The 71,146-nt window shown below is 43.2% G+C and overlaps 5 protein-coding genes, 1 long non-coding RNA gene and 3 pseudogenes across 10 annotated transcripts; 4 read left to right on the plus strand and 5 right to left on the minus strand.

Moving 5' to 3' along the window:
• The first annotated feature begins 5,919 nt into the window (after positions 1–5,919).
• LOC123476873 lies at positions 5,920–8,429 on the plus strand. 5 transcript variants are annotated; one of them, XR_006651884.1, is made up of 8 exons: positions 5,920–6,025; positions 6,110–6,371; positions 6,716–6,835; positions 6,898–6,972; positions 7,889–8,006; positions 8,069–8,106; positions 8,168–8,274; positions 8,342–8,429. It is a non-coding gene; the product is annotated as an uncharacterized LOC123476873 (long non-coding RNA). The 5 variants fall into 5 exon arrangements; XR_006651883.1 differs by having other exon boundaries at positions 5,962–6,066; positions 6,124–6,371; XR_006651886.1 differs by having other exon boundaries at positions 5,980–6,062; positions 6,124–6,371.
• Positions 8,430–12,183: 3,754 nt separating this feature from the next.
• On the minus strand, positions 12,184–13,613 carry LOC123477112. The gene is made up of 2 exons (XM_045180531.1): positions 12,860–13,613; positions 12,184–12,566 (listed from the first exon to the last, which is right to left on the minus strand). Exons 1-2 carry the CDS (start codon positions 13,611–13,613, stop codon positions 12,184–12,186), a joined length of 1,137 nt encoding a protein of 378 aa, XP_045036466.1.
• A 144-nt stretch (positions 13,614–13,757) lies between these two features.
• Positions 13,758–18,650, minus strand: LOC116935956. Its single transcript, XM_032943162.2, has one exon. The coding sequence runs from the start codon at positions 18,648–18,650 to the stop codon at positions 13,758–13,760; it is 4,893 nt and encodes a 1,630-aa protein (XP_032799053.2).
• Positions 18,651–20,075: 1,425 nt separating this feature from the next.
• LOC116932473 lies at positions 20,076–20,701 on the plus strand (annotated as a pseudogene).
• A 4,566-nt stretch (positions 20,702–25,267) lies between these two features.
• Positions 25,268–25,892, plus strand: LOC123477114 (annotated as a pseudogene).
• A 4,330-nt stretch (positions 25,893–30,222) lies between these two features.
• On the minus strand, positions 30,223–30,720 carry LOC116932471. The gene has a single exon (XM_032940245.2). It carries the CDS (start codon positions 30,718–30,720, stop codon positions 30,223–30,225), a length of 498 nt encoding a protein of 165 aa, XP_032796136.2.
• Position 30,721: 1 nt separating this feature from the next.
• On the minus strand, positions 30,722–32,268 carry LOC116932470 (uncharacterized protein K02A2.6-like). Its single transcript, XM_032940244.2, has 2 exons — positions 30,826–32,268; positions 30,722–30,757 (listed from the first exon to the last, which is right to left on the minus strand). Exons 1-2 carry the CDS (start codon positions 32,266–32,268, stop codon positions 30,722–30,724), a joined length of 1,479 nt encoding a protein of 492 aa, XP_032796135.2.
• A 976-nt stretch (positions 32,269–33,244) lies between these two features.
• LOC116932469 (homeotic protein female sterile-like) lies at positions 33,245–34,713 on the minus strand. Its single transcript, XM_032940243.2, has 2 exons — positions 33,994–34,713; positions 33,245–33,931 (listed from the first exon to the last, which is right to left on the minus strand). The coding sequence occupies exons 1-2, from the start codon at positions 34,711–34,713 to the stop codon at positions 33,245–33,247; spliced, it is 1,407 nt and encodes a 468-aa protein (XP_032796134.2).
• A 12,328-nt stretch (positions 34,714–47,041) lies between these two features.
• Positions 47,042–48,645, plus strand: LOC116932468 (annotated as a pseudogene).
• The last annotated feature ends 22,501 nt before the right edge of the window (positions 48,646–71,146 follow it).

Here is a 71,146-nt window from a genome sequence, read left to right on the forward strand (position 1 = left end):
CTAACCGTATGGGATATTTTAAGTGTAAAGTGCACAGCGCAAACAGCAAGTTGTGGATGGGGCCTACAGTGGGCGTAGTTGGAGTGAGAGGGGGTTGGGTAATCCCTAGTTGCGTGCTAGTTCTTAATACAAAAAAATGTGTGTTTGGGGCGAAAAGGATTGTTCACTTGGGGCATGTGGTCGACAGTAACGGCATCAGTCCTGATCCGGCAAAACCGACCCCATCATGAAGTTCTCTAGACCCTTGAATGTAACTCAGCTGAGAGCATTTCTGGGGTTGGCATCGTTTTACCGATCTTTTATGCCCAGATTCGCAGAAACAGCGTGGCCTCTTCACGCCTTGTTCAAAAAAATTGTGGATGATGAAGTAGATTGGTCGGAGATCCATGACCGAGTCGCGACGGAGTTAATAGACAAATTAGTGACAGTGCCGGTTCTCACGTGTGACGACGGAACCTCTCAGCTGTAGCTCCAAACGGACGCTAGCGTCAAAGGATTCCGAGCATTGCTTCTGCTCAACAAGAAGGGGGAAAGCAGCCCGATTGTATTCATCAGCCGCAAGTTAAGTGAATCGGAGGAGAAATATTACGCAAACGAACTTGAATGCCTGGTTCTAGTGTAGGCCCTGGGTAAGTTGCGTGATTTTGTGTATGGAAGGTCTCTCATTGTCAAAACAGATAGCATTACCTTGTGTTAGTTGTAAAAAACAGATGTCAGTGGGAAGTTCACACGATGAATCCTGACGCTACAAGAATATTTATTAGACATACGACACCTTAGTGGTGCGGCAAATGTAATAGTGGACGCCTTATCTGGATCTCCCGTAAATACAGCTGCCGAATTGGAGTTAGTCGGAGACGTAATGGCGGTGGTGCAGAGTGGCGGATACTCATCGCAGGAAATCGGATTACTTCAACACGCGGATGAAGGAATCAGGCAAGTAGTGTTGGCGCTAAAAGGGTTCCCCAGCGAATTATCTTTCACTTTACATTCGGAATTCGTGTTACACAAAGGTGTATTATACAAAAATAACGCAAAGAGCGGACGTCCGTGGTTGCTAGTGGTGCCGTCTATTATTCGGAAAGAAATCATTGAAGAATTCCATGTAAAGCCGGACGGTGGACATCGTGGGGTAGAAAAACCCCTGGCTAGACTATGTCAGCGATTCTGGTGGATGGTGGTCGCATGGCCCTTCGCCAATTACGTTAAGTCGTGCCATTTCTTCCAAACATTAAAACCCCGGGTAGGATTGCCGGCGGTTGGACTCCTTCCCATTATACCCCCTAGAGAAATGTTCCACACGATAGGGATCGATCATCTCGGCCCCTTCAAAGCAACGAAAAATGAAAATCAACACCTAATCGTATGTATCGACTATTTCTTTAGATGGCTGAGAAAAAAGGTTAAAAAGTCCACCTAAGTGCATGAAAATAATTTTGTGACCTAATAATAAACTGAGGTATCTAAAGAAGGCCTTTGATAGTCTTATATTTGGTATATTTAAAAAAAGAATAAAGAAGACACGTAGTGCCATAAGCAAGGACAGCGGAAAACCCGCGTTTGGATAATTCTGCATTGAAATGACGGCAAGCGGCTATAAGTCATACAAATTAAAATTTTTGTTTAGATAACTTAGTTTAATATTAAGTAAAAATTTTTTCATGCACTTTTGTGTAATTTTTTATCCTTTTTTTCTCAATGGCGCTAAGCACGTTCCGTCATTTGAACCCATGCTAAAATGGTCCAAAACGCAAAGTGTTCGGATACTTTTGGCACCTACTGTATATATTGCAATAATTTTTCAGTCCCGTGACTGATTTATTTGCACACGTAAAACATTCACAAGTATATGGCTAGTGCGAACAAGGGAAGATTCTGACCAGACTATGTGGGTGGTGTACGAGAATTTGTGTTATGATCCGTCAGCCAGTCACGTCGGCTGCCCGAATATGAAATTATCACTAGTAAAAAAAGAGGCAGGATAAGTGGTAGACTACTTACAGTGCGGGCGTTGCCATGTCGACGTCTTATTGGCGTTGGGTAGAAGCCACCGTGTTGGATCTGGGGGCACGGGTTAGACTGATAGTGAAGGGGCGACGGTTGGGTAAAAAAAGGAACGTGAAGTACAAAACGAGTCTTAGCAGTGAAATGATTATTTTCTTCCACACTAACTATTCAGTTTCTACACGACAGCAGGGGACACAAAATAAACAGCTTCACACGATTGCCTAGAGGGAACTGACACGGGGGCGAAATAGATGTGGGTTTTATACTGCATCTCAGTTTGGGGACGCTAAAGTTGGCGGGGGTCATAAAAAAGAAAGCTTGCGCTACCAGTTCACGAAGGAACGTGAACTAATGTGAAACAAGGTCAAGAGATAGAGTGAAGACATTGAAACCATGGTCAAACGGAAGAAGGTGATAAAACAATAAAATCGATAGCGGGGGGGGGGAGTAAAACGAGGTCAAGGGAAGGAAAAACGGTACACAACTTTAGCCATATAATTTTAAGTTTAAAACAATTAGGCTACATTTAAGAGTCCTTACATGACTCCCCCTCTTGAAAGATTGCGTCCCGCAATCAGCTCGGTGTGGCATGATAAACAAGATCCGAGGGTCGAAGCTGACGTTACATTTTTCACCATGAAGCCTCGCGATGCTGTCGTTTAGCGCTGCAATGTCTTTTCCCCTTTCCTGTATGTCAATGGCCGGTGACAAGCAGTATGGTGAGGCCCTGTCTTGAAGTAGCGCGACCGGATCTAGGATAAGGGTGGAGGTGCCCGAGGAGAAGGAATTGTAATATATCCCTGTATGGGGAAGAGTATTACAAAGATTGAAATGTGTATCTGAGAGTTGGAAATAGACTGAACTCGGAGGCGAATTACCCACAATAATTGGTGTGTATTTACTTGACTAAGGCCATAAGGATTACACGGGAAGGGACATACAACAGGACAAGAAATGGGATAACGAGCCAAATCATAATGACAGAAACATAAGGGAAGTTGGAAGCTTACCGATGTGGCGCGAGCGTTACGGGAGCGCACGGCGGTAAAAACGAATAAGATACGGATCGTGGAAGCGAGAGCAAGAGACAACTGCACAGATAGTTCAAGAAGGCGAAAAGCACGAAAAGTGCTCACAAAATAACAAAGTTCGAGAACAAAAGAAAAAACAAGTGTACGAACCAACTCACGGTTTAAACACTCAGCAATTGACGTCTGAACTGCTTGGATGTTGCAAATCGACTCTGTTGGTCAGAAATGTGGGTTCACCACGAAATCTCGCATTTCGGGAGTGGTAACAGACGCTGATGGCATGTTGCAACTCGGCACGGGTAACCAATCAAAAGATGTTTTGTTAACAGATTGATTGTGACGTGTATGTAACCAATCAACCGGTTGTTTATTTATTGTGCGATATGCGCATCGCACATACGTCAGTTGCAGGTGTTCATCGAGGTCAGACCAAAGCGTCGATGACTTCATCTCCGAATTGACAAACAACATTTCAAGGAAATGAGCATGAAATACAGTACGAATTCTAAACGTTAACATAAGGAAAAAGGCGGATATCATAAGTGAAAAGGGGAGTAAATATAAGACAGTAAAATGTGGGCATGTTGAGTAAATATATTTGTAGGCCTTCGTTACATCGCTCCGGGCGGTGCAATATTACGTCCCGTAATCAGACTGCATGTGTAACGGTGCGGTCGTGATGAGAAATTCTAACTTCTTCAATTGGAGGACAGCAAACACCGAAAAGACCGAGACAGCAGCAAATGCGTAAGACGATGAGGGAAAAAATAGAAATGACGGCGATGACCAAAGAGATTTTGATGATCTCCCACCAGTTGGTATATCTCTCGACTCCCGCTGCTGTCAATAGAACATCAACTGGATGAGGACGATGATTCAATGGAATATCAGCAGGTGATTGTTCACTCATGGCGGCTACGATGTCGGCTACAACGTTCATGTGGTTGAGTAAATTGTCGTTATAGGATGGATTGCTGTGATGGTCATAGTCGAATGATTTCACGTCTTCATAGCGGAAAGAATGAGCCAATGTACGCTCCGGTAGTACAATATTTGGGTCGATCCTTGTCCAAGTGTTGTTGCGAAAGGCGTAAGGTTTATCGTTGAAATTGACGAAACCATTTGTCCAATAGCATGGGAAAAATTTCACTAATTCCCAGCCATCAAGATTAATGGTATAATTGTTAAATTTCGGTTGTAGTCCACAAGGCGTGATCACGGTTTCAAATGTGGCGTTCACGGCTTTACACCGAATCACTACGGTGGTTTGTCCAAAAGCTTGTAACTTTGCGCACCAAGGTAATTTCAATAGTGAAGCGGCGAGCCAACCATTATACTGGGCGGTGATAATTGCTCGTTCATTTTTAGCTTTGCGAACATCACATTCAATTGTTTGTAACATACGCGCTAATTCAATATCACGATCAATAGCACGATCTTGAATATATTGTTTATTAGCCAATCTATCCAAATCTGGGTCACTAGATGGCGGGGTGGTTTCCATAGCGACGCTTGGTGGGGCCTTCTCCTTGATGGCCGCTGACTCGGCGGTGAATGGTAGAGACTTATCGATAATGGGCCACGTTACCAAAATTAATTTTGATTGGCCGACGATTTTAAAAGTCATTGTCCGGTGGTTGCAATTTCGTTGATTTGGAGTACAAGGTGGTTGAAGAGTTGATGGAAATCTAGTTGATGATCGTCGTCCAAAAGGCGGAAATATTTTTCATTTTCCGATTTCATCATAAGAGTTCCGGTTCCAAATTCAACTGTATGTAGTTCATGTTGAACCTTATGTGTGTATGTTGTATCCCAAACCAAAGTTAAATTCAGTAGTATTCACTTTCGGCTTGCAATCAGCATCGGAAAATTGAATAATTCCCATATTTGATGGTTCAGCGCAATCGCATACAATTGTTTGAAATGCGCGCGTGTGTAGGTAGAAAAGGGATAGTATCAGTAGAAATGGCATTGACGACATCACTACACGCGAAGACATAGGGGAAACAATACAAGGAAAAATAAAAATGGAAACAACCTTATGGCCAATTATTCTACTTTATCATGTGGGTTTCTTAAAACTAAATAAATTGGAATAATAAAAGAGTAACTATAAACGTAAAGGTAGAAATTTGTGTCATTTTCTGATTTTTTTCCGTCAGAAAAATAGTTATACATGCGGCAACTAGGGGCGCGTGATTTTCCTACTTGAAAATCATTCCAATTTAGGTAGCCTTTGTCTCTAAATGCGTGAAATCTCACAAAGAATGGTGCATACCCACGCCCCTAGTTGCCGCATGCATAACTATTTTTCTGAGAGGAAAAAATCAGAAAATGACACATAGCCTGCCACGGAAAAATTAATTACCAAAAAGAGATTTAAGTTTAAGTATAACAAGAGGCCGGAATGGGTAGATTACGTATTTTTACACATAAAAAGCCTAGTTAGTCTTTGATAGTATTAAATTTGGTATATTTTAAAAAATAATAAAGAAGACACGTAGTGCCATAAGGAAGCACGGTGGAAAAACTCGCGTTCGGATACTTGTGCACTGATATGCCGGCTAGCGGCTACAAGTCATAAAAATAAATTTTTTTTTTAGATTCCTTTATCTATTATTAGGTCACAAAATTATTTTCATTGACTTAAATGGATTTTTTAACCCTTTTTTTCTCAATCGCGCTAAGCGCGCTCCGTCATTTGAACCCATGCTAAAATGGTCCGAAAACGCGAAGTGTTCGGATACTTTTGGCACCTACTGTATTTTTCAAGTTTCAAGTTTTAGGCACCCGGCTGCTTCTGCAGCCAGTTTTGGAGTCTCTTTAGACTCCTTTTGCGCCGTTAGGTGTCACTGTTATATTTCCGGGAGTTTTCATATGCGTTTTGTTTGGTCACAGTCGCGTTTCCTCAGCGTTTCTGTTTACAGTTGGCTGAGAATATTAGTTTCTCCAAGGAATTTCACAAGTGCTTTTTGTATAACATATTGGTTGGAAATGGGAATAGATGAGTTAATGCCGAGTACAGTAGGTAGAGAGAAATCAGTATTCAATTTTTGCATTATTTGTTTCAGTTTGTCTCTTTCAGGTTGGAAGTTTGGGCAGTGGATAATGATGTGTTCAGAAGTAAGAGAGATGTGGCATGTTCGGCATTGGGAGTCTATTGTGTCGTCTATTTTAGACATGATAGGTGACAACTTGTTATGCCCACTGCGAAGTCTATGGAGTTTACGGTTGATTGGAGTTGAAAATATCAGATGCCAGGGGAGGGGGCCCATTTCTGTACGCAGCATAGCATTTATCCTGTTTGAAGAGCTTTGTATAGAGGTGAGATTGGTAAGTGTGGCTTTGTTGATGTTTTTTTTAATTTCTTGTAGGATTTCTTCTACTGAGTTGTTGTTGTTCTCATTTACAAGGGAGGATGTGTGTCCAAGTTTGGCTAGGGAGTCAGCCCTTTCATTTCCTGCAATACCTACGTGGCTTGGGATCCACAGTTTAATTACTTGTTTCTTAGAGCTTCTTATATCTTCTTGTTTTTGCAGGATCTTGTTAATTAGAACACTTTTGGTGAATTTTGAACCTGTAGTCAATTGGAGGGCAGATAGAGAGTCACATACTAGTACGTTGTCTTGTGCTCCATACTCTTTGATAATATCTAATGTTCTTTCTATTGCACATAGCTCCGTCGTTGTAGAGCTGCGAGCTTCGGTCAGTTTCCAGGATTCTGCCAGATGACGTTTTGGGCACCATACACTATATCCAGCTACATCTTGTATATGGTCATGGGAACCGTCAGTGAAGTATACCATGCTGTACTTGGGCATGTTAACTAGAAAATTTTCAAAGAGTGCTCTTGTTTTAGGAGGGTTCAAGATGGCTTCCCTCTTGCTGATGGCCAGTTTTTGGAATGGAAAGTGCTTGATTTCCCATGGCGGAGGTAAGTGTCCTATTTGGTGTGCCTCTATTCTTCCCCTATCACTAGGGCATTCGTTAAGGTAGTCGTTGATTAGGATCAGGCTCGGTGTGGATCGAATTTTCCAACTTGTTCGATGGTGTTGCAAGTTATTTAGTAAAGATTGAACTGGGTTATTGTGGTTGTTTGTTGTAGCTCTTACTAAATATCTTGTTGCAAGGTATTTACGTCTGTCTAGGAGTGGTTCTATCCCGAGTTCCAGCTGTAATTGTATGATGGGGGTGGAGCGGAAGGCTTGCAGGATAAGGCGTAGAAATTTATTTTGCGTGGTTTCCAGCTTTTTTAAAAGGGAGTTCGTCGCAGAAATTAAAACTGGTGAGGCATAATCAAAGACGCTTCTGACTAAGTCTTTGTATAGGTTAATAAGCGTAGTGATGTCCAATGGCGATCTTTGCTTGCTTAAGCATCTTAGCACCAGTCCTTTCTTTTCTACCTTGGAGCACACATAGTCCACTTGGACGTCCTATCTTAGTTTGGAATCGAAGATCACTCCTAGGTATTGGAATCCGTTTGTCATGTTGATTATCTGGCTATTTAAAACGAGTTTTTGATTTTTTGGGGGATGTCTCTGCCTTGAGAAGACAACTAACGCACATTTGGGGACGGCGAATTTCAATCTCCACTTCGTGGCCCACTTTCCTATTGCGTTCAGGTGGGGTTGAAGGATCTGGAGTGCAGTGTTATTGTTCTGGGCTCTGCATAGGGTAGCTACGTCGTCTGCGAAGATGATGTTAGTGTTCAGTTTTCTTGATGGGAAATCGTGCATCATCACTAGGAAGAGAATGGGACTCAGGACTGATCCTTGGGGCACTCCTACGTTTTGTTTTGCGGTGTCAGATTTACCTCCATCAATTGTTACTTTCATCTTTCTTTTTTCCAGGAAATGTTTTATCCATAGAAGGAGTTTGCCCCGAATACTAAGCTGGGAAAGTTTGAAAAGCAATCCGAGGTGCCACGTCGAGTCGTACGCTCCAGCAATGTCCAGAAAGACAGCCTAGGTATTAATGCCTTTGTTGAAACCTTGTTTAATGAGAGCCTCCAGGGTCAGGATCTGGTTTAGGGTTGAACGGCCTTGGCGGAATCCTGCTTGATTGCTTGGTAGAAGTTTATTAGTTTCAAGGTGCCATGCCTGTCGTTTACTGATTATTTTCTCCATCAGCTTGCTAACGCAGGAAGTTAAGGCTATAGGTCTGTATGCTTCCGGGTCCGAAGGTACTTTTCCTGGTTTGGGAATAGGGATAATGGTGGAAATTTTCCATTGTCTAGGTATGTATGACGTGTTGTAGGATAGGTTTAAAAGATGAAGGAATAATTCGGTGTTTGTTTTGTCTAGGTTCCTTAGCATAGTGTTGTGGACTAGGTCGTCTCCCATGGTGGTTTTCTTCAGCTGGTTTATGGCTTCCTGTATTTCGGTAAGTGTTATCGGTTGATTGTAACTTTCTATCCAGCAATCCTGTGAGGGTTTCCTGATTTCTCTTTCCATCTGTTTAACGTGGGTTTTGGAGTTGTTGTCAGAGAGTGTTGGTGTTCGTTGATATTTTGAGAAAACTTCTGCTAGGATTTGTGCTTTTTGATGCGGTTGGGTGATTTCCGTTCCGTCTGGTAGGATAAAATGGTTGCACTGGGGAGATTTCACTGGTAAATTGGACATTTTCTTTACGAAATTCCATGTAGCCTTGGGATCTTTATTCATATTTATGGAGGCGAGGAACTTATCCCAAGCATTTCTTTTCGAGGTCAGAATAGTTTTCCGCGATTTGTTTTTTTCCGCGATTGCTCTGTTGAGGTCTGATTTATTTACAGGCGTGGGCCATTTGGTCCAAGTTCTCCATGCTTTGCGGCATAATGCAACTCTTTTTGAGCACTCTGGATTCCACCATGGTCTTTGGGGGTACTTTGTCTGACTTCTATTTGATTTCAGGCGGAAAGTTTCTTTACTTGCTTGTGTGATAGCAGTGTAGAAGATTTTGAATGCCTCTTTTGGGTTGGCTATTGTCAGAATATGCTCTCTACGGAGGTAATCAGATATCTTCCTGTTCCATTCCGGCCATTTGTCATCTACCAGAGTCCATCTGGGTTGAATTTTTTCTTTGTTGATGCGGTCTGTAGAGTTCAATTCAGTGAGGATTGGGAAGTGGTCACTGCTTAAGAAGGGTCCGACCATGGAATTAGCATGATAGGCGAGGCTTGGATGGGTTATTAGGAGGTCTAGCGTGTTGCACCTGCGTGTACTTGGACCCATTCTAGTAGTTAGACCTCTCGGAGTGATTAAGATTAGTTGATCTGCACCTGTTAGGAATTGTCCAATTTCCCTGCCCACCGTATTGAACGTGTTGTCTTTGGTCCATCTTGGTGAATGTCCATTAAAATCTCCACCGATAATGCATTCATTTTTCTTGTTTGACAGATAGGATAAGAGACTAGAGATGGTAGAGTTTCCATTTGGACAATAAATTGAAAATATTTCAATTTTCCTTGAGGCCGAGATGGTCAGGGTAACCCCAATTGCTTCACAGTTTGAGAGGGTTGGTATAGCGATCGGAGTAGTTTGCCAGTCCTTACGTATCAGTAAGGCTACACCTCCTCCTCTTCCTGATGGGCGATTACAGAAGTGCATCTTAAAATTTGGGAAGGTTGGTACGAAGTTATCCTTCCACCACGTTTCGGATAAGAGGATGACATCAGGTTTTATGTGATAGAGGTATGCTTGAAATTCGTTTTTTTTATCTTTATTAAGGCCACTTGCATTGAATTGTAAGATTTTAAACTTCTTATACATTATTTTCAATTGTTCGTTGGTTTATCCATGTTCCTGATAGTATTCCGTCTACATCCATGTCAATTTCAGGGGAAGAGGGCAGGTATGATCGTCCTGGTGTTGTTACTTCTGGTTCATACTGTTTGCTGGTGGTTGTTTTACCCATCAACTTAGGAATTTTGCTTGAGGGTGCACGTCTATTCGTTGCTATGTTGCTTAGCAGCATGGCAAATTTTTGGTCTAGCTGGTTGAGTAATTTGTTCGAGCCCTCTTGAATAGAATTTTCTAAGGAAGCTATTTTTCCTCAATTTTGACCAGTTTGGCTATGTTCAACTCAATTTTCGTTAGCGCTTCTTCTGTAGACTTTTGTTTGTTTTCTAGTGTTTCGATCCTTGATTTGAGTGTTTCTATTTCTTGGGTTGATTCAATTTGCTGCTTACTGGGTTGTGAATTTCTGGGGTGTTCAGCTTGATGGATCTCTTGGTCGAAAGTCCTGGTAAGTATTTTGGTTCAGCCTTGCTTCAGCTTCATTAAACGAAATTTTCATCTTGATAGCCATCCTGATAATTTCTTGTTTCTTCTTGTATTTAGGGCAATCCTTATCAATGGAGCTATGGTCTCTACTATGACAATTTATACAGAACTTATGATGGTTGCAGTCTTCGTTCTGTAGGTGACCTTTTTGACAGTTTGGGCATACTGTTTCTTGTCTACATGTTTTCTGGGAGTGACCAAGTCTCCAGCATTTCTTGCATTGTAATGGTTTTGGTATATAAGGTTTAATTGGGTAGCTCCAATCAGCAATCAGGAGACTTCGGGGGATAATGGTCGTCGGGAAGGTGAGTATAACTGTGATGCTGTTTCCTGCTTTCGATGGGATACCTGTGTAGTTTGTGACTCCTACTTCCTCCATGAGGGTGTCTAGTTCGTTGCTTCCATGCAATTCGATTGGAACCCCATGTATTACACCTTTATTGAGCCATTCTGCTTCTATGTTGGTAATAGTCACTTTGTACTCTAGTACCTGGGAGGTAGCCAAGATTTGGAGTTTTTGGGCCGTAGTTTTGGGGTGAAGGATAAGAGCTGTGCCGGCTTGATTCGGTTGCATCTTATGCAGTTGTCCAAAGAGACGGGTGACTTCCTGGGTGAGTTTCACCTTTTGGGCGTATGATAAAACAGTTTTGTGTTCATTATTATTGTGTAAATGGAAAATCCTTCGGAGGCTGGTTGAAGATGCGTCGAAGAAAGCATCGCATTACAACAAGTACGTAGACGAAGACAGGTCGCCATTTTGATGAGTGTCGTTTTCTTTGTTTGTAAAGTGAAAGATAAGCGAAAAGAAGAAAGGAAAAGAAGTGAAAGAAGAATATAGAAGGCGGAATAGGAGAAGAATTCGGGACTAACGGATTGCTACGATAATACTAATATAATTTCCCTGTTACTTTATGCGTATTAGTACTTTTACTCGTAGTTTAAAACTCGACCGATAGATGACGTTGTTCTAGTATACTTTTTGACCGCTAGATGGCATGAGAATTTCAACTCTTGAAATAAATAAGTCTAACTTAGAAAATGAGACTTATTGATTAAAAATGACAAATAACTTGATGAATTTAGTTAAGTAAGGTTTTTATTTATCTAACGGGGAGGTTTTTATTTTACGATAAGTAAAAAGTTAGTTTGTCAGAGATGGAATGACATGCTTGAATATACCTATAGGTTGTATACTTTGCTTAGATAATTGGTTAGAAATCTCGCTTGCAACGCGAGGGTACTCGGGTTCAAATCCCGGAGGAAGCTTGAAAAAGTAAACAAGTATGCGTGGCTCCCATATATGGAAGGTGGATCAAAATGTTAAAGTCGTGGCCTTTCCAAACACTTCTTGTATATTGAGGCCTCGCGCTCTTCTCAGTATTCAATTCAGCGGCCGTGTAGCTCTTGAGGTGGCAAGAGTTGTTCATCGGAATTAATAATGTTTTACAGGATTAGTTAAAAGTAATTTTAGGCGAATGTAATTATATATGTATTTAATTTTAATGAAAAAAAAAAATTTTTTTTATAGAAACATATAAAAATTATATGATTTTTAGAACCTAACCTTTTTTTGAGACTATTGAACTAATGATTGGACTTATACTGATTTTTTAATTATATTTTTTTTTTTTTTTTTTATTTTTTTTTTTTTTTTTTTTTTTTTTTTTTTTTTTTTTTTTTTTTTTTTTTTGAGAAATTAGATAATCCATTTGAAGACTATTCTTATTGATGATTTTTTTTTCCTCATCGATTGTCTTCAAATACGTAATTGACGTTTTCCATTCTTTTTAGACAAAGCTGTCCGGTTGGGATTGCAATTGGTAATGAGTGGTGGTTATGATGTGATGGATAATTTTCAGGACTTATATGTGGGATTTTTCTTGTTATTGGACTCCATCTCGGTAACGCAGAGGCTTTTGTCGATTGCGTTGCGGGCGTCTGGTAACACGAAGTTGTTCTGATTTCTCAGTTGACACATCTTCTTTGGGCTCTGATGATGGACGCTCATCATCAGCCTCAACCTCAGCGAGTGCGGAGTCATCTTCGTTAATTGCGTCATGCTGAATTGATGTTGTTTCGTCGTCGGATTCTTCTGTGTTAGAAGTATTATCTTCCGACGAAGGTCGATGTACGTTGACGACGTCATCTTGTTGTTGTGAAACATTTTCATCTGCCAAATGATCACTTGTTTGCGCGGTGTCGTTTTCAGGGCTGTCACTTGCCTTTGTTTCTTCGTGATCTTGCTTTTCCATGGCAATGTCATGTTCTTGAGTTTGAGTCGCAATTGACTTACTGTGATAAACTACGAGCACTTAAATAAATATTCGGGACAGACAACTATGAAATTCCGCGAACGATTCAGCTTTATTGGTTACAAAAAAGGGGTTTTTTTACACACAATCTTGCAACTTGACTTCTCCACTCGTTCGCCTTCACTGACGTCTCCTTTTTTTGCGTCGTCTGCTCTGCCGTTGCCAGATCCTTCTCCGTCTTTTGGCGCTGGTGCGCCACAGTCCCAGCCAGCGCAGAGCTGATAACGTGATTACTCCGGGCGCTGACCTGAAATATAACAGAGTTTAACAGTGGGTCGGATTAACACAGAATTAGCCGTTTTGACTGTTGCTTTCCGCACGACTCCGTCGTGGCTCGGGTGAACGGCCACGATCGAGCCCATTAACCATTCTCCTCGCTTGTTGTTCTCGTCCATTATTAGGACCTTGTCGCCGACTAGAAGAGGACGAACTGATTTTTCCCATTTCTTGCGCTCGATGAGACTGGGAAGATATTCTCTCATCCATCGTCGCCAGAACTGGTCGACGATAAACTGGGCCTGCTTCCAGCGACGCCTCGTTAGTCCGTCAAATGCTTCTTCTCGATCGGGTGCACGATGAGGGTGCGGTCCACCAAGCATAAAATGATTCGGGGTCAGCGGCTCGGGCTCATTCGGGTCCGTTTGAACATGGGTGAGGGGTCGGCTGTTTAAGAGCGACGCAACTTCGGCAAACACGGTGCGCAGCACTTCGTCGTTAACTGAGCGGGTCTCGAGAATGGCACGCAATGCTGCCTTGCTGGAGCCAGTTAGCCGCTCCCAAATTCCGCCGTAGTGTGAGCCGGTTGGTGGCGAGTACCGCCAGTCAATTCCACGGTCCGCCATTTCTCCTGATACGCGAATAGAGTTTAAGTTTTTGATTCCTTCGGCGAGCTCCTTGCCGCCTGCCTTCAGATTCGTGCCGTTGTCCGAATATACGACGGCTGGACTGCCGCGGAGGGAAATGAACCGGCGAAGGGCCATGATGAAGGAATCAGCATCCATTGAGTCGAGGACCTCCAGGTGCACTGCACAAGAGGAAAGGCAGGTGATAAGAAGGCCATATCTTTTAACTGATCGCCTTCCGATTACGACCTGGAATGGCCCAAAACAATCGAGGCCGACATTTGTAAAAACGCGAAGGAAAGCCTAAAGACGTTCTTTTGGTAGGCTTGCCATTTTCGGTGCTTGGGGCAGGGAACGTAAGAGCTTGCACTTGACACATTTTCTCAATGCCCGACGGATGGCCCTGCGACCCTGGGGGAGATAATATTGCTCGCGCAAGATGCTTAAGGTGTGCTCAACGCCGGAGTGCTGCACTTTTTGGTGACAATCTTCTATGATTAACCTGGTCATCGGGTGGTTCGGTGCAATTATAGTTGGGTGACGAGTGCGCGCCGGGAGTTCGGCGTGCTCCAACCTTCCGTCCACTTTCATTAAGCCACAATCCGGATCGATGTATGGGCCAACACGCCGCAGCACTGAATTTCGAGGAATTTCGGTTCCGTTAAGAAGGGCCTTGCACTCGCGCACGAAAACTTCACTTTGGGAGACCAGCAAGCACACACGAAGGGCTTCTGCAAGCTCTCCAACGGTCGGCTCCGCTTGCGTGGCCGGATCGTGTCGCACCAGCTGGGCAACTTCGCGTTTCAGAATGCTTAGTTCCGTGGCGTGGGATATGAGCTTAGATACGGCGGCTGCCTTCGGGTGGCAGCAATATGGCGCGACATCCAGATGCCCAATGCTGATGGTCAGTGTTTCATCGTCTTCCTTTTCAGAAGGTTTAGTGGCGCGATGGTCCAATGGCTCTGCAACATAGGATGGATCCATGAGAAAAGAGGGGCCAGTAATCCAACGGCAACCAGGACCAAAGTCTTTTGGTGTGACACCGCGAGTACATTCGTCGGCCGGGTTATCGCTACTACGAACGAAATGCCAGTCGTTGAGTGCCGAGTGGGCGAGGATCTCCTCTCTTCTTGCGCGCACGAATGACGGACGTCCATGGTCATCGGATCGCAGCTGCCATAAAACGATCTGAGAGTCGGTGTGATATTCAACAGAAGCAATTGGGATGCGGAGTTCTTTTTTTATTAGTGCTGACAAGCGCACGGCCAGTACAGCCGCCTGTAACTCCATCCGCGGAATTGTCGTTGGCCTCAATGATGCTGAACGACCTTTTGCCATCACGAAACTTACATGGACCTTGTTATTCAATTGTGTGCGGAGGTAGGCGACCGCTCCAAACGCGACTGATGACGCGTCAGCAAACACGATCAGCCGAGATACAGAGCCCAAAAATGGTAAATCGGCGGGGCGGAAACATCTGCTCACATTAGGGAACGATAGCTTGGCCAACCCATCTGCCCAAACATTCCACTTTTCCAGCAGGTCTGCTGGCAAAGGCTGGTCCCACCCGCGAGCGTTTCTCTCCAATCTGTTTGTAAGCTGAAACAGTAATTTAGCCCCAGCGATAACCGGGAGACAGATCCCAAGCGGGTCGAACGTCAGCGACATGGCAGCTAGCATTTCTCTTCTAGTGGACACTTGGGGCATCGTTTTGACCCTGACACTGTACGAATCTGTTGTTAGATCTAGCTCGATTCCTAGATGGTATTCTACCGGCAAGGCGTCCACGTTGAGGTCTAAAACGCTAGCTGACCTTTGATGCAAGGGAATGCTTTCGAGCACTCGCGGAGCAGACGAAGCAAATGCCGTCAAACTGAATCCACCAGCTTCGAGGGATTGCCTTACCGCCATGCTGAATTTAATCGCCTCATCCTCTGTTTCGAAGGAGTCGATAAGATTGTCTGAGTAGAAGTTGTCTGGCATCTTGGCCGCAACTTGAGGAAAGGCAGCACATTCGCTGGCTGCATGTTGTAGCGTGTAAACGGCCGCGGATGATGAGAATACAGCTCCAAAAATTAGGGTAGTGAATTGATACGTCAGTATTGGCTCTTTGCTGCCGAATCTTCGATAAACGAAACGCTGCAGGGGCTGGTGTTGACTGGCTACGCCGATGCGATGATAAAACGCTGTGATATCGGCGGAAAGCGCAACACGAAACTGACGAGCGCGCAGAAGCACACCGACTAAGCTGGGAATAGATGGCGGTCCGCGCAACATGATGGAATTATACGAGGTCGAACAAAAACGTGCTTTAGCATCAAACACTACACGAATTTTTTGTGGCTTGTTGGGGTTTACTACAAAAAAATGCGGGAGATACCAGATTTTACCCTGTGGTTCACATAAGTCGGACTGGCACACAGCAATCACGGTGCCGGACGAAATGAGATTCTGCATAATCTTTTCATAATTTGATGCCACGTCACGCATCGCCGGCTCCGCGAGGCGGCGCTCGACGCCAAAAAATCGAGAAAGCGCTTGACTTCGGTTGTTTGGAACGACGGACACTTCTGGTCGAATGGGTAGCTCAATTTCGTAGCCACATCCAACGAATTTTATTGACCGCTTGATCACGTTTAACATCTGCTGATCTTCTTCTTCCTGGGATTTTTTCGATTTTGATTTTACAACGACGCCGAATGACTGGTTTGACTGGAAGCGTTCAACGGTGGTTGCTAGCGACGGTTCCACTTCTGTAGAACCGAGGTTGACGTCTATTTTAAGGCTTGGACCAGAAACAAGGGATCGGGGAATTTTTCCAACAACTGCATAGCCAAAGCACGTTTCGTGTGCCGAAGGCCCGTCTTCATTGGCAAGAGGTGTAATTACACGAAGTGTTTGGTGGGCTGATGGTAGATCCATTCCTATCAAGAGTTCGACCTTAGTTGAGTCGATTGCTGGTAATTGTAAACAAGCGAGGTGCGGCCATCCATACTTCATTTTCGGCCAATTAATTTTTCGATGTGAGAGATTGATATTTGGGACCACGAACGCCTCATCCAGTGCGAAGGAGTGCTTGCTTTCCGCTGAGCGCAACCGAAATGACACTACGGATGTGTCGAGCAGCGTCGAACTGGCAAAGGAACCGAAATGAATTTTGGTGGGATAGCCCTTTAAGTTTAAACGGTCCGCCAATGAACGCGTTACAAGGGTTGCTTCACTTCCGGGGTCGAGAACGGCAAATACTGTGCGAGAACGATTACCAGCTTCGACTATTACTCGAACTATTGCCAGCAGGACTGGCCCGATGCTGTTACGCGGCGCGTGAACTAATAGGACACTTAAATTGTTACCTTGCTTTGATGAAGCAGCTGGGAATTGGCGGTCGGCACCGTGAAGCAGGAGATGGTGGGGGCCACCGCATTCGCTACAACCATTGTAGGGCTTTCTGCACTTGGTTGCATAGTGTCCGCGAATGAGGCACTTGAAACAACGGTTATTCGTGGCGCACAGTGTTGCTCGGGTGTTCACGAGCATGCGGGTGAACGTGTTGCAGCTTTCGAGGCGATGGCCAGCTTTTTCGTGACAAGCGGAACATTCTGTCGCGGTGTTAGGCAATAATGACCCAGCGAGAATTGTTGGACCGCGATTGTTGTAATTGCTACTGCCGGCCGATTGGATGTTGTTGCGAGTGTAATTAGCGGCTGGAGTCTTGACGGCCTGGTTGCTGTTTAACGTTAACTTGGCACCACGTAGTTCTTCGGCTCCGACAACTGTATCTATCCATCTGTCGAAATCAATAATCGTAGGCATTCGCTTAAGGCTGTAGGCGAGCTTGCCCCAGTCAGTCTGCAGATGCATTGGCATTTTCGCGGGGAGCGAACCGATAACCGAGGTGAACATAATGCAGTTTTCGGGACTAACACTTGAAACTGCGTCGCGAACGGCTGTCGCCATGTCGAAGAGCCCGCTGAAATCGCCGGTTTTGAAAGGTGCGAGCTGCTGCAGATGCTGGTTATGAGCCTGGATTATTAAGCCAGGGTTGCCGTATTTGGATTCAATTTCTGCCCATGCGGCTTGAAACGCTCGAGAACCGGTGAAGACATGGGCCATCCGCCTTTGAATTACTTCCATTAAGCTTTCTTGTAGCGCTAGTAGTTTAAGCGAGTCTGGCATGCTAGTTTCTCCAAGAGTTGCATTGATATTACGTGCGTATTTGGTCCAGCCGCGAGGGTCGCCGTCGAACTTTGCTACAACCAGCTTGGGCCAACGGTGTGAAGGAGCGTATGTTGACGATGGGGCGAAAATGGGCTGCGTTCGCGATGAAAGTGGAATGCATTCTTCTGTTACATTAGGTGCAAGGGGTGTCAAAACGGGAAACGGGGCATTGACAGACGAAACTCCGGCGAAAAAATTGTTTTGACGCGTTTCGATTGGGGTGGAACACAAATTGCTACTTGCTGTCGCTACTGGTTGCAGAAAGGCAAGCAGCTGTTCTTCCTTTTGAATTTGGAATAAGATGTCTTCTTGTTCTCTCCGGCTTTTAGTTTCGAGATCCATATGCTCACGCTCAATTTGAACCTTCTTCTGTTGCAACAAAAATTTGAGATCGAGTTTTCGTCGCTTAGCCAACGCGACTTGGTCGATTTTCGGATTAGACTCGAAGTTTGTTTCCAGGTTATGGCGGCCGGTGGCATCGTTATTTACTTGACTGTCGTTTTCAATGGCGAATGCAACGTTTCGATTGGGCGCGACTGGCGCGTTTTGTTGCTCATCGTCGTTGACAGGTATATCATCGTCGTTGTCAGGTATCTCATCTCGGGCGCTGTGACTTGTCGCGTTAACGTTTACGGATACATTCCATCCTCCTGCTGCACCTGCCCTTTGTGCACGCTCAACATGCCCGAGGCAAGCGGTGTGTAATATTTGGACGCTTTCCAAATAAACTTGCGCCGCGTGGAGATCTTCACCGTCAAGCCGTGAGACCATCACGAAGCGTTCGTGTACGTCTACTAGGCTTGCGTACGCTTGGCTTAGCGATGCCAGGAGATCGTTTAGTTCTGCACGAGACGTGCCATTTTGAATTATCGTATTAATTCTTCTAGCGAGGTTAGTGTGCCTGCGTTTGGCGGTAGTACGTGCCGTGAAAAGGGCTTGCAGCTCGGCCTGTCGCGTCTCTTCCTCGTCATCCGCCATTAATGGAAAACAAAAGATTTTTTTTTTTTTTTTTTTTGTGTGTTCGAGTGAGGGAATAGTTAAAATCTGAGAGGGAAAGTCTTTCGAGAGGGAAAACGTAGGACGATAATGAGAGATCGGTTTAATAAAGTTCAACCACAGTAGGGTAATTAGTCAGCAGTCTAAACTCCGTTGAGGTATTCTTGTTTTGAGTTGGAAAATAGCCGAATCGACAAAGGAAGATGGCTGCGGCCACACGCGGTGGGAGTAGACCAATTTGACTTAGCTACCTGAAGTATTCGTCGTATGGGTTTCGGCACCATGTGATAAACTACGAGCACTTAAATAAATATTCGGGACAGACAACTATGAAATTCCGCGAACGATTCAGCTTTATTGGTTACAAAAAAGGGGTTTTTTTACACACAATCTTGCAACTTGACTTCTCCACTCGTTCGCCTTCACTGACGTCTCCTTTTTTTGCGTCGTCTGCTCTGCCGTTGCCAGATCCTTCTCCGTCTTTTGGCGCTGGTGCGCCACACTTACGAAATCGGTTTTCAAAATCGGAGGGGTTCTCAATTGGGGGACAAAGTTCTGTTTTCCACAACATTGTCTCGTACAGTGGTTTTAAACGATTTACATGCGTATGTTGACATATATAAGAATTATCAGCTATATCTACAGTATTATTATTTTAAACTTTTACTACTCTATAAGGGCCTTTATATTTAGAAGTAAATTTCCTACTATCGCCGTCTTTAACTACACGAATATCTAATAAGACTCTATCACCTACAACATAATTCTTCTCTTTTACTCGCTTGTTATCTAGTTCGCGTTGACGATTCCGAGCTTTCTCGGTTTCTTCGCGAACTCGTTGGAAGCTATAACGAAAGCGATCAGTTAAATTTCCTACATAATCAGAAGCGAATTTAAAGGTTGAAGGGGAAGCATCTAGAAATTCATTCACAGGAATATTAGGATCTCTACCGTGCACTAAATAATACGGGATTTCAAGTGTCGAAGAATGCGTAGAACTACGGTATGAAGCAGACAAAAGCCAGTTGGAAGACTATCAATCAGACAGTTCGGAAACAGAATACGAAACCGACGAAGAAGTGCCAGGAAAAGACGAACCCCACATAACACAATGCAGTCTGTCGGATGTCCGACAGATTTCGGGGTCGGATGTTGAGTACATCTTTTTTATATCCTCCGGACAGCCTGATATTCGATTTGGATGTCCTATGGATGTAATTTTTTTTGTTTTTGACCGCCCTCAACAGCGCCGTCGGACATTCTAAGGATATCCAAACGAAAAATTATATTTCATAGTCCTTTCTCGGTCGAAGTTTGTGTTGCCGAGTGGCGGGTAAATTTTTGAACCGCTGCAGTTTTTGTTGATGGATACTGCAATTGCTTAACCTACTAAAATTGATTAGAAAAATGCCGAGTGGTATTGAAGAGGCCAAACAAATATTAAAGGCTGCTGCAGCCTCTGCTGCATTATCAGAAGAAAATTCTGTAAAATGGGATTTGGGGAAACGATGGGATTGCATGAATGCAATTGAGAAACTTCAACAAAAACTGAGTAAGATGGAAGTTCACTCAGTTCTGATAATGGTGGCAGAGAATCCCAAAAAATCACCTACAAGAAAAATGTGTACTACAGGAGGGTTTATCGATCTTTGCCACAACATGCCAGTTGGAAAAGCATTTGCTTTGGAGTGCCTAAAATTCAATCCAAAATGTTAGTCCTATATTTGTTGTAGTATTATTTTTAGAACTATTCATTTCGATTTTTATCACAGGGTATAATGATTCAAATTACATAGACAAAAGAAAAAAAAACTCATTCATCCAGCACGACAAAAACCAGTGTAGCTGGTTCATGTCCTATTTCCAACATGACATTGACAACATCAAGTTTGAAACTCCAAATGGAAACCCACACACCCGTATGTGGTTCAGGTCAAAGTTGTGGTGATGGGCTGCCCAACATGCTTACTGTCTCCAATGACTTACGTTCTGATTTACAAGTAATTAAAGTGAATGTACAATTGCCATACTAAATCCATATTATTGGTTTATTCATAAAATCGTAGATGCAAGAAATCGGTCCAAGTTCAAGAAATGGTCCAAATACTAGTTCCAACACAATTATTAGTTATTGTTATTATTTGTTAGCATATTATGTTGCTTCCTCGTTGCGTTCATCAAATGTCTGGTTTCCCCATGTATCGTGTTAGGTACTCCAGGTTTAATAGGCTGTTCGCAGTTTCTGCCTATTTGTTTAAGCCTACCAAGTCAGTAATGCCCCGTACAAAGATTGGCTTCATGCAATGGAGCATTGTTTCTATGGTATTTTAATTGCTAGTGCCGCATCATGTAGGGGAGAACGGGGTCAAACTGGACAAAAAATTTCTTTCCTCTTTATTTAGATTTCTATGTTCTTTTTCTAATATTTATTTTTAGTTAATGGTGCAGCACCTTCTTGGGTAACTCCTCAATTTTTTTGTGATTTTTAAGTCTTAAAATAAACGAGTTATAAGAATTTTAATGAAGTCGGTTATTTTTAGTTTTTATTTAAACGGCGGGGCGAAACTGGACAGGGACGGTGTGAGATTGGACGCTGCCAGTTTTCCTCATAAGGAGACATAAAATAAATTTTTAAAAAATATGGGTAGACTGCTTATTCAATATTTTATTCATTCATATTGAAATATTTGCAATAGAAATGAAAAATAGAGAGTTATGTCATTTTTACGAAATAGGGGGCTGAAATGGACAATTTGTAGACGGGTAGAGTAAAATGGGAGGGCTTAACAGAGTATCGAGTATCGATTTGTCAAACGGGCGTATATGGCTTCTCCACAAGCACCTCCCACTCCAATATCGAAGTTGTCCGATATGACCCCAAAACTGTGTGTCCAAAATGACCCAACCCGGTGCTATTTAGTATTTCGTTAATAACTTAACACTGGAAAGGCATTAAAATTTAGGTTTTTTATCAATCATTAAAGAAATGAATTGGCTATTTCACATATCATTATTTTATTCATTTGTAGTGTTTTTCACTTTAAAAATGCTTACAGTAATAGGGAAGAATATTACATCAAACAGGGCCATTTTTTTAATTCTGCGATAACAAGAACAATAATGATTCGATTTTAATCAATATTTTTTCTAGAACGTTAAACATTGCAGTCTATACAAAAATAATAAAAAAAAAAATTTTTTTTCTGTAACATGTAGCACTTAGGGTCTTTGTCCAATATGACCCGTGTCCAAGTTGACCCCGTTCTCCCCTATATACCACTTGTGAAATAGGGCTTGTCGGCGATCTCGAATAAACATAAATTATTGCCAAATTTCAAATGTCTTGTGTATTTTTTTATAGTTTAATAGTTATTTAAGGCAAATACTGATAAATCAACTAAAAAAACAATATACATGGGTGAAATTAATCAAAATACATAATTGAAATTCAAAAATCTCTCTCCTATTTCCCAATTTGCGCCTGGTGCACCCTGATTGGCTGAAATGTTTTCATTAAATTCAGCAGTATAAAGTCAATAAAAAATTTATTCAGTTGCACCACGTGATGCACGATGAAATGAGCTTTCAGAAATGTACTAAGTTTCCATAAAAATATCCTTTTATTTGGTCGAACGAGAGCTTTAAAAACTTTGATTTTTGACGTTTTCCCCTCCCCAAAAAATAGTCTTAAAAATTTTAAAATTTATTTTCGGATGAAGTAAGACACAGAAAATTGTAAATTTTACAGAAATGAATAGTACTCATTGATATCTATGGATTTCTGAAAAATTTGTAGTAAAAAAATTGAAAACAAGATTCCTTCGGTAATGTCCTTCGGGCTATTTTTTTGAAAAAAAATGTCTATAGACATGTAACGTGGGCCAAAAACAAACAGATTTTGGATCAAAGATTTCTGAATTTTAATCAATTTATAGTGTTTGCTTCGTTCTCCGTCTTGTATTCTTTCACACTTACGAGTCATGACGTCACCGTTATCAAAATAATCGGTAATAACAACTCAAAGTCTTTCAACTTAGGCTTTTTCGCAGAAGCGTCAATTATTGGCGTAAATAATTGGACCAATAAACTAGTTTTGAATTAGAGAGTAATTGGCATTCAACTATAAAAAACTAATTTACATATTTTTATATTGAAATATTTTTAATATAATAAATAAATAAATATTTTCTAAATATATTTAAATTTGCAATATAAAAAAATATATAAAAATCTACTGTTTAAAACATTTTGTTAAAGAAAAAACTTACTGTTTAGGGACTGTTATACAGCCTTCTGCACTGACTGCAATGCATTGACAGTTGTAAGGTTACGCAAACAAAAGCGAATTCACTGCCTAGGATTCGGCAACCAGCTAGGTAACAATTACGCAAATTAATTTTTTTATACTGTAATAGAATCAAATGAAAAAACCACTATACCACGTATCAAATTTTGACAGAATTTTGTACAAAATTTGAGGACGATTGGTCATTCAGGGAAGAAACGTATATGGAAATACATAATGGACATTAAACCTTCTGAGATCTACTACTACTACCCTACCCCCTATACCCCACACCCTAAAATTGTTATAGTCCTTCAGTATATATACATATATACCCTCAGGGATAAAAAAGTTTGAAACAAGCTACTACTTTTCCGTTGTTGCGGTTCACCGAAAAATTTATCCAACTGAGAAATTGAAAAAATAGAAGCCTAGTCCATTCCCGGTCAAAGTTTGTGTTGAAATATGTCATGTATTGGACTTCTAATCTTGAAATAACATTTGGCTATATCAGGTTTCGAACTCGGGTCTCCCGCACCATAGTCAAATATTATTCCACTGTGCCAATCTCTTGATGTATTAAATCCTCATTTTCGAACAATCGAATCGAATTGTAGTAAAACACTTGAGTTTTTTTCGATAACAAATCATATACAGGATTTTTAAGAAGTCAAGATGATGTCGAACTTAGGTTAAACCAGAAGTGCATAAATTGAAATTAAACAATTTATGCTAAATATTTTTTGAATTTTAAACTCCAGCATGATTTATTAAGTTTAAAGTAGTTTTTTATTATTTGAAATTAGAATCCTATCATAAGTATACTTGCTTTGAATATTATTAAATGCCGAATAATATTTATTTTCTGTAAGTTAATTTCCAATGGCTTGGTTTTCGTAAGCTAAACGGAAAGCCTGTGCAAACAAACTCACGACTTACATATATTTTATTCATTTTTTGTAATAAATTTAAAAATAAACCATCTGGTAAATAGATAATTACTCCTTAATTTTTTTATTTATCGTATTAAATGCTGGACTTAAAATAAAAATACGTTCAAGGGAAAAATTTGAACACGGTTAAGTTCTCCCCTTTTGGAAACAAAGAAATTTTGACAATTAATAATGAAGCTTAGTGATCGCCCCAATTAGTTCTAATTGAGTTAACCACCCCGCACCGATAAAGTGCTTTCGGGATTGAATTGAGGTGCCACTTTTTCAACCGGGGCGGTGGGGGGGAAAATTTGAGGTTAACCCGTTGCCCAGACGTAATTTTAAAAAAATGCCGTTCTTTCGGTTTCAGAGTAAAAATCGGGGCCAGCGGGTAGAACGAGCTATTATCGGAGTTGTTATCGGATTGATCGGGTGAAACAGTCAATCGATAATGTAATTGCATTGATGAATCGATTGATTGCAATCCAATTGATTGCAAACCCCAATTGAATTCGGAGAGAAGAATTTTCCACCCTGAGCCACGCCTCGATGGCCCGAAATGAGAAACCCGATTTGCAAAAAAGCGCCCCGATTGGCTCTAGGCCGATCCTTAAATGAAACAATTTGAAAATCTTCTTGGCTGTTGGAAGGAGGTCAGTAGAATATGATTTTCGCACATCCATTGCACTTCCAAGGTGACTAGCCGACGGACATCCCTGGAACTACCCATTGAGTACATAGATATCTAACGGATGTTCGGCCATGATTCGGACATCCGACGGCAGAAATGTGGTATATGGGACAACCAACAGACGACACACGTTGGGAAAATTCCAAAGGAAAAGCATTAAGGCGAACACCTCCCCCTACTGAGAGACTTTACCCGCAGCTATCTGAGGTCGAAGAAAAGAGATTGAGAAGTCAGAATCCGAAGAAGATCTACCTAAAATAGACGAGGAAGATAAAAATCAGACAGAATTTAAAATACCGAAAAGAAAGACACGTAAAGTAGATATTAAGGGACAGCCACCAACTCGGTGGAGTAGTCGTAACCAGGCCAGGTGCTTCAAGAAGAAGAGAGTAGGCAGACCCCAAAATCTGCAGAAATCAACGAGACAAAACTGATGGAAGAAGAAGATTCAACAACGGAAGAAGAGGACGAAAGCGAGAAGCCTAGAGATAGTGAAAACGAAGAAGAAGATAACGATAATCTAACGACAACAGAGGAGGACAAACCAGTCCGCTGAATAGGGAAAGACAAGAGTGTAAAAGAAAGATAAATAAAAACAAAGAGAAACAGGCCGAAATCCAAAAGCTATACCAAACAGTTAGACCAATCCATCAAGACCGGGAAGAAACCTTTAGGAGGGAAAATACCGAGAATGAATTATCAAAACCACTACGATCACATGTATCGTTGCATGAAAACGGTAGGGGCTTCGAAGGAAGAAGCACATACGGGCGCCAAAGCAGCAGCAAACCATGTAATGAAATCAATGAAGGAAATTAAGGAAGAGCAGAAAAAAGAAACAGTAGAAAAATCTTGCCCAATAGAAACAAGTAAAAAGCTATTATCTGAGCAAAAAGCTATTGTTAAATCAACAACAACAGACGGTTTCCCTCCTCGCTCAAGTGCCAGCCTTTAATGAATTAAGTTCGACGAAATTTGAGGACTGGATCAAACATTTTGATGCAGTAATGAATACCTCAGAGTTTGAAGAGGGCAGGAAAATAAAGTTGTTATGCTCTAAACTTTTTGGTTCAGCGACCGACTGTGTAACGACTTTTCAGTTACGCTATCCAAGAGAGGCGAAGGAGTTCTCAAAAATAAAACAATGCCTACAAGAACGGTACCATGGAGGAGACAGTAGAAAAATCTATTTGACCGAATATAAAAATTGCATTCGCAATTGTTATATTGTCCGGAAGAATCAATTAGGGATTATGCTTGTCGCATACAAAAACTTTTTTCATTTGCTTACCCAACAAAAGAGGGGAAATTGGTAGACCTCGAAATGAGAGAACAGCTGATAATGGACAAATTTTGGGGAAGACTAAAATCCAATCTTCGAGAACGGATGAGCTTTAAGGAATTCAAAAATCTAGATAGTTTAATAAAAGCCACAGAAAACTGTGCCACTGTATTTAATGAAGCCAAATTAGAGAGACGAAACGTAGAATTCATTAATGCTGTCGCATCAAATTCGAATGACATCTCTTCAAGCGAAACTAAAGGAAAACTATCAGAATTAGAAGTAACGTTAAAAAACAATCAAAAATGAATGAGTGAATTGATGCAACAAAACCAGGAAATGGCTAAATTATTGTATAAAGTCGTACAAGCACAGACCCAAACTAATTTCCGTCCACAACCTGTTTTTCAGCCCCAAACCGTTTTTCAGCCCCAAACCGGTTTCCAGCCCCAGCCTGCTTTTCAAGCCCAAGCTGTTTTCCCTACTCGGTCCATGCCGCAATGCCAACAACCACAAAACTGCGGTAGTCAATTAGAACAAAACCCCCAAGGATCTCATCAACAAAATACGGGAAGTCAATTCGGACAAAAACAACTACTCCAAAGTGACCGAAATAACCAAGCTGGTTGGAATCTACCAGGTACAAAATATTGTGCATATCTCAAAACTTATGCGAATCTTACAGCGATATGTAGTTGGGGCCCGAAGGGTCCTAGATGTTTTAAATGCAAATAAAATGGGAATGTACAGCGTGAGTGCCCAGATCCTGAACCAAAACTTAATCAAACATACGCCCCCTCCCTACAAAGAAATGCAGGCCAATTGAACTCTTTTGACCAGGGAAACTAAAAACCATCTTTTGCAATGTTGGGAACAAAGGTGGGCCTTGTCCGAAGCCCCGACAGAATGTTAATGAAGTCAGAGAAAGTAGAAAGAATAAAATTCCCCGACTAAAGCTACAAGTCAGCGACGTAAATTTTTTTGCCCTTTTGGATAGCGGTGCCGGTAGAAGCTTAATAAAAACGGAAATTTTGCAACGAATTGGAAATCAAATCAAAAACTTTAGTACTGATGCCCCGGTAGAACTCTTTGGTGTAGACAACACCCGACTTAGAACAAGAGGGACAGTTACCCTCGAAATGAATGTATTAGGCGATGATATTCTGCAGGAGTTCATTGTCGTAAATAGAATCAATGAAGATTGTATCTTAGGTTTAGACGCTCTATACAAGCACAAATTTATTATAGATGGGAGCGAGAGAACAATATAACGTGTTAAAGACTCAAAAGAAGTCACGGCCTCTGCGCCAGCCATAATTACAAAAAACAGGATCACGATCAAGCCCTTTAGTGCCACTGTCATTGAATCCTATGGGGAAGGCGGAAAACTTCCACAGAATATCACATGTTATTTAGAAAGAGGGCCGGGATTACTTAGTTGGTTACGAATGGACCCCTTCGTCTGCAGTGTTAACGATTTAACAGCCTTTTCCGTAGTTTTAATTAACGAAACCAACGAACCAATTACTGTTCCAAAATTTCAAGTTATTAGAAGAATGGTATTCGAAAGGACAGAAAAAAAAACATTAATTTTTGTGAGACAGAAGAACAATCTCCTGTCAATGTAGATTTCAGCGGAAACTTACCTCCAGCAATAGCAGAAGCAGATCGAGCTTCTTTGATTAAATTTTTAAAAAATAAAATAACAATGTTCGCATCTACAGCAGACAAATTAGGAAAAACAGGACTAGTTAAACATCACATTAACACGGAAGGACAAATACCCATTCGATTAAGACCCTATCGAACTCACAACAACAATAAAAAGGAATTAGAAAGTATTTTGCAAGAGTTATTAGTCAATAGAATAAAGAAGCCATCCGTGTCTCCATGTGCAGCACCTGTAGTTTTAGTAAAAAAGAAAAGCGGGGGATCAGATTGTGCATATATTACAGAAAACTAAATCAGATTTTAAAAAAAGACTTGTTTCCGCTGCCAAGAATCGATGACGTTCTTGACCTACTTCACGGACAGCAGTACTTTAGTACACTTGATTTAGCATCAGGTTATTGGCAAATTGAAATGGATGACAGTTCAAAGGAAAAAACTACTTTTATAGTTGATAATAATTTGTACGAGTGGAACCGGCTGGCATTCGAATTGACGAATGCACCGGGGACATTCCAGCGTTTAATGAACTTCGTGTTACGCTCATTGATTGGCGAAATCTGTTTAGTTTATCTAGATGATATTATAGTTTTCTCGAAAACCAAGGAGGAACATCTTCTCAACTTGGAGAAAATCTTTGATCTATTAAAAGAAGCAAATCTTAAACTTGGCCTCTCAAAATGTAAATTTATGTGTGAATCTGTGCAGTATTTGGGACATGTCATTTAAGCAAGTGGAATCATCCATGATCCAGAAAAAAATTGAGCGGCTAAAAAATTACGAAAGGCCGAAAACAATAGTAGAAATCCAATCATTCTTAGGACTTGCATCTTATTACAGACGGTTTATAGAAAATTATTCAGATATAGCCCACCCGCCAATTGAGCTTACAAAAAAAAACAAAGAACAGAGTGAACAAGAAAGAGCAGAACGTACCAGTAACATGTAAGGAAGAAAATAAAAGCAGTAATTTTGAATGGGTTGAAGCGGATTAAAAAGCCTTTGAGACACTCCGCGAATGTCTCATAACGCCGCCTATTGTTGCATTCCTGATTTTAGCAAAGAATTTTAAATTTTCACTGATGCCAGTAACTATGGTATTGGAGTGGTCCTTTGCCAGATTCAGAATGACCAGGAAGGTAGTCATTGCGTATTCCAGTCGAAATTTAAACAATGCCGAGCGTAACTATTCAGCAATAGAGCGCGAAGCATTAGCAATCATTTATGGGATAAAAAGATATCGCCATTACATTCAGGATGAAATGTTCGAGATCGTTAGTAATCACAGACCACTCCAATGGCTGGAATCTCACAAGGATGAGAATAGTTGGTTGGGACGATGGTCGATTGCGTTATCCGCAGCAAAATACAAGATTAGGTACAAACCTGGAAAAGAACACAGCAACGCTGATTTTTTTTCTCGCATTTGCGTTGTAGCAACCGAAGAACGGTCGGATTTTACAAAGAAATTGATAGAAGAGAAGAAGAAAGACGAATTGTTCGCAAAAATAATAAATTATTTGAATGAAGGAATTCTATCAGAAATGGATGAACTAGAGAACCCTGATTGGGTGAAAGAAATTGGAACTTTTCGAATCGACGGTGGAGTACTGAGAAGGGATTTCTATTCTGCCTCAAAGAAAAGAAGAAAATATGTACAGGAACAAACTGTTGTCCCCTATTCACTGAGAAAGAGTACCACGTAGTTAAAGAATACCATGATTCTCTTTTATCGGGACATCTAGCGTTTCTACGCACATACTTTAGAGTTAGCCGAATTGGCCGAATATGTTAAAAGATATTAAAAATTATTGCAAATCGTGTGAAGTTTGTGCATTACAACGACGAGTGGTAACCAGAGCTTTTCTGAATCCTCTTGAAATAGCGACGGTTCCCTTTGAAGTTATAGGCATGGATTTTCTAGGGCCAATCAAACCCGAATCCTTGAACGGAAATAAATATGTATTGGGTATGACTGATGCTTTTTGAAAATGGGCAGAAGTCGTAGCGTTGCCAAACCAAACGGCCTGTTACGGATTGTCAAAGTCCACCTGAAGAGAGAGTTTCTAAATTTGGAAGGCCCGTCAGACGGCCTATTATTTTCGATTTGTAATGTATGCTGTAATTGTAAACTTTGTGTAGGCCGCCAGGGGCGCTGCCAATCAGAGCCTTCTTGGTGGCCGATATCGGCAATAGCCGTTGTTAGAATTTTTCCCCGTGTAGAAGCAGACGCCATTATTTGTGTCAAAAGTCAGTTTCAATAAATTCAGTGATAGAACCTGCCTAAGTTAAACTCACAAAGGTATTTGTTATGTCTGAGTGCTTACCGTCAGGCAACGCCACTGTATTTCTCGAAGATGAACCACACAAGATACAATGATCTGGTTTACACAAAGGTGCAAGAGAGACTGCCTACTGCTCCCAAGCCCCGCAGCGCCGCCACCGTCGAGCGGGGTAGACGGGGACATAACAACTCCCTTCCAAGCGGCGACAGATATACGGATGGAGCCGCTTGACACAAAACAACAATACAAACATTTTCAGGGTTCGGAAGGGAACAGACACGGTACTGCAGCGGAAGGCACGTACGCGCAATGAAAGATGATCCGTTTGACACAAAAAAAATACAAGATTTCAGATAACGTATACACGTGTTGATAAGTAATACATGAACGACGCGGTAATGCGAAAGCGCCTTAAACGGTAAATCGTACATTCGGTTTGTGGATTCGCCCGCTTCGTCGTGGAATGGATGGTGCCGGTGGAACCGCTTGTTGATGAGCCGCGTCTGGATCAGGGGCTGGATCGTCGCCGATGTCGCCGTCGTTGTCCGTCTTGTAAGCGGTGCCGGATGGTGGCGGGGCCGGTTCATTGTCAGTAATCAGTGGCCGCAGATGTCGTCGATTCCGCCATAGCACACTCCCGCTGGCGAATTTGACTCGATATGAACGATACTTGCCCACGTTCACGACGACGCCTTCCTTGTCCCATAGTAGAGTTGACGTGTCTTGAACACGAACCCGGGATCCGATGAGGAGTGGTGATAGTGGGCGAGCCCGCTCGTCATATATCCATTTCACGGCTCCGTCGAGCTCCAGCTGCCGATCGCGGGCTTCCATGATCTCCCGCCATCTGGGATCGAACGAGGATTTGTGAGCAGGGAGGATGGATCGGAGTTGACGGCCGAAGACCATTTCAGCGGGGGACATCCCGTTTTCTCTTGGCGTGTTCCTGAATTCCAGTAGGCCTTGGAGGAATTCGTCGGAGTTGAGATCCCCGGCAGGGGCGATTTTCTCCACCAGGCGTTTCATGGCGTCCACCGCGGCCTCGGCATGGCCATTGCTTTGGGCGTAGTACGGCGACGAATTCTGCCATTCCACGCCCCAATTCCGTAGCGCGTTCTGAAAAGCGTTTGCTGCGAACTGTGGGCCGCCGTCGCTTCTGAATCGAGTGGGGACGCCAAGGTCGACAAAATTTCCGGTTACTGCCTGAATTAATTCGCGTGCAGTCGGGGCGTGATGCCAACGGTGGATGACCGGCCATCCCGATAGACGGTCGGTATAAACCAGCACGTGCAGGCGGCCGGATTCAAACAGGTCCGCCGTTACTTCCTCAAAGACGCGCTCCGGTAGGACGTCGCGGAGGAGGGGCTCCCGTTGTTGAGACGGGAGCCGTTCTTGGCAGGCCTGGCAGCGCTCGACCATCGATATTATATCGTTGTTTAGGCCGGGCCAGTAGATCGTTTGACGAGCTCGTCTTTTCATTCTCACGATCCCCTGGTGGGCGACGTGAAGTTTCGCGAGGATGTCGCGGCGGGAGCGTTGGGGTATGACGATGCGCTTTCCGAAGAGCACCAGGCCGTCGTCCACAGATAATTCCTGCCGGATCGTCCAGTATTGCCGCACGGATGGGGCGGTCCTGTCACGACGAGCGGAGAATCCGGATTCGACGGCGGCTATGAGTTCCCAATACGCTGCATCGGCTGCTGCTACCTCGCGTAGGCTGTCGATCACCATGTCCCTGCGTACGGACGGTGAATCGAGCGACGGTTCTGATTGATCGTCGTCGTCCGAGCTTTTGGCGGTGATGGCTGCTACCCGCCTCAGCGTCATGGTCCGAGCAAATGCTTGAACGTCATCATTGGCCGCCTCAACCTCTGGTCCAGGGTCGTTCACTGGAGCGCGTGATAATGCGTCCGGAATCGCATGATCCCGCCCCTTCCTCCACACGGTTGTGAAGACGAAAGGCGTCAGCCGCTCCTTTAGGCGTTGCAATTTCGGGTTTTCGACCGCGTCCAAGGTGTAACGGTCCAGAATTGTTACTAGCGCCTGGTGGTCGATCATCAGGGTGAACGTTGGGAGCCCCAGCAAATATAATTTGCATTTTCGCATGGCCCACTCCACAGCTGCGAGTTCCAGCTCCACTATCGCGTACCTGGTCTCGGTGTCGGTGCACCATCGCGAATTGGCGTCGACAAGCTTCCATACTTCGTTGTGGCGTTGCAGGAGGGCATACCCCATCCCATTTTTTCGGGGAGCGTCCACCTGGAGCGCTGTGTCGAGTTCCGGGTTGAAGTGGGCCAGTATCGGCGGCGCCGTTAACGCCGCTTTGACCGCCACGAAGGCACTTTCTTGGTCCGGTGTCCACACATAAGGATTTCGGGAACTTAGCAATGGCCGTAATGGTCCCTTGGCGGCCGCCACGTCTGTGGAAAATCCAGCTAATTGCTCTACGAGCCCCATGAATGAGCGGAGCTCCGTTATATTGGCCGGTCGGGGAAAATCCGAAATAGCCTTAAGTTTGTCCGGGGCTACGGCAAAACCGCCGCGCTGGATCTGGAACCCGACCCACTCCACGGATCGTCGCGCGAAATGGAATTTGTTTTCATTCAAGGTGATGCTGGCGTTTTGTGCGGCGGTGAGGACCGCGCGTACCCCCGCCACATGGGCCGAAAAGGAGGAGTCGTAGCGAAGGATGTCGTCGACCACCCGAACTACCTGGGCAACTTGAGGCGAAAGCAGCGTCCGCGCGGCGATTGTACTCGTCGCTCGAACTGCATAGACCCATGGAAGCCCGAAGAAACTTGTAGTGGCCCCAAGGGGTCATGAAGATCGTCAGATGTTGGCTATCGGGGTGGAGCGGGATCTGAAAATATCCATTGGCGGCGTCGAAGGTCCTGAAGAACTGGGCGTCGCCGGCTATTTCCGCGACAGCATCGCGAGGCGTTCTCGTCGGATAAGTGGGTCGGCGGACATGTTGGTTGAGTTTCGTATGATCCACACATATGCGGATGGAATTATCCTGCTTCCTGGCCACCACTAAAGGTGCCGCCCACTCGGATGGTTCCGTGACCGGTTCGATGATGCCTTTGTCCTGCAATTCGTCCAGCTGCTGCTTCACTTTTGGTCGGTCGGCGAATGCAATGGGTCGGGCGCCGTTGACGTAATACGGAACGGCGTCGTCTTTCAGGCTGATGACCATTTCCGGTCCGTCCATGCAGCGCAACCCCGTAGATTGGTCGAATACCTTAGCGAATTCCGCCACAAGCTCCTTTCTCACGCTCTCTGTCAGCTCGTCCGACGGGTCGTCCGGATATTCTGTTGGGACGATAATGGGCGTCTCACTACAGGCTCCGCTATCTGACACTGACTTGAACTGAGTACGACGAATTGGCATTGGATAGTTCTCGGGTAAAATGCCGAGGGCGATGCAGTCATACTAGGAGATAAGCAGGCCGGATATTTCCGGGCAAATGACGATTGTTATTTCGGCAGTGACGTCGCCGTAAATGGCCCTCGCCACCACCTGGCCGACGACGAGAAGGGGAGACGAGCGATCCGCCATGACCAGATCGTAGGATGAAGAAGTTAAGTCCCCCTCCGTCATACCGAGCTGCGAGAGGGTGTCCAACCCACCGACTGAAATCTCAGCACCGCCGTCGGGTATCGCGTCATCGATGGTCGTAAGCTGCCGTCCCTGGGTGTCCAGGATCTGTAATGAGACAGTAGGGGCGCGGCGCCATCGTCGGCTGGCGTTTACAGACCCGACGAGAATCCGGCCGATTCTGCCCTGGGGTCGGGCTCCTGGAGAACTGGCGGCGTTGCCAGCCGTACCGTTGTCGCCATTGGAAGCGTTTCCACCGCCATTTGAACTGGCGTTTTTCCGCGGTTTAGGGCAACGTGGTGAAAAATGATTGGAGCCACCACAATTATAGCACAATTTCCCCACTGCTGGGCACGTCTCGTTTGGTCGGTGGGCGTTCCGGCCGCACGATCCACAGGGCGTCGACGATGTTGGCAAATTACTGCGCTGGCCTTGGGGGACGTGATGAACCGCCGATTGGTTGCTCAGAGATTTCTCGTTAATTCTCGCCACTTCCTCGCTCCTGCACACGTTGATTGCTTGCTGGGCCGACGGAAATGGAGAGAGAGCCAGCCATTTTCTCTTCGTTTTTGTATCTCGAATACCTGCCATGATCCGCGTGGCGATGCGGTTCCACATAGGTCGGCCGCGTCTGCCAGACGTCGGAGCCGGATATAAAAATCTTCGAAAGATTCGGATGTCGACTGATGGCACTCATCGAAGGCTACCCGATCCAGCGCAATGTTTCTCTTGGCCCGGATGTAGTCCGCGATTAGATCTAAAATTTCGTCGGGCGTAAGAGGTGTGGTAGGTGGGATATTCAGTGCCACCTCGACCACTTGTTGCATGGAAGGATCGACTGCCATGCGGAATGCCGCTGTCTGTTCGTTTTGGGGATACGATGACAGCTGGTTCAGTTGGCGAAAGTCGTTCCACCGATTCCGCCATGTCCGCAGCTGCGGAAGTTGAACGTCGCCGTTGAGTTTTTCCAGTCCCGACGGGTCGATGCGACGTCGAGCAGGAGGCAGTGCGGGATGGGTCGGCCCAGCTGGTCCGAGACCCCCGCCACCACCGCCACCGCCGCCACCACCAGCGCCACCACCACCCCTGGCGCCACCATCGCCACCACCGCCGCCGTCTGCTCCACCGACGCCACCACCGGCCGCTGCTGCGGCCGAGATCAGGGCCTGGAGTTGGGTCGCAATATTGTTCAGTTGAAGTTCCACGGCGTCAATACGATTGCCAACGGTTGTAGCGGTTGTGGCAGCTGCGTTTGCGGCTGCGTTTGCGGCTGCCAATGCGTCCGCTGCTGTTGGTGTCGCCATTTTGGACCGTGGACGTAGGGGATAAGGGATGGGGCCAGCGTCGGTCATATAAACATAACACTTTGACCGAAGAGTTACGCTAGTCGGTGACTGTATGGTTTGAACCGCGGCACAGAGTCGCCACACGGATCTCGACGCTAGACAAGGGACCACTTCGCCCGGGCTCAACGCGAAATGGCAATACGGTGGCACGACGCGATGAAATGGTTGCTGTTAGAGCCTCAATTGGGCAGACAACGATTGTTACACTAGTTCACCGGTATTCACTTGTCAGAGGTTCCGTCTGGAAGATGAGAGGGGCTATACGAGACCCCGCAAAACAAAATGGCTGCGTCCGTAAACCGCATGGAAAGTGAGAAAAATGGCGTCCTCCACACACGGCGTGGGGAATAGGGACACAGAAATGGATGGCACTCGAAGACTCGTTAAGCATTCAGTTAGTTAATGAGGGCTTTAAGAACTGTAGGTTAGAGCTAGCAACTGCGCCATGTTATGTCTGAGTGCTTACCGTCAGGCAACGCCACTGTATTTCTCGAAGATGAGCCACACAAGATACAATGATCTGGTTTACACAAAGGTGCAAGAGAGACTGCCTACTGCTCCCAAGCCCCGCAGCGCCGCCACCGTCGAGCGGGGTAGACGGGGACATAACAGTATTTAATCGCAGGTACTAGCGGTATTATTAAGATTAATACTTTTCACGGCTGAAACGACTTGCCGGGCCTTAATGAACAAGATTGTACTGTATCACGGCCCACCAAAAATTATCATTCTGATAGAGGCTCAAATTTTACCTCCAAGCTATTGAACAGTTTGTGTTAAGAAATGAAAACAAAACACAAGACTACGACAGCCTATCGTCCCCAATCAAACGGTATGGCCGAGCGCTTCAATAAAACCGTGGTAGAAATGATTCGTAAATACATAGATGATGGTTATGAACATTGGGAGGAGGTATTGGGCCCAATGGCGTCAGCTTACAGGAATTCAGTCCACTCCTCCACAATGGAGAGTCCATATTTTTTAATAATGGCAAAAGACCCGAACATGGTCGTCGATAGATTTTTAATCAAGGAAGCGGAATTGATCACTCCGCAGGATTACAAAAGCCAGACAATGAAACGCCTAATAGAAGGTTTTGCACTGGCCAGAAAAAATTTGTTAGACGCCAGGGTTAGACAAACAATTCAATATGACAAAAGGGCAAAAGAGAACAACTTTGAACTAGGAGACAGAGTACTGCTAGACGTAATAGTGACTAAGTTAGGCACGTGCAAAAAGCTCAACCCAAGATGTCAACGTCCATATAGAATTTCCAAAGTCCACTCGAACGGAACTGTAGAAATACGTTCTTACAATGGGGCGAGAACCCAACTAACCCATGTAAATCGGTTAAAGGCGTTAACCGAATGTATGGTATGGCGTGATGAAGAATTTGTCGACTTTGAAGATCTAAGAACCATTGAATTTAGAGTAACTAGACCGGATGGCGAATCGTCTAACGATAAGTCGGACGAAGAACCAGAAGAAGAATCCGACGAAGATGAGGAAGAAAATTTTGATTTCGAAACAAAGGATGGCCTAATTGAGGCAAGCGCCGAAACAGGTCAACAACCAGGAATGCTTGGCTACAGCAACCTATTTTTAGAAATTCAAGTTCCTAACCAGACCTGGGCCCACTATGAACAAATTAGGAACTAAGAAGCTAGTAACGCACAGAAAAAGATAGAGAAACCAGTGCAATCAAACGGTACCCAGCGAGAAAAAGGTCACGAGTCGCGACCCGCCTTCCCGAAAAGTTTAGAGACTTTAATATGGGAGCATAAAAAACAAAACAAAGAAAAAACAACCAAACAAGCAAGAGAAAAACAAAAAGGGATGGGTCCACGGGGAACAGGTATTCAAAGTCAGACTTCGAAACGCCGCAAGACATAACTATCGACGAGAACGATTCCGATGTGGCTAGTTCTTGTCCACCAACAAAATCGTAATGCTTCGGTTTCTGTAGTTCTCGGAAGTTCCGCGCATGCCTCTGACTTATTCCACTACCCTAAGGATTGAACTCAGGCCCTCTCATTTCGGTTGCCGACTCGCTCACCAACCCCCATCTGGGTTCTCTTTCGTATTACATTTTTGAAAGATAACATTCCACTTCCGTGAAAAGGGGATTCCCCTTTAGAAAAATTGCAGTTCTCTATTGACCAAATTACCCTTGTTAAAAATGATTTATTTTTTCGCAAAACATTGCTGGTTTCGTGAACAACGAACGCAGTGTGACAAATTTCGTTCAAATGGGATGAAGCGTGCGGGAGTTTTTTAGAAATTCCAAAAAATTGAAAAAAGCGCCTAAAAAGGACAGTTAAGCTTCTACTCACTAGGAGTAGAAAAACCAGCCTTAAAAAAATATATATAATAATAATTTAAATCATTTGTGCTATTATTTCGCACACCATTGCTGGTTTCGTGAACAACGAACGCAGCGTGACAAATTTCGCTCAAATCGGACGAATCATGCGGAAGCTTTTCAGAAAATCCGAAAAATCGAATTTTGCGCTTGAAGGTACGACGGAGCCTCGACTCACTAGGAGTAGAAATCCAGTCCTGTGATGAAAACAAAATTATTCTGTGTTTATTATTTGGACACGCCACATACATTCGTGAACAACGAACGTAGCGTAAGCGATTAGCTTTGAAAAATGTGTTTACGATAACTTTTTAACTCATACCACAACCAGTTCGTAATTTTTTTCTTTCTCTCTATCCTTAGTTATTGTTGTAAGGTTTACTTAGTGACGCTATCACTCGCCAGACGTACAGTACCCACCCAAATTATTGTGCACTTTTTCGTTTTTCGTCCCTTTTTACATGGCCTCTTATGGCACTACGTCCCCCCCTTTTTTTTAACTTTGCGGGTTAGGCTTAAAAGATAAGAAAATAAAAAAAAATCAGCATGCTCATCGATGAGTTTGCTATTATTTGATGTGTGGCGCATCTATGAGCGTGTTATATCCTGAACGGTATATGTGCGTTCAGGTGCACAAAATTTCCCCCTTTTCCCAGTGTCGCGCCGCCATTACTTTTGTTAGTGTACCCCCCAAAAATGTCCCTTTTTTCTTTCGTGCATATCTTTGAGACAAAAAGTAGCACGAAATTGTAATTTTTTCCCTCGTTACAAGAATAAGCTCAAGTTTATTCTTGTATAATCAAATTATTTTTTACTCTACTTTTATTCCACTAAATTTTGTTGTTTTCTATGACCCAAATTTTTTTTCCCTTTCCATAGAAAACGTATTAAAGTAGAACGACTATAGCTGTATTTTTCGACCACTGGTGGCGCATGTTGCATGTCCCACCAGGCTACTAATACTCCTGAAGCTAGTCATTTCAGTCTCATAGAGGAAATGTGTGCTGCCTGTCAGTAGCTAATTGTTTACATTTTCGAAAGGTAAGTTTTTGATTGTTTATAAAAGAAGAATACAGTGTTACGTTTTGAAACATCGTTATTTAATTTGTGAAAAGTGAAGTAGTGTGACATAGTTAATTCTAATAACTTAAAGTTAGCAAACTTAGTTTTCGTTCAGTAAGTTGTAATACTAATTTTTGTATTTTCAGGTTACAATCACAACAACATTGTTGTTGTATATAGAAATATAAAAAGAAAATTGCCCTTCTTAGGGCAAAAAATATTTTAAAGAAAAAACATCAAGATCTGGTCACTTTATAAAAACCTCCCTTTCAACACGTCTAAAATTTCTTATCACTTATTAGTATTACTATTATGAACAACTCATCGATAATGAAAATTTTTTTTCTTGTAGATACAGAACCAGACATTGTATTGATTAGCAAAACAAATACAAGGCTTAAGCTTGGTTAGCTGTTGGTGTGCGAATCATGTTATTCTATCCAGCCACCATCACATTTCACAACTTCTTCAAGTTTTTGTGGAACGGTATTAATTATTTGTTCGACAAATTGTTTATCAACAACATTGTACCACATACTAAACAATTCACTCCACAATTGAGATGTTGATGATATTGTTACGGGTGATTCATTAACTTTTTCAACAATAATTTTCCAAACATTCTCGAGAGGCATTACATCACCAAAATTTCTTGGCCAATCAGACAAAACTGCAAGATTTGACTTGTTTTGAAACCAATTTTTTACAGCCATTGCCTTATGCACAGGATAATGGTCGTGAATAAGTAACATTGGCGATTCTTTTGAGAATTTTTCAAGTGCTGAAGGGTAAACATCGGTCTTCAGGAATCCGATGTAGTTATTGGTGTCAATTCTTCCATCAATTTTTTTTAATACCGTTTGGAACGCTTAAGCCCAATGATGCCCAAACAGGGACAGAATTCAAGATTTTCAATCGTTCACTGCCTTCGTGCAAGGTAACATATCCGTTTTTGTCAAAACTGCTTACAAAACAAAAATAAGTCCTAGAATTCTATATAATTTTTAATATTTATGCTTACCGAAACCTTGCCTCGTCTGAGAAACATACAGACTCCCAATAAGAAAACGGCATCAAACCATATTTTATAGCAAGTTGTAGTCTCGACTGTTTTCCTTCCTTATTTAGTTCCCTTCGTAACATTTTTGACAACAAAACTTGGAGGTCTCTCGTGAAGCTGGGCTGGTACAACAATGAGAAAATTCCTACGATCGTGCAAATCTTTTCTTTTCGATGGGATGCAGCAAAATTGACAACCAATTAAAAGCATCCGTTTTCCATACCTTCATCCCTTGTCATCGTGAGAATGGAGATGGGTTAAGCTTCTCACAATGGCAAATGACCCAAGGGAATTTTAGTGTGAAGAGGAAATATGTACTATTTAGTTTGGTATTGGAAGTCAAACAATCTGGTAATGGCTCCTCGTATTTCTAAGAATACTCGTGAAGCTATCATTGAGTATTCCAAAAGATATTCAGCGCGACAAATAGCAAAATTAGTCAAATGTCATTTTAATTCAGTATATTACATCTTGCGGAACTTAAAAAAAAAGAAAATGACAAAAACGAAGTAGGGAGACCACGTTTGCTATCCCCTGCAGATGACCGCTTCATCAAATTACTTTCAAAGCGCAATCGACGGAAAACACTTCCCGAAATAACTTCCGAGTTCAACGTCGGAAGTCAACATATTTTTCGTCATTCTTCAATCCGTCGATCACTTCTTAGAAATAAATTGAATGGTCGCGTCGCCTTAAAAAAACCATTACTTCGAAAACAAAATATTGAGAAAAGATATCAGTTTGCTGTTGACCACATTAACTGGACCACCGCTCAGTGGGATCGCGTTCTGTGGTCAGATGAGGGCAAATTTGAAATCTTTGGCAACAAACACCGAGTCTATGTTCGTCGTGGAAAAGATGAACGCACGCGAATGGAATGCATTGCTCCGACTGTTAAACACGGCGGAGGAAGTGTAATGGTGTGGGGGGCAATGTGTTCTTCTGGAGTACTTCCGCTGGTTAAAATAGAGGGGATTATGCGAAAAGAGCACTATCACTCTATTCTTTCAAGAAAAGCTATCCCAGGTGGAAAACAGTTATTGGGTACTGCATTTTACTTTGAACAGGATAACGATCCTAAGCATACTGCAAGAATTAATAAGAAGTACCTTGATAACCAGGAAAAGAAAGGTAAGAATTTTGAAGTAACCAGTAAGTAATTGTTTCTTACACTAAATTTGATGTGTTTTCTTTTTTCAAGGAAATCTTGTTCTAATATATTGGCCACCCCAAAGCCCAGACCTTAACCCAATAGAGCAACTATGGGATCATTTGGATCGCACATTGAGGAAAACACCCCCCGAAAGTGTAACTGATGCATGGGGAAAACTTGCCAAGTACTGGGGAGAAATAGACCAAAGTGTACTACAACAATATGTCCATTCAATGCAGCGTAGGTGTCAGGCTGTCATTAATGCAAAAGGAGGCCATACAAAATATTGATGAATTCATTCGCATGCCATAGAAGTTGTGAAATGTGATAGTGGCTGGATAGAATAACATGATTCGCACACCAACAGCTAACCAAGCTTAAGCCTTGTATTTGTTTTACTAATCAATACAATGTTTGGTTCTGTATCTACAAGAATCAAATTTTTCATTATCGATGAGTTGTTAATAATAGTAATACTAATAAGTGATAAGAAATTTTAGACGTGTTGAAAAGGAGGTTTTTATAAAGTGACCAGATCTTGATGTCTTTTCTTTAAAATATTTTTTGCCCTAAGAAGGGCAATTTTCTTTTTATATTTCTATATACAACAACAATGTTGTTGTGATTGTAACCTGAAAATACAAAAATTAGTATTACAACTTACTGAACGAAAACTAAGTTTGTTAACTTTAAGTTATTAGAATTAACTATGTCACACTACTTCACTTTTCACAAATTAAATAACGATGTTTCAAAACGTAACACTGTATTCTTCCTTTATAAACAATCAAAAACTTACCTTTTGAAAATGTAAACAATTAGCTACTGACAGGCAGCACACATTTCCTCTATGAGACTGAAATGACTAGCTTCAGGAGTATTAGTAGCCTGGTGGGACATGCAACATGCGCCACCAGTGGTCGAAAAATACAGCTATAGTCGTTATACTTTAATACGTTTTCTATGGAAAGGGAAAAAAAAATTTGGGTCAGAGAAAACAACAAAATTTAGGGAATAAAAGTAGGGTAAAAAATAATTTGATTATACAAGAATAAACTTGAGCTTATTATTGTAACGAGGGAAAAAATTACAATTTCGTGCTACTTTTTGTCTCAAAGATATGCACGAAAGAAAAAAGGGACATTTTTGGGGGGTACACTAACAAAAGTAATGGCGGCGCGACACTGGGAAAAGGGGGAAATTTTGTGCACCTGAACGCACATATACCGTTCAGGATATAACACGCTCATAGATGCGCCACACATCAAATAATAGCAAACTCATCGATGAGCATGCTGATTTTTTTTTATTTTCTTATCTTTTAAGCCTGACCCGCAAAGTTAAAAAAAAGGGGGGGACGTAGTGCCATAAGAGGCCATGTAAAAAGGGACGAAAAACGAAAAAGTGCACAATAATTTGGGTGGGTACTGTAGCCACCTATCAGTGAGTCTACAGGGAGGGTTGATAGCCAACAGACAGAGGTAATACAGTCAGTCAGAGTCTCACACAGAAGACTACAACGTGGTGTCAGAAGTACTGTTCGTCTCTCGCACTAACCAGTTTTCCCAAGTGGTCTTTCGTTTGTAGCTGTGTGTATCAGAACCATCCGTCGTTGAATTACTTTCTTCTTTTAACTGAACGTTGTTGTGTGTGTGACGATGGCATCTGCATTAAAATTTCCCGACCCTTTTAACTTTTTAGCCTCAAACCTAGCTGTGGAATGGGCTCAGTGGCGGAAACAGTTTGAGTGGTATATCCTCGCCACTAGAAAAGGCGAAAAAGATGAGGATGTTCTTGTGGGTGTGTTACTATCTCTGTTGGGCAGAGAAGGTGTTAAAATTTACGAAACTTTTGTGTTTGCTGCTGCTGCCGATGCCAAGAAAATAGAGCCGGTGCTCTATCATTTTTCAGACTATTTAGCACCGCTTAAAAGTGAGGTCTTCGATCGCTTTCGCTTTAACAAACGGATTCAACAGCCTGGTGAGCCGTTTGATACGTGGCTCGTTGAGTTGCGAAGCATGGTAAAGTCATGTAACTATGGAACAGATGCTGTTGTGAACTCTATCCTACGGGATCAAATTGTTTTGGGTGTTGCGAGTGATCACATCCGTGAAAAATCATTGTATGAAGCCGGCTTATCCTTGGCCAGTGCCTGCACAATTGTTCGGGCGTGCGAATCTTCCGCTATTCAACTCAGTCAAATTTTGTAACGGCAAGAGTCCGTCCACGTTGTAAAGGACAAGCCGAGTGAAGATCGCCCTCAACAGCGTCAAAATGCGTCAGGTGTGCAACGTCAAGGTGGTACCGGCTCATGTCAAAACTGTGGTCGTCAGCATGGAAAAGGTGCGTGTGCAGCAAGAAATGTCACATGTTTCAAATGCGGAAAGTCCGGCCATTTCGCCAGATGGTGTACCCAGCCCGGGACTCAGCAGTCCCAACATAATTCTCACAACGCTCGTCAGATGGCACCGAGTCCTGCACAGCCTCAGGCGGATACCAGACAGAGGCCAGCACAAAAAGGAACGTACATGCAACAGCGCCTTCATTCAATGGAGTTAGAGGGGGAAATGCCTCAAGAAGAAATACGATATCTTGATGAAGAATACGTCACTCACGAGTTAAAGAGCTCTGAAGAAGGCGAGGAGTGGCATGAAGATCTTCCGGTTAACGGCAGTGTTCCAGTCCGTTTCAAACTTGATTCAGGAGCCACATGCAATGTACTGCCCTTAGAAGCAGTTCGCCTGATTCATGTGTCAGCTAAACTCATACCTGGACCTCGTGTGCGAAATTATGGCGCAAAAGGAGGATATCTGAAAGTGATGGGTGTGTTTATGGGGTCTGTGGCCCATCGGGGCGTGTCATTTCCGGTTAAATTCGTAGTGGTGGATGAACCTGGACAGTTGCCCATTCTAGGCCTTCCGACTTGTAAGGAACTGAAACTCATCAAAAGGATTGATGCCGTGACGATGGATAGTCCTGTAGTCCTGCCAGCCATTGTAAAAGAATTCATAGATGTGTTTGAAGGCAATGGCAAACGACCGCTCCAACACGACATCAAACTAGCTAAAGGTGCCAACTGTGTGAATCCGGTGGTGTGTGCAGCTGGTCGTCTACCTTTTAGACTAGAAGAAAAAGTGTACAAAAAATTGGATCAGATGGTATCAGACGGAATCATTGCTCCTGTGGTTGAACCGACTGAGTGGGTGAGTCGAATGATGGTGGTTGGGAAGCCAGACGGGGACGTGAGGATATGCTTGGATCCTTCGGAGTTAAACAAGGCAATTCAACGTCAACACTTTTCGGTACCAACGGTGGAGCAGCTTTTTGGAAAAATTGGGCGAACAAAGTACTTTTGCAGTTTGGATGCAGCCTCTGGATTCTATGAAATACCTCTTACAGATGAGGCATCATACCTGTGCACTATGGCTACTCCCAAGGGCCGTTTCCGTTATCTTCGTCTACCGTTTGGCCTGAAGTCAGCACCGGAGGTGTACCTGCAGGTCATGTCTGACCTTTTTGGTGATTTATCCGGCGTTATCATCTACTTTGATGACTTCCTGGTGACCGGAGAATCTATTGCAGAACTCGAATTAAACTTGAGACAGGTATTTGTGAGGTGCCGGGAGCATAATTTGAAACTCCAGTTTAAAAAGTGTCGTTTCTTCTTGCAGCAGTTACCTTGGCTAGGACATGTCATTGGTCACGGGAGTCTTCGTCCAGATCCCGAGAAAGTTAAAGCCATCGTGAACATGCCAGACCCAACGGACAAACAAAGCTTGCAACCCCTCTTAGGAATGGTAACTTATCTTGATAAATTCTGCAAAGACCTGGCCACTTTAACACGTCCTTTTCGGGATATTCTGAAAAAGGATGCGGCTTGGAGTTGGGATGAACAACAAAGGCAGACCATGAAAACCCTGAAGACGGTACTGTCTTCGTTGCCGGTGCTCCGTTTATTTGACGTCAACAAGTCCGTCTTATTGTCAGAGGACGCCTGTCCTGTTGGACTTGGGGCAGTGTTGATACAAGAGGGTCAGCCGATAGCGTTTTCGTCCACCACCCTGACAGCCATCCAACGACGCTATTGTCAAATCGAGAAAGAACTGCTGGCGATACAGTTTGGATTAATGCGCTTCCGTCAGTATGTATATGGCCAACACGTCGTGGTGGAATCAGATCATAAACCCCTGGTGGGGCAGCTGGATAAGCCGATTGCAGCTTGTTCCCCTCGGATCCAACGGATGCGCCTCCAACTTCAGCGGTTCGACTTTCAGGTTGTTTACAAGCCTAGAAAGGAGCTTTTCATCGCTGACACACTTAGTCGAGCTCCTTCACCACGTCTGTTTGACGACGATGTCACGGCTGATTGTGAGGAGCAGGTCCATCACGTGATAGCCAGCATTGCGCCTGCAGAGTCTACTCGTCGTCGATATGCTGAGGCCACTTACAATGATCCGACCCTGCGTCTCCTTCGTTCCGTGATGGAGGCTGGTTGGCCTGAACACAAACATCAGTGTCCCCCTTCTGTGAAGCCATACTGTCAAGTGCGCCACGAGTTATCGTCCGCGGGTGGAGTTATCCTGATGGGAACTAGACTTGTTGTTCCGTTTGCACTCCACAAGGAAGCATTGGAGGGCATCCATGATGGCCATTTTGGTGAGATTAAGTGTGTACTGCGAGCACGGTAAGCGGTCTATTAGCCCGGGTGGGAAGAACAAGTCCGAAACGCTGTGGCAAGCTGTGCTATCTGCCAAGAGCATCGCCATAGGAACCCAAAGCTACCTCTGTACCCGGTCCGGTTGCCGGATCATGCCTTCCAGCTAGTTTCAACGGACTTTTTTTAGTTCTCGCAAGTGAATTATCTACTTCTTGTAGATGCTTACAGCAAGTGGCCGTGTGTAGTTCCACTGAAGTCCACCACGTCGTCGGCAATCATTAATGAGATGTCCAGATTCTTCTGTGACTTTGGTCGACCGGAAGAGCTCGAGTCGGACAACGGTACCCAGTTCTGCAGCGCCGAGTTTCGAGAGTTTTGTTGTGTAATGGGAGTAAAGCAAGTCACGTCAAGCCCAGAATTTGCCCAGTCCAATGGTTTAGCGGAACGACACATACAAACGGCCAAACGCACACTGCTTAAAATGTTCGAGGACGGAAAGTCTCTGTGGGAGTCACTAGCAGCTGTTCGCTCGACTCCGGTGTCCTCAACGCTTCCGGCGCCGTCCATTTTGCTGCAAGGACGTAATCTACGCGGTAATCTTCCGTTTGTTCCGGTTGAGCTGTCTGAAGTTTGTTCCCTCTGCCGTCGTCCGAAAGGAACTTTCTGCCCGGCAAAGTCAAGCAGCCTTCTCTCAACCTCATCCACCTAGTACAAGGGCCTCTGCCCTTATCGTTGGGCAACTTGTACGGGCTTTGGTAAAAGGTCGGTGGCTCCACGGAGTAATTCACTATGTCTGCCCGGAGCCGCAGTCATATCTCGTTCGCCTGGATGATGCTCGACTCTTCCGGCGGACTCGATGGGCGATCAACGTTGACAATGGAGCTGTGTCTCTTCCGCATCAGGCTGTGTCTGGCAAGATGGTCCAGCCATCCGTCCCACATGGGTCTCGTTTCTCGCAGCCATCCCGGGAGGCCACGATGTCTAATCCAGCTCTGGAGGTGCAGGTTCCTGTGTTAGCGGCGGTGCCTACTCCTGTTCGAACGCCAGCACCGGCGGCCCAAACTGCTCCGGCCACCCCTTTGCTACAGCGCTATCCTTGCCCGGCTCGTTTTTCCATCTCCCCCGTTCGCTTGTTTCCACCTCAAATTCCCCTGTTTTGAATCCCTCTTCTGTTAATCCATTGCCTACTGTTTCTCCTGTGTGGCCTAGCGTAGAGCCGTTTGGCACAACTCTCTCTGGCATGAGATTTCGAATTCATAGGGGCAGCGCTCAAAAGTAAAGATGGAACTTTCCTGTTGTCAGTGTTCCCGTTGTCACGGCGAGTAAGAAGTGGTCCATTTCTTCAATTTCAATTTCAATTTCTTGTAGTTGCTAAATGCTTCCCTATCCCTGTCCTGTGTTGCTTCTCATATTTGTGTCATGTCGTCTCATACCTTATCATCTTATCATCATATCATCATTACCTATTATCTTTTCTTTCATACCCAATCATGTCGTGAATCATTTTGCTCCTTCTCCTAGTGTATGTGTAAAGGAGGGGAGATGTTGTAAGGTTTACTTAGTGACGCTATCACTCGCCAGACGTAGCCACCTATCAGTGAGTCTACAGGGAGGGTTGATAGCCCACAGACAGAGCTAATACAGTCAGTCAGAGTCTCACACAGAAGACTACAAAAGTTATTTTTTATAGTACTCTTCACCTGTCTACAAACAGTATGGGCGATGAACGCCACGATATGCGACTGTAGCCAGGCAAAGATGAAAGGATTCTTGAATTTTGGCGACGAAAATTGCCAGATTATAGAAGATCCATCCCCTCCAAAAGCTGTTATATATACCCTCTTGTACCATGTACCAGAAAATAAGCGATTCCCGGAATATATGTGTAGCATTTGGTTTGCTCATCGTTCAGTAAACACAGATTTCTTTGGGTGGCACCCACATGGCCAAAGAAAATGGCCAGTAAAGGCTACTCCAGAAATTTGCCACCAAATGAAAGAATTCAGGAAATATGGAAATCTGGTGAATAATCCAGCGGGACTACGCAAATTTACTTACGACTTATATCCTAACATACAGCCATTGTGGATGAGAACGACAACTCAGACGATGCAGAACTGTAAAATTGAAGAAGTAGCTTTAGAAACCGAATGCGACAATTGCACAATTTATTCCTAGTTAGGAACACTTTTGGGCAGCTTGAACGGAACGGCAACTGTTAATTTCATCACACTGATCTGGGACAATTCGTATAAAGAAAAGAAAGACTTTGAGCTTAAGTTAGTAAGAAGCGGGGAAGAAGGATTACTTTACAAAACCAATGATGCCGAGATCAAACGTTTACAAGACAAACAAAGCCAGACGGATTTTCTCATCAACACAACCATGCTGGCGTACTACGGAAAACGACAGTTGCAAAGTGAACCGGGAATGGAAAAAATTTCAATTGCAATTAACATGGCACCCCCAACAGGAGAGTTCGAGGAAATGGATTTAAATGAGACGATAGGGAACGAGAAAAAAACAAGCGGAAATACTACAAATGTGCAGGTCAAACAAGTTTCCTCTACTTTTAAAGCGGAAATAGAAGCAGCAGCCCATGTTCAGTATACCAGGACCATGGTCTTGGACTACGATAATAGACTCGCAAGAGAAATTCGTCGATTGCAATGTGAAAACAGGAAAATGAATCATCACTGTGTAATCGTAAGCACTCAGTACAACGGCTGGTTAGCAGCCACTCACATGCAACTCCCAAGATGTTCAGAATTAGTAGCCAACGGTGCCCAAGCTTCAGTCTTGCAATGTAGGGAACAAAATGTAACTTTTCACACAGAATTTACAAAATGTGGTCCTAAACCACGTTATCTCAATTTTACAATAGCAGTCGAAGGTTGGGAACTCGTGCCCTTCACCGACTGCTACTGGAATTCAACTTTCGTAAATTTTAACGGGAAAACTCACGCCAACAAAAATGGGGAATGGATTCCGGTGTTTGCCAATATCCAAGTTCAAGGTAGAAAACTAATTGAAACAGAGAAATTTGAAGCCGACAATACTTTAGCAACCCTCCTACAAATGCACCCAGTTTCCAAAATAGCCCTTTGAGTCATGCGTCGGTAATGGCTTACATCCTCGCCACCATTCACGAACATCACTCAGAGGACAACACAAAAGAACTTCTCACTTCCAATGTCCTAATTCACCATAGCGATTCCCCTAACGTAGATTTCGTAGCAAAAATGGGAGGATGGATAAAAAATTTTGGAGCCATTTCAGGCTTTGGGATGATTTCAGTATTCGCTGTAAGATTTTGTGCTATCGGATCCATCCTACTCAAAGCATTCCCAATCATGTAAAAAATATTCAAACTCAACTGCTTCAGCAAAACACCACCAGCCATTACTGCAACAGCCACACTGTCACCTATCCAAATCAAAATGCCTCCTACCACTTCATATTTGACCCAATCCACAGTCTCAGAACGATCAGCAGAGCCTCCACGCAGAAAGAAGAAGCAGTGAAACCGCCAACGCCCTAATCAACCAGAAGCTGAATCATTCCTCCAAGAAAATCGTATCAATCCTTCCACATAATTGAGATAATTGATTTCTAATGCAATAATTTCGCCACTGTTTTCCTATAACCGTTATACTCCAATTTCTGTACTTTTCTTAACACTCTAGACTTAACAGTATAATTTCTGGGGTCGGATTTGTCTACATATTTCAAACCATGTTCCATTTTTCGTCTCCTAAGTAGAATTGGGTCTTCGAAGGAAGATACGAGTCGGAATGCAAAAGAAATCAAACGCATACACAGCCCCCTGAAGAAAAATAAAACTAATATTTATATATTATATATATATATATACATAGCACTGTAATAATGTTATATAAACTGTAACGTCATACCCGTGTCATCAGCCTAGGATTCACATATCATTTGATGAAAATAAAATGCAGAAGCTGGGACCGATTGTTGCGGGATGCAACAAAAGAGGAGGGGGGTTATGATGAAAAGATTCGATGTCTCAGATTGCAGAGAACCTTGAGAGTTCAACTTTCTCAGGGTAACCCTTGTTATTGTCACAAAGCAATGCAGGGAGTTTAACTTGAGAAAGACTTTCTACTCGTGACCTCTAATCAGAAGCCCATCACCCTAGTCTAGAATATTTACCCTTACTTGTAACTAGGGCAAGGCCAAGAGTAGACCATATACCGCTTTCTTTTGAGTTGACCGCTAGATAAACGCTTCACCTGATCTCTAGGAAAGTGACGCTTAGCCAGAAGAAGCCCGAAATGTAACAAATAGGACTAAAAAAGAAGAAACAAGGAGATTGTGAGACAGACAATTCTTCCCTCAACTAGTGGGTTGCTCTGCTCTTCGGTAAACTAAGACTAGAACCCTTGTCTCGTACCATCATTTGAAAGTGTATTTCTTCCTTCCTCACGACGTTCCTGAAACGACAATGCGGTAAATAAACAATTTCAAATTCGACTATTTTTTGTTGATAGTCTCTGCAGTCACGCGCAGAAACTATTACAATATTATTTGGTACTGGTTGAATACTAGCTACTTTTGAACGGGATAAACAATCTGCATTCTGATGAATACGTCCAGGCCTATATTTCAACTCATAATTCGTTGCAGCTAATAATATAGCCCATCTACCTAACCTACCATTATTATCTTTCTGATTTTTAAGCCATTGCAAAGGTCGATGGTCACTAATGATTTCAAAAGGTTTATCTAATAAGTAATGGCGGAAGTATTTAATCGCATCAACTACAGCTAATGCTTCTTTTTCTGTGGTACCGTACTTCATTTCGGCTTTTGTTAACGGTCTACTGGAATAGGCTATTGGATGTTCTTTCCCATCTTGCATTTAATACCGCTCCAATTCCATACTCACACGCATCAGTAAAAAGCAAAATTTTTCGTTAAAATTTGGATATGCGAGAACTAGGGGAGTTACTAGTGAATTGCGCAATTTCTCGAAGGCAACCTGTTCCTCAGTTCCCCAGGCAAATGGTTTCCTACTTAGATCTTTATGCGTTAATCGAGTTAACGGCTTAGCTATTGAACCAAAGTTTTTAATAAATCTCCTATAATATCCGGCAAGACCAAGAAATGACCTGACTTCGTCAACAGAAGTTGATGTTTTATAATTACTATCTTATCAATTTTACTCGGATCGGGTTTAATACCGTCCGTTGAGATTACATGACCTAAATAATTTACTGAACGCTTAACGAATTGACATTTATTAAGTTTTAACTTTAAATTACTGGCTGCTTTTAAAAGGTTAAAAATTTCTCGAATGTCGTTTAAATGACTATCAAATGTATCTGAAAAGATAATTACGTCATCCAGATAAACTAACGCTTTACTTCCTAAGACGTTTTTTAGTACATAATTCATTAGCCTTATGAACGTGGCAGGTGCATTGCACAAACCAAACGCCATTCTCTCAAATTCATAAAGATTCTATTATAAAAATATCTATTTCTACCACGAAAGCTGTTTTCTCGATATCTGGATCATGAACAAGAATCTGCCAATATCCGGAAGCTAAATCTAGAGTTGTAAAGAATTTCTTCCCATGTAATTTGTCTAAAGTTTCATCGATGCGTAGAATGGGAAAAGAGTCTTTCTTTGTAATGCTGTTTAATTTCCTATAATCAACGCAAAATCTTACTTCTCCATTCTTTTTCTCGACAAGCACCACGGGTGAAGCCCATGGAGATTGCGAGTATCTGATGACCTTTGCATCTAGCATCTCCTGCATTTTATCTTCCAATAATTTCCTTTGATTATTAGTAACTCTATATGGGCGTTGTTGAATGGGGCCTCTTCCTTCTGTATCAATTGTATGCTTAATGAGATTGGTATTCCCTAGTTCTGAATCTTTTGAAGCAAACAAGTCGTGAAAATCATTTAATAATTGAGAGAGCGGTGCTTGAAATTCCGGGTTGACTTCCGAAATTACAATAGGATCTCGTGATTCTATGGGCTTAACGCTGTATGTATTCTGATGTATTTAACGCTACCTTTCCGATGACCTGGTGAACGTTTTCAATTATGCCTAACTTTGTGTTTCGCGGAAATGTGACTTGCTATAACCAATGATTCTCGACTCTAATGTTATACGCTCCATCTCCCGATACTTTTCCTATAAATTCTTCAATATAAATTCCATCTGGCAAATTCTCACTTGGAGTAAAGATAAATGCCGAATTCAGAGGTAAAGTATCCTGCACAAAAAGGTGAACACCGATTTATTTTGAAAAAGCCATCTGGGGGTAGAAAAAATTAATAGTTTACCTTTTTAAGGAGAGGTAGGGGGGTTTTGGCGCAAAACCATTATAAGGGGGGTTGGGTAATATTGTCGCGGGGAACAACAGCAGATGTCCCTATCTGTTCCTAGAAGCGTCAAACTCAAACGCTATAGTTACGAATGTTCTACTATCTGTTATGTTATCAGACATTTCTTCCTAAATAAGTAGAAGTTCCAGAATAGCTTTAGAATGTGCAGTAAAATCTATTAACCTTAGGGAGAGGGCGTAATTTCAAAGCTAGTATAAAACCCACTGTTTTTCCATTATTAGTCGCTCTCTCTTTCACTAAACTAGACGCTTAGCAAAAGTAAGGTTTCAATTCATTATTCATGTAATCATTGTATTCCCTTTTTCTGTGTTAAGAATAATACAAACGTTTTCAAGTCAAGTGTGACAAATGGTGGAGATGCAGCTCGTTACCCGTAGTTAACGAATTTAGTGCTGCTTTAAAAAATTAGTCGATGCAGAAAAATCTAATCCAAGATTACCTAGTTGCCCTCGCGATCCAAGTAAACGATTGCATCCAAAACAATCACCCGAATTGTCGGGTGGTGAAAGTGCAACAGCAGGCCCGACACAAGATCCAGAAATCTCTACTTCTATCGAAAATCTAGTTACCTCAAGTGAAGTAAAGTTTAAGCAGAGCGATTTCAGAAAACCTGAAAATCAGTCAGATTCAAGATCCGACTCCGAAGCAGAGTTACAACCTGACTCCGAAGCAGATTCAAGATCCGACTCCGAAGCAGAATTAAGTCTGCCCACACATCCGGTTGTTCCTGTGATAGGACAACACCCTTTGGTACCTCCAAGACATCAGCAGCAATTTCAAGGTACAGCTATGGCAGCTGTTAGAAAATTTATAAGCCCACCTGTTTTTGGGGAGTCCAACGGAAGACGCTCGTCAATGGTTAGAGCGCTACGAAACAATCTCTACCCACAACGGTTGGAGAGATGCTGACAAAAGAAATAATTTCAGTATGTACTTGGATGATACTGCAAGAAATTGGTTCCTGTGCGCAAGACTCCCGAATGACTGGGAGGACACAGCAGGACAGGCAGCTGCTGGAGGAAATGCGGCTGTGGCCGCAGTACCCGGTCTACGTTCGGTGTTTTTGAAAGAATTTCAACCAGATAATTACGGTCTTTTTCAGAGACCAGACTCAGAAGTAGGACCCAAGGAGTGGACGAGCCAACCATTAGGTACTACTACGAAATTCTCAATCTTTGCAGACTGGTTGACCCGAATATGTCAGAAACGCACCGATTGGAGCATCTTTTTAGAGGACTTCGCCCAACACTTTTCAGAAAAATTTATCCGCTGAAACCCAAGACATGCGAAGAATTTTTGGCACTAGCAAAATCCTATACAGAAGCATCACTCATGTCAGACACACGAGGATGGAAGGAAATGACAGCTGAGCCGCAAAAGCCTCAGGAGCAGTTACCAAACCTGTCAGTGGTCTACCCAGACCAGCAAGCAGATTTGATGAAGACGATGAGAGAATTAATTCAAGAGACTTGCGAAAAGTTAATTTCAAAAGAGAAAAACGAGCAAGTAAATTCAAGAGGACCTTTTAAACCAAAAGGTCGCACTCTAACAGGAAGGCCGCAATGTTTTTTTGTAAGAGGTCAGGACACATTGCTCGCAACTGCTTCAAGAACCCTGAATCAGAACAATACAGAGGTCCGCCTAAAGATGCAGCCGCAGGGCGACTGCAAAGGGAAATCTTTCCATCAACCTAACCGTTCCAGATACGTTGGAAGAAAAATGGCTGACCCAGAAATGATCGTGTTCAACTTGAATCCTGCAAGACTAATAAAGGAAGCAGTAAGGTGTGGAGAAATAACTGCAACAGCGCTGATTGATACAGGAGCTGCAGTCACAGTAATCTCACCCGAATTACTAGAGAAAACGGAATTTGTCAAAAAACCTCTAGTCGGACCAAAGATCCGTCTAGTAAATGGTCAAACCCTGTCACCACAGAGTACGGCAGATATAGTAGTAACCCACAGAGGCAAAACTATAAAAGGTAACGCAATAGTTATGCCAATGTCGGGTTTTGAACTACTGTTAGGAAATGACTTCCTACAACAATTTCGAGCTATCCACATTGACTATGAGTCAGAAGAGTCATCATTCACAACAGGGAAATCACCGCTTCCAGAAATCACTGCTCTCCAAGTAGAACAGTCACAAGAAAGCCGGCTGATTTCAAAAGATAGTCAAGAAATACCAGCATACACGGTAAAGCAAATTCCAACATCTATCTCTCACAGAATGGAAGGTTCGTGCATCGTGGCACCATCAGCTTCACTGTTAGCAACATCAAGTCTGTCTACCGGCCACGCGCTCGTACAAACCGATTTGAAAGATATTCCAGTCGCCAACCTGTCTCCGAAAACAGTGTGGCTAGAAAAAGGAGTGACACTGGGAACCTTAGAGAAACACCCCGAAGCTGAAGAAATGGAAGAAATTCAAGATATTCTAACACTAGATGTTTCGGTGGAGAACCAAAATGCAGATGCAGAGAAAGAAGAATTGTTGAAACATCTCGAAGGAAGAATTGGGGAAAATCTAACAAAAGAAGAGAAAGAAGAGACAGTAAAAATCCTCAAGCAATTTGCTCATTGCTTTGCATTAAACGAGGATGATTTGGGATACTGTTCAGTCGTCAAACATGACATCAATACCGCTAATGCGCGCCCAATCCATCAACTTCCTTACAAGAGTGCCTGGAAAGAACGAGCTGTTATTCAAGATCAAGTGGAAGGAATGCTGCGTAGAAGGGTCATAGAACCTTCTGACAGCCCTCGGTCTTCCCCAGTGGTTTTAGTCAAGAAAAAAGATGGTACTTGGCGCTTCTGCGTGGACTATCGCAAACTTAACGCAGTAACGGTAAAAGATTCATACCCCTTACCACGTATTGCCGACACCTTGAGTCGGCTGGAAGGCGCCATATTTTTTTCAAGCGTGGATCTTCAATCAGGATACCATCAAGTTCCAGTTATCGACAGTGACAGACCGAAAACAGCCTTCATCACTGCAGACGGATTGTACCAGTTTCGTACTCTTCCGTTCGGTTTAACAAACGCCCTGGTACTTTTCAGAGGGCCATGGACATCATCTTAGCTGGACTTCGTTGGACGACGTGCCTGATATACTTGGATGACGTCATAATCTACTCAGCAACCTTCGAACAGCATTTGCAAAGACTTAGTCTAGTGCTGAGTTGCCTTTCTCAAGCTGGGTTGAAGTTAAAATGGTCAAAATGCTCATTCATGGAGCACGCACTGAAAGTGTTGGGACACCTCATCTCAAAAGAAGGTGTGGCACCAGATCCTGAAAAACTGGAGGCAGTGCAAAGTTTCCCATCACCCAATGAAGGCCATTCAACAGCAAACAAGGTGAAACGAGTACAAAGCTTTCTTGGTCTGTGCTCGTATTATCGACGTCACATCCAAGGTTTTGCATCAATTGCACGCCCGCTTACTACACTGACGAAGAAAGAAATTCCCTTCACGTGGGGAGAAGATCAAAGTAGCAGCTTCAATGCTTTGAAACTAGCACTTACTTCGGCACCAGTATTGGCGCATCCCAACTATGATCTACCAATGGAAATCTTTCCCGATGCCTGTGGTTATGGCATAGGAGGCGTTCTTGCTCAACACATTGAAGAAGCAGAACGTCCTATAGCATACGCCAGCCGCCTTCTAACAAAATCAGAAGTAAACTACTCAATCACCGAAAAAGAGTGTCTTGCACTAGTGTGGTGTCTTTCAAAGTTTCGATGTTTTGTGTGGGGTTGCAAAGTGAAAGTGGTGACCGATCATCAGGCTCTTTGCTGGTTAATGAGCAAAGAGACCTTGCAGGCCGTTTGGCCCGATGGAGCTTGTCGCTCCAAGAATACGACATAACTATTGTGTACCGTAGTGGGAAAACGCATGACAATGCAGACTGTATTTCAAGAAATCCGCTACCAGTTGCAGAAGAGCTAGAAGATGATCGCTGTTTCATCGTGGGAGCAATCACCTTCCCTGGCCTTTCCGAAGACGAAGACGAGTCATTGGCCGAAAAGCAGAAAGCTTGTCGCAATTGGAATCAGCTAATTGTGAAACTCCAGAACGGAAAATCAAGAGTCAAAAATTTTGTAATTCACAACGGAAAGCTGTACAAGGAAACTTTTAAAAATGGAAAGAACTACAGAAGACTGTGCGTACCGGTCGATTACCGTGAAAGAATTCTACAGGCATACCATGACGACGTTGTGTCAGGTCACCTTGGCATCAAGCGTACTCTACACAAGATTTGTGATCGTTTCTTCTGGCCGAAGATGGCACTCGACATAACTCGTCACGTACAGAGCTGCGTACATTGTCAAAGCAGAAAAGGAGTCCCAGACAAACCTGCAGGACTCTTACAATGCATCAAAGTAGAGAGACCATTTCAAAAAGTAGGCATTGATCTACTAGGTCCATTCCCACTATCTACTAAAGGAAACAAGATGATTATCGTGGCAGTGGACTATCTAACCAAATGGGTTGAACTGAAAGCCATGCCGACTGGAAAAGCAGATGACGTCGCAGAATTTTTTGTTAATCAAATTCTTCTACGTCACGGAGCTCCAGAACAAATCATAACAGATCGAGGAAAATGCTTTACCTCAGATCTAACGCAAGCTGTTGTCAAGAAATTGCACACAAACCACAAGACAACTTCAAGTTACCACCCTCAGGCAAATGGAGCGGTGGAAAGGATGAATCATACATTGGCAGCTATGCTCTCAATGTACGTCAGCAGTGACCAACGTGATTGGGATCGTACTCTACAATACGTATGCTTTGCATACAACACAGCAAGACAAGAGTCGACGGGGTATTCACCATTTTTTCTGCTCTATGGACGTGAACCCAGACTTCCCATTGATTTGGAATTGGACGCTGATCCCAACCCATTGTTGACAGAAGAGGACGCTGCAATGAGTTATGCAGATCGACTACAAGCTGATCTGACTGAAGCAAAAGAAATTGTAAAAACTAGAATGCAGAGAGTAAAAGAAAAACAAAAAGAAACCTATGATGCTCGCCATAGAGAACTATCTTTTCAAACAGGAGATCTAGTCCTGATCTACAAGCCATTTCGCAAAGTAGGAAAAGCAGAAAAACTTCTTCACCGCTGGTTGGGACCATTCAAGGTGTTGAGAAAAACTACACCAGTAAACTACGAAGTAATCTCCGCAACCGGACGGGGAAAATCAGATATTGTTCACGTCGCTCGAATGAAGTCATTTCACGAAGCCACTTTGGAATGGGAGTCACCGCAGACATCCATCCCAGATAACACTGAGAGAGCCGCAGAAAAAGACAAACAGAACGATGGAGAACAACAAGAAGAAGCACAAGACCTACCTGATGCAGTTCACTCACCACCTCTGTCCGAAGAGGAAGTAACAGTACCTGAGGAAATTAACGTGTCACCCGACACAAGTGGTAGTGAAGTGATAACCTCTTCTCCAGACCAGGTCCCTTCAGATGCATCACGAAGACCACTACGAAATAGAAGACCTCCGGCTAGGTATCTCACCTTTTTAGTGCCGTTCTTCATTTTCTTGCTGGCCCCTCCACAAGCAGTTCACTAATCCTGAGAGAAAACGCAATTTTCAAACAACAAGCTGACGTTGCGTTTAGTGAATCATCTTGGACAATAGTGACTGATCTTGATTTTGGATTACCTGATACGGCCACGGCGTACCTTAAAGAGAAAATTCTGCAACAGCAAGAAGTAGCAGAAAGATGGAAGAATCAAGGTACCAGACCTCAAAAAATAGCAGCCAAAAGAATTACCAGCAGAATGCAGTCTTTCCTGAAAGGAATCGAGAACGCAGCAGATCGATTATCGAATATCAAAAAAGCCTTGAATACAAACCAAAGAAATCGTCGAAGTCTCGTCGACGGGGGAGGAACAATCCTTAAATGGCTTTTTGGAGTATCGACACAAAAAGATTTAGAAGAACTGAATAATCAAATTCAACTTCTCTCCCGAAATCAACGAGAAGTGATCCACATTATAGACAAACAAGCCACAGTCTTGAATGAATCACTATGGGAAACCAGAACTAACGCAAAATTAATTAGAGAACTACGAGGCCAATACTCCATGCTGAAAAATGTGACCACAAACATAATGGAAAAAATAGCTGACATGGAAGACTTGGAACTGAGTCACTTCGAATATTTTTTCCAACTGGATGAAACGTTTGAAGCAATGAATCAAATCTTGCTGTGGCTACAACAACTTGCTGATAGTCTCGACGTCGGTTTTAGTCTTCTAGCCAACGGGCATTTGGCCCCTCAAATCATCTCTCCAGCTAAATTCAACAAAGTCATCAAAACCATCAATGGTCAATTACCAAGAGGATGGTCTATTTCTAGCAACGAACTTTGGGTCGCTTACCGGGAGTCTACTGTCTCGGTTGCAGCCATGGAAAATTCCTTTCGCCTCTTCTACGTGTTCCTATTTTTGATCACGCTCAGCAGTACAAGCTCTTCCAGATTATCAACCTACCAGGATCAACAGATAATGGAACACATGGCGTCTTGTTTGGAAATTTACCAGATTACCTTGCTGTGTCAGGAGATCTCGAAACATTTATGGAACTTTCAAAAGACGACATTAAAGACTGTAGCAAGATAGGACGCCCGCTATGCAAATTCCATACCGGTGTCAGCAAAAGAACTGCTCGAAAATCGTGTGCAACAGCTGTGTTCATGAATGATACACCAAGAATTAACACACAATGCAGAAAGAAATTTACGGAATGGCGCGGTCCTGAAGTCGTTTACATGGGATCCAACCAATGGGTTTATTCTGCAACAAAGCCACACGAAATTGTATTTTCGTGTCCATCTGGTGGTGAGCAGCCAACACTAAGAACAACAACATTACCGCCTGTAGGAATGTTTGAAATACCTTTTGGATGCACTGCTCGTACAGAAGAGTGGGTATTCCCAGCTAGTATGGAAGGCAACATAATGGCACTAAAATTACAAGCAGTTGTCCTACCAACAGTTGAAATTTTTTCTCAAGATGTCAACATTACTACAAACAAGAAACATACCTTCGTGGAACTTCCGCGAGAAAACACCTCTTCAATAGACATCATTAGTCAACTGCTTCATCGTAATGCTCAAGCCAGCCTTTCAACGGAAATGACCGGAGAGCAAATTCACAATCTCATCACTGAAACGAAAAACAGAAAGAAACATCTTCTATACGCTACCCTTACGAATTGATATCTGCAATCTCACTTATTGCCTTAGGATTAATTGCCCTAGCATACAAATTGTATACACTCAGTGTACGCTTGGCCGTACATGAGCGATACGACAACCCTCCCCCGGAGACCGCGGGAGGGAGGAGCTAGAGATGCAAGAGGCGTAACCATTTTGTCATACGGAAGAAAGAAAAAGACATTTCCAGTAGAAAAAGTGTATTGAAAATCCATAGGAAAATTTACATCGCTATTCATTTAATTGTTCGTCAATGTAATCCAGTAGAGAAGTTAAACTACGGGAAAACTCCCGTAGCAAATGGAAATCGTTTGGACTGGGAGTCTCCATGTTGAACGATTGCAAACATCGTTCCACGTCTGACGCGCGGCCAGACGGTTATCCATCTCAGCCTGCGTTATCTCCGTGTAAAATTCTGAAGAGTGCGGAGTCGGGTGAAAAATGTCTTCATCTGACTCCAACCACCAGAGAAGACGCGAGTGAGTCAGTGAAAACAGTTCGCGGTATTTGGCATAACCGGAATATTTACTAAAAAACAAAAGGAAGAAAGAAAAGTTTAATTAAAAATCAAGAAAATTGTAAAAAGAAAAATTTTTTTACCTGAAGTAATGGTCTCCAAACCAAACGGTACTCACGGATGGTGAAAACTCAATCGAGCACCAGTTCGTTGAACTTCCGCAAGCACCGTAAAGAAAAACACACGGTCACTTGAATGTAACCGGCTGTAGCGACTCCGATGATTATCAAACGTTGCCTCAACAAAACGCACAAGGGCGCACTCAAACACACGGAGATTCTCTAAAACATCAGAGTAAGTGAACATTTTACTGTGGAGGCTGAAAAACACTGAACATGCAATCTGAAATAGTCTTCTTACTTTTATTCTTACTGTGATTCATCCTTTCTGATAATCTCTTATCAATGTTTACTTACGACCTTCATCGTAGCTTTGTTTCATTTCGCGCTATTACCTCTCTTCAGCTATCTTTTAATTACTCTAGAAAAATCTTAAAGTTCTTATGATGTTTCCAGTTTCCCACCTTTTATCATGTTGTCCCACTTTCCATACTATTTTGTAGTACAGTCGGGTCGCCTGTCTTAAAGAAGGGGGACCTGTCGCGGGGAACAACAGCAGATGTCCCTATCTGTTCCTAGAAGCGTCAAACTCAAACGCTATAGTTACGAATGTTCTACTATCTGTTATGTTATCAGACATTTCTTCCTAAATAAGTAGAAGTTCCAGAATAGCTTTAGAATGTGCAGTAAAATCTATTAACCTTAGGAGAGGGCGTAATTTCAAAGCTAGTATAAACCCACTGTTTTTCCATTATTAGTCGTCTCTCTTTCACTAAACTAGACGCTTAGCAAAAGTAAGGTTTCAATTCATTATTCATGTAATCATTGTATTCCCCTTTTTCTGTGTTAAGAATAATACAAACGTTTTCAAGTCAAGTGTGACAATATCAGTCCAGACAGCTTTTTTTTGCCCTAGGTATTAAATGTCTGGAAAAAGTGTAGACTGTTTATCGGTAGACTCCCCTACCCCCCAGCTAAGCAGAACAATTTTTGCAATACAAAATAGAGTCTTTCCATTACTCGTTATTGTCATTATCGGGTCGGGTAATCGGGTAGCGTATGGAAACATAAAATTACTAACAAGCTTTGAACGTGGATCTCCCGCGTCGCAGACGGAAACGTATCCAATAAGCTACTAACAATTTACTAACAGATAATTAGCATACTGATAAAAATAATTTTGTGTTTCCATATTCTACCCGATTACCCGACCCGATAATGACAATAACGAGTAATGGAAAGACTCTATTTTGTATCGCAAAAATTGTTCTACTTAGCCGGGGGGTAGGGGAGTCTACCGATGATACACTCTACACTTTTTCCAGACATTTAATACCTAGGGAAAAAAAAGGTGTCTGGACTGATATTACCCAACCCCCCTTATAGTGGTTTTGCGTCAAAACCACCCTACCTCTCCTTAAAAAGGTAAACTATTAATATTTTCTACCCACAGATGGCTTTTTCAAAATAAATCGGTGTTCACCTTTTTGTGCAGGATACTGTACATACGGAAATGAACCCTTTAATTGACCTACAGTTACTAGCGACGTCTGACGAGGTAACGTCGTATTTTTGACTGCCGTAACTGCCATTTCTGATACCCTAAAAATAGAAGAGGGGCTTTGCCCTTCTCTGGCTAGATAAATGCTCTTTGTTTCTCCGTCAAGCTGAAAACCATGCTTCTGGATTGCGTCCCATCCAAGGATACAATCTTCAGAAACACCGCTTGTAACAATAAATTCTTGCTGTAAAATTGTCTCCCCGTATCCAATGGGCAGAGTCACTTTTCCCAGCGTATGTAACTTATTTTCTCCTACATCATATAAATCGAAGTCAAGCTGGCTGCAGATCACCTGGCCTCTAGGGGGTAACTTCTTAAATAAACGTTCATGTATAATGCTTTTAGACGCGCCTGTATCGAATAATGCTTGGAACGGGACCTGGAAAATGTTTAACGGAATTCTTGGAGTCGATTCATTCGTAATTGTTATTAATTTTGCGACTTGTCGGGATTTGAGAGGAGGCTCTTCATCAACTGACCCGAAGTTACAGTTGATTCCTACTGGTTTTCCTGATGTTGAGGAGGGCCTGGATGTTAGGTCTATTGGCGCTTCTGAACTTAGGACAATTATTGTATCCATGCCCGATGTCACGGCAAGAATAGCAAATAGGCGGCTGAGTTTGTTCTAGTGCTTGACGTTGATAACGGTGACAATCTGCCTGAATGTGACCTCAGTAACCGCAGAAATTGCAAATAACCGAAGACTGTAAAGGTCGATTATTGAAATCATTTATAGGTCTTGGGGCTGGCGGACTACTGTTTGTTGGCCTATTTCGGGAGTTTACAAATTGCCTATTTCCATTATTGTTATTAAAGCACTGCGGTGGTGCACTAACGTTACCGTCTTGCTGATTAGCCATGGGCGATTGAAACGAAACCTGTTTCCTATACTGTGTGTTTGATGGATACGATACGTCATTTCTATTGAGATGGAGTTCTTTCACGCTCTGCACAAGTTCACTGAGAACGTCCCTAATCTGCTCGCTTTCAGTTTTCCTTTCACCTACAGACTTGTCTTCATGGCGAACATTAGCAACTGCCTTAATCATCATTTCTTTCTGGTCTACTATCATTTGCTTAAGCTCTGTCAACTCTGCGCTATTGGTGCCATGTGTGCCGTCAATAGACCGATTAAACTTCTGCCATACACGATCAGTTTCTAACGCTTCCAGTCTACTAGCATACGTTCGTGTTGATGTAACCAGCTCGCCAAAAACCTTAAATTCCTTATATTTAACTTTTGCCTGCAATTTGGGATCTAAGCCTTCAACAAATTTCTGCATTAAGATAATTGCAAAAGACTTCTCAGAGTGACCTACAGGATATGCACGCCTGAAAATTTCCTGCAGTCGAAGGGCATAATCAACGATTTTCTCGCCTGGCTTACGCTTAGCTTTATTAAATTTCTTAAGATATAAGTCAACATTTTCATCGCCGTGAAAATGATCGAGCAAAGCTTCTTTGACCGAATCATAATCATGCGGAAGATCTTTCAAAATGGCCTGAATTACGGAAAAAGTCCTGTCTGTTAGTTTAGCACGAAGCATTTGGATAATTTTCTCTCCTGACCATCCTGATGTGTCGACTATAGCTTCGAAAGATTCTAGCCAAGAGTCGAAACGCGTAAGTGGACTTCCGGTAAACGAAAGAAGTAGTTGCAAACGGGAAAAGGTATGCTGACTATTCTGGAAATCATCAAGATCTCTAGCTGCAGCTGCTCTTCTAGGGGAAGAACATTGAGCCATGTTGTTGGGCTTAGTTTCTTGCGCTCTTAAACTCTCCTGTCTTGAATTGTGAGATTGTGTCGAAATCCTGCTCGTAGACGATCGAGATTCGCTGTAACGTCTGCGACGCTCCTGGGTGGTGTAATCAGTATGCGTGGGCGTCAGGTCAGAGGTCGTCGAAGGAAAGGCAGAATAGGGCGGCAGTCGGCGAATCACACCTGTCGTGGTCGTCGAACGGTTCTCTCCTCTGGACGGTGTGCTGGTTGTGGGACCCCGGGTTGTTGAGGTACGTCCTCCGCCGTATGGGATGGTAGGAATCGCCCTAGTCGTGTCTTAATTTTGGAGAGCGTTTGTTGGATCTCCTCTGCAAGCTGTACGTTGTTTGGGTGGATTGCCCCCCCCCCAAATTTCCTCATCAACGAGTTGAGCTCTGGAGCTAGCGGCTCCAGTGGAGTCAACAAGCGCCGTTCTCGTAGGTATAGGATTAGATTGAGGATGTCTATAAGGAACATCTGTTGGTAGGCCAGCAGCTGCACTTCCAAGTGGGAGGATAACGCTCTCACTTCGCTCGTCAGATGTAGGAAGCGGACTTCTCGGTGTCTGATGGAAGTTCCAAAATTCGGAAAAGAGGCTAAGATTGTCTCGTTTTTCTGTGGCGTCCTGCGTCCTGCAGCTCCGTGATGCCATGAATTTGACTCAGCAGAAATGTCAGGAACTGTCATATGTCATATGAAGATCGACGTCAGCATGGACGCTTGGGCTTCCGATTGGGCTGTTTTCTTCGCCTGTGCGTGTAGTTTCACCTGTAGGATCGACGTCAGGTGTTTCATCAGAATCGTTGGTTCTGCCCTCATCATCGTTGGATTCGTGTCGGGTAGATAGTGGTTCGATAGACGGATGTCTTGAATCAACTAAATTAGCTGTACAAAGGTCTTCGGATCGGTCGATTGAAAGTCCGCTTCTCCCTCCTTTAGGCTCTTGATCGCAAGTATTAGATACGGAAGCTGAATCGTTTTGGGCTGGAAGATCTTCTGTTGACCGTTTTTGATTTTGTTGAATAGGTGACGATGCTCAGGTTCAGTTGATTTTTCATTCGGGGAGTTCCTCGTGAAAAACCCTAACACTGTCTTTGCTACTGAAATAGACTTAGGCGAAACTTTTGGAGGAGACTTAGCAGGCGAAATGCGTGCAGCGATTCTAGCAAAAATAGAGGGTTACCGCTTTCCTGAAACGGTTCCAGAGGCGAAACTACTTCTGGGTTTCCGACTGGAAATTGTATCAAGACCCGCTACGGCCTCGTACGCAACGTAAGATCTAAGCTTACTTAACTGCGAACTATCTCTAGTAATTTGTGGAATTACAACGGGAGAAGCGGGTTTACTAGCCGGTTCAGAAATTGGTTTGGGAGTGGTACACGCTGGACATGTATGAGGTGCAATTTGGGGTTGAACAGGCAACTTATCGAAATTAAGCGATCTAGCTACAGTTGGCTCACTGGACAGGGAAACATTAATTCGGGGCACACTGGGGTGTATAGGAGTTTGTGGAATTCTAGACCCGCCAGTACTAACATCATCATTCATTGTGGTTGAGTTCAAAAAGCGCTGCCACCATTATGTAATACATCCCTGTGTGGGGAAGAGAAATACAAAGATTGGAATGTGTATCTGAGAGTTGAAAATAGACTGAACTCGTAGGCGAATTACCCACAATGATTGGTGTGTATTTACTTGACTAAGGCCATAAGGATTACACGGGAAGGGACATACAACAGGACAAGAAATGGGATAACGATCCAAATCATAATGACAGAAACATAAGGGAAGTTGGAAGCTTACCGATGTGGCGCGAGCGTTACGGGAGCGCACGGCGGTAAAAACGAATAAGATGCGGCTCGTGGAAGCGAGAGCAAGACACAAGTGCACAGACAGTTCAAGAAGGCGAAAAGCACGAAAAGTGCTCACAAAAAACAAAGTTCGAGAACAAAAGAAAAGATAAGTGTAGGAACAAACTCACGGTTTAAACACTCAGCAATTGACGTCTGAACTGCTTGGGTATTGCGAATCGACTCTGTTTGTCAGAAATGTGGGTTCACCACGAAAGCTCGCATTTCGGGAGTGGTCACAGACGCTGATGGCATGTTGCAACTCGGCACGGGCAACCAATCAAAAGATGTTTTGTTAACAGATTGATTGTGACGTGTGTGCAACCAATCAACCGGTTGTTTATTTATTGTGCGATATGCGCATCGCACATACGTCAGTTGCAGGTGTTCATCGAGGTCAGACCAAAGCGTCGATGACTTCATCTCCGAATTGACAAACAACATTTCAAGGAAACGAGCATGTAATACAGTACGAATTGTAAATGTTAACATAAGTAAAAAGGCGGATATCATAAGTGAAAAGGGGAGTAAATATAAGACAGTAAAATGTGGGCATGTTCAGTAAATATATGTGTAGGCCTTCGTTACAGAATCTTCTTTCCAGTGGTCCTCTACCGAAGGTAGGGAGATGTCGTCGGTGTCACCCGAGACGTCTGCGTCGTACAGTATCCTGCACAAACATCCGAACACCGATTAAAAATTCTAAAGCCTTCTATTGGCGGGGTAGTGGGTTTTTTGTTTGTTTTTCTTTAAGAGGGAGGGTAGACGGGGTTATGGACACGACAGGGCAGGGTTGGGTAAGTCTAGACATTAAAAAAAATTGCCTTAACGTATTACGCTTTAAGGCAACATACAAGTCGGGACATTTTTGCAACCCTTAGGGTGGTGAGTTGAGGAACACGAAAGCTTCGTGCTCTGCTGCCCCCCATGTTACCTTGTCGCTCGGTTTTGCTTTTGTTTGGCATGGCAAAGGGTGGTCGATTGTTGAGAACCCCTTGATGAAACGGCGATAATACGACGCTAATCCTTGGGAGGACTGTAATTCCTTAACAGTCTTGGTTTTTTTGTTGTTTTCCAGGACGTTACCTTTGCTGGGGTCTTCGGCGATGTCTTCCGCAGAGATGATGTGTCCTAGATACTGCACCAATTTCACTACAAATTTACATTTCGAAAGCTTTACCCTGAGGTTAGCTCTGTCTAGCAGATCAATAATCCAAAATTCTTAATGTGATCTCCGGTGGTCTATGAGAAGTTGATTATATTGTCACACTGGTTGTGTTTAAATAAGCACAAATGAATACAACAAGTGATGACTTAAATCTAAACAATGGTTTTACTGGAACAAAAAGGGGATAACCATTACCAAAAATTAGAGAAGCGTCTGAAGACTTCTAGGGAAACCAGGGAACTCCTCTAACGGAGCCCAGCTCCGGGAGCTCACCCGAAGAAAACTCATCTAACGCAGATTCAGGGCAGCGTTTTGTACCGTCGCGCGAATTACTTCCCTTTCAAACTGCGTATCTATGTATCTTTCTTAGAGCGGACTTCTTCCGATAATTTCTTAACCACGCTCGCAGCGTTGTCCAAGGAACGGAAGACTCATCTCTGCGAAGAGATAACCGATCTCCCTTTTCACTCGCAACAATATCGTCCAGGTAGACCAAGCAGGTTTTGCCAATTTCTTCCTGTAGGGCAAAGTTCATCAGCCGTTGGAAGTTGCCTGGGGCGTTGGTTAGGCCGAATGCGAAGTGATTCCACTCGTACAGGTTGTTCTCCACGATGAATGCAACTTTTCTTTTGACGGTTCCTCCATCTCGATCTGCCAGTTCCCGGACGCTAAATCCTGAGTGGAGAAACGTTGTTGACCATGCAGCAGGTCCAGCACGTCGTCAATTCGCGGGAATGGGAAGGAATCTTTCTTCATTACTGCATTTAGTTCCGATAATCAATAAACAGGCGATCGTTTCCCGTCTTTTTCTTTGCGAGTACGATTGGGGCAGCCCCCGGGAAGGGTGAAGGGCGGACGATCTTATTAGCTAGCAGTTCCTCGATGATCTTCTTCAAGACTTCCTTTTGATGTGGTGATGCCCTATAGCGTCTCTGGTTGTTTAAGTCTAGTCCCTGTGTGTTGATGACGTGCTTGACTAAACCTGTGTTGCCCAAATCGCTGATTTTGAAAGTGAAGACATGTTGATTTGCCAAGACTAGGTTGCGCAAACTGCTCTTGACATCTTCTGCGAAATCGGGAAGGGAGGCTTCGAGAACATCGGGCTGAAGGTTGCTTGGTCGGTTAGAGCAGGATGCCACGGGGGTACGTGGCTTAAAGGACACATGTCCCAGTGTAGTATAGCGAGGGAGGACGATGGTGCGGTTAGTCTCATTGATTAGAGCGATTTGAAAAAACCTGTTTGGCTTCGTAGAGACGTAAGGGTTTACTCGAAGCCCGGGGGTAGTCGTGAGTCTTTGAGGAAGCAGCAGTTAGTGTCGAGTTATAGGTTGACGCCACTATTCTCGCTCTCAAACAAGCATGCAGATGATGGAGGTATCTTCAATCTACTGGCCACCATCATGATCGGCTGGTCTAGGTTTAAGAGTTGATCAGACTCCCTCACTCGATAAACGTGCCGCTCACGACCGTCGATCATGAAATTATGTTGATAAAGATCGTCTAAACCTAGTACGCAATCTTCCATAATGCCCTGAACGACAATGAACTCTTGCTGAAAGGGTTCACGGGGCCTCTCGTCATCGACGAGAACGTTAAATTCTACGGTTTCCTGGCAGATCAGGGGCCTGTTGTTGATATGAAAGAGGTCTACTGCTACCTCCCTTGAATATTGTAGGTGTTCTTCCTGTTGTCGTAGCTTGTCAAAAAGCGTGTTCCTCATTATACTTCTTCCTGCTCCGCCATCTACTAGGGCGTTAAAGGAACAATTCCCTATTTGAAACTTTATTCTTGGGGTGATGGGTCTTTTGGATACGAACTGGACAAACTGTTGTGACTTAGGGTATCCACCTAGTTGCCCAACATACGGTTAGTGGCTTTTAGTTTTCCGCCTGAAACCGCAGAATGCCTACTCGTGCTTGGGGTGCTTCGTGGTGACTTTCAGAGGGTGGTGGGGGTCTCGGGATTTTTAATGGTGGGGCAGAAATTGTGGTGATGCCCCACTTCTCGGCAGGTGGTGCATGTGTCGTTCCTTTGTTTTCGTTGATACTTTGTGAACCAATTTTCTGCTGTGTGGATCCCATAGGGGTTGTTGAAGTCACAATACACGGAGGCTCTTCTGAAGGCTTCCGGTTGTGAGAGATTATGATCTCTTGCTTTTGGGTTGGACCCGGGCTGTCGTGGAGCGAGCTGTTGCTTCATGTCCTCGAGGCTCTGTTGAAATTCGGATGTCTGTGCGGAAGCGGTTTTGTCGATTTTTCTGTTTAGTTTCTCAAGGGCTACAAGTACCCCCAATCGTTTCGGTTGCTTGGAATGTTAGGCGAGCTGTTCGCCGCATGTATGCGTACGCGCGTTTGGTTTCCCTCGATAGCCATTGCGGCCAGTACGGACTTCTCGATCAGCATTTCGAAGGAATTGAACTGTTTATGTTTCAGACAGGATTGCAAATTACGTCGAAGGCATTATATAAACCTATCCATCATCCCCCTATCCCATCCCTCGACGCGGTGGTAGCTGCATCTAGCACGCCTTCCATGGGGTACGCCTTATAGAATTCTTTCCGGATACGGTTAGCATAACGACGTATGTTTTCTTCCGGTTGCCTCTTCATGTTGTTGAATTCCACGATCCGCTGAGATATTGTCTCGGTAGAGTGAAATAACTAATTAATCTTTCTTTGACAGCTGAATAATCCTGCGCTGGATGGCTTGGGATTATCCAATTTGACATTTGACAGTGTAATAGACCACAGCAACTCCTCCCAGCAACAGCAGCCCCACCCAGCAAGAAGGTCGTCACGAATGCAACCTTCCCTGAGGATAATAGTTTATGATCAAAGTAAAAGTTATTGTAAACCCTTCCCTTCTTAACCTTCAATCTTTTGGTATATAAGTGCATGGTTGTATCGTCTTAAGTAGAGTTAGTTTACTGGCAAATACACAGTCTGGAAAACATTACATTTGGAGGTCCCAACGAGACTGCAAGAATAACAACGAGGCTCTTGAAGAAAAGTTTCTGATCTGTGCTTCATTCGCCAGCTGCAAGTGTTCTACACTTCTATCACCAAGTCTTCAAGCAACCGACATCGGAACATCATCGAGGTAAGCGAATGCCGTTAGATTCACCTGTACAAAAGACTGCTCTCAACGAGAACACACTACTACCTTTATACCCCGTACTACAAGAATCTGATTTAACCGACCAAGACCCAAACCTAAGTCACCATCGAGAACAATTTTTGGACCATTGGAAGTTGATACACAAAATTCGCTGCATTTTTACACTTATTACCTTCTAGAACAAACTTTAAAAGTAACAGATGGTGTAACGGCAGAAACCATTGCAAATGCTACTAAAACACTCAAAGACGATATAGTTGCACAAGGTGGGAACACCAGAACATTCGATAGTTTACTCCAACAGCTACACACATTGCACGGAAAGGAAAAAGAATTTTTGTTCGGTACCATCAGTGTATTGCAGAAAGAGTCAGTAATTGCACTAATTGAAGATAAAAAGCAGATATCTACGCTAAAATTTGAACTTTCAAACGCGCAAAAACAATTGGAGAGTAAAAAAAAGAAGGCAAAAAGTTCCAAATACACTTTAAGCAGTTCGTTAAAGCAACTTCAAGAAAACAACGAGGCTCTGAAAAACTCCCTTGAAAAAGCCAATTCCCGAATCGCCGACCTAGAACAAAACCTTGAAGCCACCTTAGCAACCGAGAGCCAATTGCAGAATCTTATCAAAAGAAGAGAGGAAAACAACGCAGCTGTCGAGACCGAAGGGCAAAAAATAATTAACAAACTTGAAGGTGAGAAGACCAGACTGATCCAGAAACTCAGCACTGCAGAAAATCAGATAAAACAAGTATCAGAAACAGCAGAGCAGCTCCAGAAAGAGATAAAAGTTTTGGCAGACAGACTCGACAAGGCATCAGCAGAGAAAATCAATTTTAGGAAAAACTTGCTAGATTTTACTTCGAAGAACAAAAACCTTGAAAAAGACCTTCAAGAACTACAAGACCGGGTACGAGGACAAGAAAATCAAATAACATTTCTGGAAAACCGGGTGAAAGAATACGAAAAACTTCAAGTTACATTCATCGAGACTGAAGACTCCAACGACTCAAGGCTAGACGAGGACGAACCGGGAGAAATAACCAAACTAGTGGGAGATATAAACGAACTGACCTTGCCGACAGACAGTGGAGACAAATCACTCCACTACGAGCTGGAAATAGAACAAACAAACGATTTTGAACAAACAATAGAAAACCTCAAAACACAAATAGAACACTTAAACAAAACAATCATCTATTTGGAACAAGAAAATCAACAGCTAAAAAAGAAGGACGACATGGGCGTAACACACGACAACGAGGACACTTCGGAAAAAAACGTTCGTGAATACCTCCAAGAAAAATCCCAAGGATGACGATATTCCAGCAACTGAGCAGGACGACGAAGACGCAAAGAAAGTGAACAGGTACTTCACTCAGCCAATAGTGAAGGCCCTAGGAGAGCTATTCTCCAGAGAAGACAAAAAGGCAATTCCAATCTTTAAAGGAAAAAGCACTGATAAACTAATATCAGAGTGGCTACGCGGCGCCGAACACGTAGCACGAAACAACGAATGGGACGACAATCAAAATATACGTTTCTTCTCTGACCGATTGAAAGGCGAAGCCTTTGAATGGCATGAAAACTACGCTGAGAAGGAAGGCGATGATCTGAATTACCAGGATTGGAAAGAAGCACTAATAACAAGATTTCAAGACACCTACGACTTAGCTACGCTGGAGAAAAAACTTTCAAAATTAACTCAAAAACCGGAAGAAAACTGCAGAGCTTTTGTGTCAAGGTTAAATAATCTTTACGATACCATCGCTGGTAAAGAAGAAAGGGCTGACCAAAACCAAACTATTATTGAAGGACAATTACTAAACAAAGTGAAAAAGATGAGGGATCACAGAAAAAGCAAAATCCTACTACAAGGATTATTACCAAAGTATAAAGCAGAACTTTATCTACGAATGCCAGAAAACACAGAAGACTTTGACGCATTATGTAAACAACTTTTCATTTCTGAAAAAATTCTACACACAAAAGAAGCTACAGACGACAAGGAGATGTCAGCTGTTATAGCAGGGATAACGCATCACGAAAAACAACAAGACGATAAAATCCAACTACTTGAGCAAAAATTATCAGAAGCTCTGTCAGAATTAAAATGTACTAATACGAAACGTGGATCCTCACAGGAAAACGACGTTACCATAGCTGCAACTGACCAATACGAAAACAAAAGACCACGTCCAAGTGAACGTTACTCAAGATCACGTGATTCGCGAGTGCGATTTGCTGACAGTCATAACAGCCGAGAATCAAGTCGAGAAAGAAGTCTAAGTAGAAACAGAGACAACAGCCCCTACCGCAGAGATTACAATTCGTCAGGACGAAGAAATTATAATCCTTCAGGATACAGGCAAACCAGATTTCCATCTCACCAACGTCCCCCATATCGGAACGACTACCCCAACCGGCAAGGAAACTACA

This window comes from Daphnia magna, linkage group LG10 (genome assembly GCF_020631705.1).
Source record: "Daphnia magna isolate NIES linkage group LG10, ASM2063170v1.1, whole genome shotgun sequence".
Lineage (NCBI taxonomy): Eukaryota > Metazoa > Arthropoda > Branchiopoda > Diplostraca > Daphniidae > Daphnia > Daphnia magna.

What these genes read in the sequence shown, in the direction of transcription:
- LOC123477112 (XM_045180531.1), bottom strand. Translation starts at nt 13,613, where the DNA reads ATGGATGCTGATTCCTTCATCATGGCCCTTCGCCGGTTCATTTCCCTC. An exon ending in TAAACTCTGTTATATTTCAG is followed by an intron (nt 12,567 to 12,859) that starts GTCAGCGCCCGG and finishes CTCAAACTCAAG; the next exon opens with AACATGACATTGCCATGGAA.
- LOC116932469 (XM_032940243.2), bottom strand. Translation starts at nt 34,713, where the DNA reads ATGGCGACACCAACAGCAGCGGACGCATTGGCAGCCGCAAACGCAGCC. An exon ending in CGCCACGCGGATCATGGCAG is followed by an intron (nt 33,932 to 33,993) that starts GTATTCGAGATA and finishes CCGTCGGCCCAG; the next exon opens with CAAGCAATCAACGTGTGCAG.
- LOC116935956 (XM_032943162.2), bottom strand. Translation starts at nt 18,650, where the DNA reads ATGGCGGATGACGAGGAAGAGACGCGACAGGCCGAGCTGCAAGCCCTT.
- LOC116932470 (XM_032940244.2), bottom strand. Translation starts at nt 32,268, where the DNA reads ATGGGGCTCGTAGAGCAATTAGCTGGATTTTCCACAGACGTGGCGGCC. An exon ending in TGGACGCCATGAAACGCCTG is followed by an intron (nt 30,758 to 30,825) that starts GTGGAGAAAATC and finishes ACTGGAATTCAG; the next exon opens with GAACACGCCAAGAGAAAACG.
- LOC116932471 (XM_032940245.2), bottom strand. Translation starts at nt 30,720, where the DNA reads ATGGTCTTCGGCCGTCAACTCCGATCCATCCTCCCTGCTCACAAATCC.